Source organism: Vicia villosa, linkage group LG7 (assembly GCF_029867415.1).
Source record: "Vicia villosa cultivar HV-30 ecotype Madison, WI linkage group LG7, Vvil1.0, whole genome shotgun sequence".
Lineage (NCBI taxonomy): Eukaryota > Viridiplantae > Streptophyta > Magnoliopsida > Fabales > Fabaceae > Vicia > Vicia villosa.
The window spans coordinates 93,733,261-93,794,208 of NC_081186.1; the positions used below are offsets into that span (position 1 = coordinate 93,733,261).

The window sequence follows — 60,948 nt, forward strand, 5'->3', positions numbered from 1 at the left end:
TGTTTATGGAAAAAATAATATTTTCAAGCTTGATTTAGTTAAGAAATAGTGTTTCGTAAATGAAAGATGACGTTTGAAGGTAGAAGATGAAGTTCGTCAAAGTTGGAAGTTCGACAAAGTTTTAGGTTTCACGTGGATCACTAATGGTAGTGTCTTGAGTGTTGATAATCATTAAATGGACGGCCAATATTTATTTAAGGACGATGAAGAAACTCAATAAACACGCTAGATACAACAATTGTCATATTAAACAATTGTTGTTGTATGTTTTCTAATAAAATATAAAAAAAATGCAGCAGTAGAACAACAAGATTCGAACTCATGACTTTAAGGGCTACTTGATCAAACAACTCTAGAGAATGCAATATTAGAGGTAGAGAAGGAAGAATGATGGTTGACAAGATTAGTGTGGAGTGCTATAATTGTCCAAAGTTTGATCATTTTTCAAGAGAACGCAATGCCAACAAGAAAGAACCTCACGAAGATGAAGCTAGAAATGCTAGACAAGAGTTTGATGATGAGAACACACTCTTGGTGATGATCACAGAAGGATAATGTAATAGTAGCATAGTTTCGAACAACTCCAATGCACTACAACAGGATGACATAGGAGGTTGTAACCGGTTACATGCATAAAAAAGTCATGGTGACTACGAAAGAGGCAGTGTAGTGCAACAATGAATGGTATTTGGACTCCAGATGTTCAATGCACATGACATGAAGAAAATATTGGTTTGTTATAATAAATCATGCCATGAAGAACAAGGCTAAGTTCGTAGATGATACCACTCTAGTCGCGGAAGGGATCGATGATGTATTAATGAAGAGAAGTGATGGTGGAAATTCTTTGGTAAAGGATGTATTGTAAATCCCCAGAAAGGTTCCCATGGCTTCAAACAAAACCTTCAAGATTTAGCTGAAGGTTATGGAGCATAAGTGTCTTGCTGCAACAGCTAGTAGAGAAGAGTGAATTTTAATTTCTGACATGGTGAGAAGGGAAGAAATTTTTGAAAGAATTACGAGGAGAAGCGGTGTCCACAACTGCATATTTGTTGAATATATGTGAAATTCTGGTAAGACAGAACCCGGATGTCATATACGATGTCGTGACATCTGGTCTGTCATCAGTTTAGCTGAGGCAGTACATACAGATCCCTCAATTATTTATTACTTCTAACATCCAGAAGTCTGGAAGTGTTGGAATCACAGAGATTCTGTGTTAGCACAGTCATTAAATCACACACTGATGTCAGGCATGATGTTATGACATCCAAACTGAACTTACAAATAAACAATGCAGAAACATAAACAACACAACAGAATTGTTCACCCAGTTCGGTTCAATCAACCTACTCTGGGGGCATACCAAGCCAGGGATGAAGTCCACTATTAGCAGTATCAATTCAGAGCTAAACTCCCAGTTTACAACTCCTCACTTAATCACTACCCAATGACCCCTCTACCTAGGTTCTCCCTAGATATGGAATATCTCCATTCCACTCCCAATCATAGCAATGATGTCTAGCAGTCAACAACTCAGCCACTGCATCGACGGCTTAATTACCAACATTCAAAGCACACAAATAAACATATCTTAGAGTTGCTTCAAAGCTTCCTCCAAGCACACAACTCCACTCATTGCTTTACAACTTCTGAGTGAATAAAACAAACCTCTTACCTACAGGCTTCGAGGCACAAATCAGTGACCTTCCCACAAACCGGGAGGTTCACCTACACGGCTAACCCTAATAGTTACATCTTTCTAAACGCCGGCTAGCTCAATAAACTAGGTTACAAAGTTTCCTATTTATAACCTATTCCCAACTGGACTTGGGCTTACAATCACAACATTATTTGCTGTTACAAATCACAGAAAACTTTCTGCTAAAAACAAGGTCTTCAATCATAAGTTTCCTAATTTATCTTCATAAATGGAAACTGCATAATTCTCCAATATTCTAATCTTGATTCTCTTGACCTTTAAACCTGCCACATAGGATTGCATAATATTCAAAAGAATATTCTGCATCTTTTAAAACCAAAACTGAATCTTTATATTCCAGCTCAGCAGGCGCGTGACAGCTAAATATAACAGTAACTGCTGTCAAATACTGATGTCACAGAGCATGTCGTGACATTCCATGTTCTGCATAAATCACAGCAAACAGTATTCTTCACTTCAGTTCTCAGCTTCTCACATATCAGGGTGCCAAAAAGACAGCCCATGATTTGTTCTATTACTGATGTACAATCAGCACAATCTTTAGTTTCCCAAAATAAAGACTGAGATAAATAAGGAAACATAATAGAAATAGAATAGAAAATGTAGCAGCTACTGCTGTCAAACACTGATGTCATGACGTCGAGCATGACATCCAACTCACATCATGTATTAGCTTACACAACCAGAACCTGCATAACCTTTAACACTACACACCACATGTCATGACCTTAGTCAAGACAACAGAATACACATGAATGTTTTACCACAAAATGCAGCCAATCAAAACATCTACAATCTCCCCCTTTGGAAAATTTTTGGCTAAAACATTCTGTCACCACAGCAGCACAAAAACAACTAGCAAACTACCAGTTATGCAGAATTGCTAAAGCACATCAAAACATCAGACCTGCTGAATAAGTTCCACAAGCTACACTATCACATAACATGAACAAAAACAACTTGTTCAATATGATTTGGGGTGACAATCTTTTCTCCCCCTGTTTGGCCATAAATGTTGCCAAAGCAACGTACAGCTCCCCCTTAAAAGTTACTCTGCATGACATGACCACGACACACACAAAAAAACACCATCTGATAATCTTTAGATACCACTTCGCCACCAGCTTGATTAGAATACAATAAGTCACCCACAATGGGAGATCTATATTACAAGATGCACTTTTTCATAGATAGCTCATAACTTCTACCACAAGCTCCAAGAGGTGAATAGAAAACACCTCCTTTTTGTCTTCAACTTATTACTCTTCTGCCCAAAAGTAATTTGTCTAAGACTATCCTCAAGAATAATCAGCTGCCATATGTTGATTATCTTGATCCTTCGAACCCACTTCTGAGATGAACCAAATGTCAACACATTGTGTTTTAACATCTAGCTGTTGAATTCAGCTCCTTCTTCTGCCACTTGAAAGAACTTCCTCCCTTTACAGAACCAGAGTTCAATGCTCTCATAGACCTGATTGTGAAACCAAGTTTGAGTACGCAACCTCCATCCTGCAGTTATGCAGTTATGTCATCCAAGCTCACACTTTTATGAATCCCTGCTTCTTTTCCAACAACATCAGACACTCTGATGCATGAGTCATCAGAAGGACTAGTTAGAGACTAATCCTCTAGCTGTACCAAGGATGCCACTTCCTTGAGCAAAGCTATTTCCATGATGTCAAGAATACTGCCACTTGTTCTTGACTTCACAGTGTGCATTAGCCAATGCACTTTCTTACCTAGATCAGAAATAAACTGATCCAAGTAACCACCATCAAGATTATGATGTCTTCTTCTTCTTGTGCACTCCAAAGCTGAACATGTTTCTTGCCAGGAAACCTTTTTCAGTGATCACATGCTTCTGCTGCCACCAAAGAGATAGATCTTAAAACAATTGCACTATCCTTCCTGTACATGGTCTTGAAGAAGAGATGTTCCAACATCTTTAAGAACATCAGTTATCTTGAACTTCCAAGGATAATCAATTAAATACTTGTACTTTTCACAAATAACAATTGATCTTAAATCCTTTCCCAGTTAGATTCACCCTTAGGAAAGAGAGAGATGAATCTTTCCTTACAAATGTGTCACACAACAACCAGAACCCATGTGACACCGTTCAATAGCCAACTAAACACAAGGCTGAATCAGACGTGGGGAGGTTAACCAAATCTCCCCCTCAAACAAGCAATCATGGAAACTCCACACAGCTTATCCATGCATTGTACATAAAAGTCTCATTATACAACATCCCTACTAGAGGCAACTAACTCCATGAGTTATACCTATACATACTTCATACACCAGTTGAGGATACTATACTTACATAAACCATGGTTAACAGAGATACCATGCAGCGGAAAACAACTAAAATTTATCCTCAATAAACCTCAGGCCTAAAACAATAACCTTTGCATCAGTCAGCTACACATCATTCATGATTAAGGGATAATATATGCCATATCTCAACAAGGTTTCTGGAACAGATTCACTTATGACATAACTCCTGAAAATACCTCAGATTCCACACAGTAATCTGACTCCCTTGAATCATCACACAATATTCAAAACCATATTTCACTATGCACGATACACAGTATTCAGTTTTCACCACTAACTGTTCTATGATTAAGAAAACAATTCACACATCTGGTTCCTTTGATCAAAAGAACATACCAGATATAAGCTCATCTTGAATTTTCATAGAGGTCTTGAAAAGAAAACCTGAATGAATCCTTTCACTTGCACTGAGCTCTTCTTCCAACTCCCATAAGCTTATGCCTGAAATAAACTAACATTTGGGATGGAAGGTTCAATTGATTGTATTCTGACCAATCAACACAAAAAGCAGATGTCTCCTCTTCCAGATCAGGAGTAGGTTCCAAACAAATGTACTCACACTACATAAGTTTAGCACCAGAACATCTGTTCTTCAACTGGTAGCTGCATACCAGTATGCCATCAGTTCCTTCTTCTTGGAACACACAATTCTTGACAATCTTGAAGATCATCAAACAACTTTGCAAATGAATATGAGGAGCACTGATCATTTGAACCTCTTCAACCTCAATAACCATGCCTTTATGAGTGGACTTGAGAAAAGATCTCAAGTATCTTTGACACTTGTACTAAAGTTGAAAACAATCTGCTACAAATTCTGTTGAAAACCATATAACCCTAGAGATCTTCTTTCAAAGATAGGATTATGCATCAGATGCTATGCAGCAGAAAATAGCCATATATCAACAGAGATTACACAATGCTTACTCCCAGAACCAGTTGTAAGCATGACATCCAAGAATTGCTGCTGAACAATCCAACAATATGCTTGCTTCTTCTTCAAGCAACACAACAAGACCTAACCAATATTCTGACCAGAAAGAAACAGATAAGCACAAAGAATACCTTATCATTAACTTCACTCCCGCATGAAGGTTTTGACAATCTTCTTCTCTGTACCCTGCTATATGCTGAATAAAACATCCCAAATTCTTCACTCCCGCATGAATCATTTGGATATCAGTAACACCATCTTCCCTTGCCAAGAGAATACACCTGTTATGGTCAGTTTGGTCCAGTCTTCCACACATAGGTCCATCCTCCACTTCTAGGGACCATTCAATATGAACATGAATGTTCAAACAATCAACTACCTCCAACAACCAGAAAGTATCTCCCATGGATCTCATCCAGAAACAGACAGGATGCCTGCTCTGATACCAATTGAAATTCTGGTAAGACAGAACCCGGATGTCATATACGATGTCGTGACATCTGGTCTGTCATCAGTTTAGCTGAGGCAGTACATACAGATCCCTCAATTATTTATTACTTCTAACATCCAGAAGTCTGGAAGTGTTGGAATCACAGAGATTCTGTGTTAGCACAGTCATTAAATCACACACTGATGTCAGGCATGATGTTATGACATCCAAACTGAACTTACAAATAAACAATGCAGAAACATAAACAACACAACAGAATTGTTCACCCAGTTCGGTTCAATCAACCTACTCTGGGGGCATACCAAGCCAGGGATGAAGTCCACTATTAGCAGTATCAATTCAGAGCTAAACTTCCAGTTTACAACTCCTCACTTAATCACTACCCAATGACCCCTCTACCTAGGTTCTCCCTAGATATGGAATATCTCCATTCCACTCCCAATCATAGCAATGATGTCTAGCAGTCAACAACTCAGCCACTGCATCGACGGCTTAATTACCAACATTCAAAGCACACAAATAAACATATCTTAGAGTTGCTTCAAAGCTTCCTCCAAGCACACAACTCCACTCATTGCTTTACAACTTCTGAGTGAATAAAACAAACCTCTTACCTACAGGCTTCGAGGCACAAATCAGTGACCTTCCCACAAACCGGGAGGTTCACCTACACGGCTAACCCTAATAGTTACATCTTTCTAAACGCCGGCTAGCTCAATAAACTAGGTTACAAAGTTTCCTATTTATAACCTATTCCCAACTGGACTTGGGCTTACAATCACAACATTATTTGCTGTTACAAATCACAGAAAACTTTCTGCTAAAAACAAGGTCTTCAATCATAAGTTTCCTAATTTATCTTCATAATTGGAAACTGCATAATTCTCCAATATTCTAATCTTGATTCTCTTGACCTTTAAACCTGCCACATAGGATTGCATAATATTCAAAAGAATATTCTGCATCTTTTTAAACCAAAACTGAATCTTTATATTCCAGCTCAGCAGGCGCGTGACAGCTAAATATAACAGTAACTGCTGTCAAATACTGATGTCACAGAGCATGTCGTGACATTCCATGTTCTGCATAAATCACAGCAAACAGTATTCTTCACTTCAATTCTCAGCTTCTCACATATCAGGGTGCCAAAAAGACAGCCCATGATTTGTTCTATTACTGATGTACAATCAGCACAATCTTTAGTTTCCCAAAATAAAGACTGAGATAAATAAGGAAACATAATAGAAATAGAATAGAAAATGTAGCAGCTACTGCTGTCAAACACTGATGTCATGACGTCGAGCATGACATCCAACTCACAGCATGTATTAGCTTACACAACCAGAACCTGCATAACCTTTAACACTACACACCACATGTCATGACCTTAGTCAAGACAACAGAATACACATGAATGTTTTACCACAAAATGCAGCCAATCAAAACATCTACAATATGTCTAACCAAGAAGCTGGAAAATATCACACTGAAAGAAGGTTGGTCTGGATTAAAACCTAACATGAGTCATTTGAGAGTGTTTGGCTCGGTAGCGTATCGACATGTATCAGATCAATGTAGAAAAAAGTTAGATGACAAAGGAGAGCAAATGATACTAGCAAGATATCACTCTACAAGTGGTTACAAGTTGTATGAAGCAGCAAACAGAAGAACCGTGATCAGTAGAGATGTCATTTTCAAAGAAATAAAAGAGATGCACCGGAGTGTAACCGATTGTCTTGTCATATATCGACTGACCCCATAAATCAACACGGGTTTTTTCAGCATGATTTATCCTCACTCACACGCTTTCTGAAAAGTTTCCTAGAAGATCACCCATCCCAAAATTGCTCCAAGTCAAACACGCTTAACTGCGGAGTTATTATGGAACGGACTAAAAAAATGCAAAATTAAATAATTTATGGATAATTTTCTACAGCTTTAGGCATAATTTGGTTATGCACATTTGTGTGTAAGGGGATGTTTTTGTAATGTGTATCTTGTTTGAACTTTTTTAGTATCTTGTTTGTACCTTTTCTAACATGTATTGTGTTTGGAATAATGTGTTTTAATTCATTTTGTTACTTTTAAAAATTGGGCAAGAAATAAATAAATGACGTTTTCCTGTGTTTGGCAAGAAATAATTTCGTATTGTTTCGTTAACTTTTTTTTAATGAGAAAACCATTAAATCAGATCATTATTAACAATTATTAACAATATTAGTTATGGACTCGGGGCATTCTCTAATCTAAACTTAATCAGGGCTTCCCAAGGTAAAATGGGCCGGAGTATGACTAGCCTTATTTGCTACCCGACCCACATGCTTGAAAGAGTGAATTTGAAAAAAGACTTCCTAATTTTCTAAGATTTTGTCCTGCCACCCCTGTATATATCAGACACCCTCCCAATTTTTCATAATACTCAAAATATTCCTATCAATTATTTAGCTAAAAATATGTCAAGTTAAAATAAAAAATGCAATATGGACCTAAAAATCAGGTAGGCTAGTATAAAAGTCTGGTATGCATTTTTATCGGTTTTTATAAAAAATAGTGCGTGAAAAACATAGCATTTTTAAAAAAAACACCATGGATTACAAGAATTTTCTAAAAATATTGAAAAAACTGATAGTGTAAAATTATTGATTTTTTGAAAAGCTCGTGCATTTACCAAATATTTAGTAGGGCTATGAAATATTTGTGTAGTTTGAATTTTCACAGTTGAGATTTTACCGACAAATTTGTATGGCTATGATTGCACCGACAGTTGTGTGTGGTCTATAATGAATCCAAACTTGCATAAATAAGGATCATATGTTGTTAAAAAACATTTTAGAATGTCTCAATATTCGTATATGGTATTTGTGTTCCCCTAAAGACACCACTACTCTCGTTGTTCGGAGATCTAAATTGGATAATCTATTGCTCCACACCGAGAATAAAAAGGTGGATAAGATCGAGTTTCATGAACCATCAATTAATATTGGAGGAAATGTGAAATACAACATTGAGCTGAAGACTGATGGAGATTTAAAGGTTATGTGGACAACATATCACCGTAGGTCAACAAAGGGACCGATCAAGTTTGATGTGACAATTGCTAGATCTGTCGATGATATAATCAAGGTGTTGAAACTTTCAGAATCAGCTAATAGCGTCTAAGTTTTTTTAATTTATTATTTTTTGCTAAGTTATGTAATTCTCTGTGTTAAGTTATGTTAATCCCACAATAATGAAATAATAAATGGTTATCTGCTAAAATATTAAGTTAAAATGTCAGTAATCTACTTATAATATACGAATAATACAAAAATAATAAAATTCTACACATGTCCCCCACCGCATGCTATGTGTGATATATGTGATGCCAAAGTATAAACCTCACTATCTAGGTGTACCAAACCCACGAGATTATCTGTAAGTACCGCTATCATCTGCAGACACTATTGGCCAGCCACAGGCGGTGGAGGCGATGGCACGCCATCGGAAGGTCCCCCAACATTGGAAGGTTCAACACCGTTCGCATGCTGAACATGTGGGATGATGTGATTGTGTGGTACAATAAGGCACAACTATAAGTAACCATCCACATAATGCCCATGGAACTAAACCTCAATTGCTTGATTTGTAATAGCACGACACATCTAACAATGTTAAGCATAAACCATCTATTAATGCCCTTAGTTGGCATATCAGAGACTGTACAGGGATGTCATGAACATACCCAAAATGGCACAGACGCCTCTCAGATAAGTGTCTAGCCACTAAGATCTCCCATTCAGATAACCAGAAAAAGAAGTGTCATCAACCTTTCGATGCACTCTATGGTCTACGTAGGGTTTCTAAATGACATCGTCTAAGGTTAATGCATCGATCCTCCGCCTATACTCCTGAAGACCGCTGGATGTGAATGTTTGGCCCTTCATCTTTTGGCCTATAGGGAGCCATCAGTGGTAGGTCCACTAACACGCATGTCACAAATGGGCGAGAAATGCTGGCATATCAACACTACACAAGAACATAAGCAAATTAGAAAATATCATAATTAAGAACTAAATTAAAAAGACATAATAAGTTTTTATACCTGAAATAAACTCATATAACCAACAAGCTACCTCGTCTCAAAGACAACTGCCTCTCCAAGTGCAATATATGGTACAATCAATATAGCACACATGCATGCCCTGTAAACATGGTGAAGCTCAATAAATAAAGACGTGTACCTGGAATCAATATATACATGGGACTTATGTACTAGGATAATACATCCTACAAGATGTAACATGTATAACCTAGCATTTTCCTCATACATACTCTGCTCCACCAGTGTCGTATATCTCTTCCGGAGCCAAGATAGGCAAAAGTAAGCACCCTTGATAAACCTAAACTCCTTTTATCACCATTCACCTCCTCCTCAGTAACCCATAAGTATTGTGTAGCAGGAATACTTACAAGCTACCCTAGTTAATGAGATGGGTGATGAAGAAGCTACCTAGTAGGGGGAGATGGAAGAGGAATGAGACATCATTCAAATTAATCGTCGTCTTACCAAAGGGAAGATGAAAGGAAGATACCTCTTAATTCCATCACTCAAAAAAAGCAGGTAATAGTAGAGTATCGAGCTTGATCGGCAAACTGTCCACCAACAAAAGGAGGTCGCAATCATCAACAATGTCCCTAACCTCCTAAGGCATCTAAATATCTTAGAACTTCTTTAGCTTCGCCATGTGGGTGTGCACCTTCAGAGGTAGGCGTTCCTGTAACAAATAAGGTAAAAATCATCAGATATTTTCAACGTGTCAATAATAAATAAAAATAAGTTTAAAATAACCCACATACACACACATCCCTACCATAATCTCAATGCCACATGATCGACATATCCGATGAGCAAGGTACAATCACTGGGCCCTCTAGGAAACCATCCATTTGCATGTACAAATGGATTTGTATGAGTCTCATAATTCACATCTGTATCAGTCAAAGCAGTCACCTCCATCGTTTCAGTCGGAGCCTCCATATCAATATGACCAGTTACCTCTGTCTCATCCACCACCTGCCTATGATCCTCCACCTCCTGATTTGTTGTCTCAACATCGTCAATAATCACAACATTGGGCTCATTATCAAGATCTCTATCATATCCAACTCTACCTCATCTACGTTGGACAATCCAGGGTTCACGTGATTGTTCAGCCTCCCCCTATTGTGAGAATTGATCAATACTACTCTACCCGCCATGATATACGAATCATCGATGTACGTCATATGCCCATACACGAGAGCTATCTACACTTGCTCTCCCCATTATGTATGTTTGTCTAGAAGTAATCGTGTCATCTAGTTCTTTGGTCGTCACTAAAAAAACAAAAAAAATACAAACTAATAAACATTTTAAAAATCAGGAAATCAACATGACTTTCTCATATTTTTTGAAAAAATCCGGTTACGATCTCAACCATTTCTTCTACCATTTTTTTGAAATATTCGGTAAGCATGTATACATTTTTATCGGACTTTTCAAAATCATAGGTAAAAATTTATGTGATTTAACCAATTTTTTCAGAGAATCGGGTAAAAATGCATTAGAAATATGAGTTTTTACTGGATATTTTAAAAAAGTAGGTAAAAATGCATGTTTTTGATGAAAATGTGTTTTAAAACGTAAATTACCAATAAAAACACTAGTTACTTGTAAAAATTCGGTAGTTATCTCAAAATGTCTAGTATATCACACAACTTTTGGAAAAAAATTGAAATCTGACAATGGAAATGTGAAGATGGTTTTTAAATAGGGAAGGGTAATTTAGTAAGGGCGTTGCAGTGGGGAGGGTGTTAGGTATAATTTGGGGGGTGATAAGACAAATCTTTAATTTTCCTTATACTTATGGTCTCTTTTCCATCATTTTATACTAAATCTTGCAATCCGATTTAATTTCAATATTTTGCATCCTACATGCTTTCACAATCTTCGACTGTTAATACATGACATAAGCTGTAGTAGTTCGTGGATTTAGAAATTCACTTCTTTTCTCTATCGGCGCCACCACAACATAACTTCCCTCGCCACAAATCACCACTCTGGTGTTCCAACCACCTTCCTCCTAAAGATTTGTGTTCATATTGATATTCAGGAACCCTTTACATGGGGTTTCGTGTCTTTCTTTATCCTGATTCACAAATGTTATGTTTTCTCTGATAATTCCAACACTTTCGGCCAACTCGTGAGAGTTCTGAAAATTGTGATAATTATCTTCTACCTAGGTTGCTCAGGATAACCTAACGTAATCTGATATTTCAGCTAAACTAGGTGCATAGTGTCATACAATGCAACATATCTCACCATTTATGATGTGGTCGAATTCTCCCACCACTAAGTGATACAAAAAAGATTCATATTGGTTGACTATCAAAATATGGACAATAAGAGTCATCCAACAGGGTCATACTCAATGGAATAAAAAAGAAGCTTGACAATTCAAAATGGCTCTGGTCAAAGCATTTATATGAAGTAACCCATTTTTTTCTATTTGTACATATTAAGTCGTGGTTTTTGATTGGTTATTTTAAATGTATGTCATATCTCCTACATTTTAACATGAACACCAAAGACTTCATTGAGCGTTAAAGATTTGTGGTCATACCATATGATTCCGCACTCATCCACCAAGGAGATCTCTTCTAGAATTGTTTATGGATCTGATGTGAAGTTTCCCGTCAAAATCAACATGCCCGTTTGGTGGAAAGAATATTTTAACAATGAAAAGAATGAGGCAAAGCTCATATATTCATCTGACCTAGTGGAAAAGGTCAGGAAGATGGCCCTGATTCAAGAATTTACAGCAAAGTATAGAGCATCAAGAAGGTATAACACCAGAGTGATTTCTAGAGAAATGTAGGAGGGTGACATAGTGCTAAACCAAGTGGTGGCACTAACCAAGATGGGGAAATTGTTTTGTAACTGTGAAGGCCCCTACTAAATATTGTAATACCCTAACTTTAGTAATCTAATTTTAATTGAATTAATATTAGTTTTTTTAATTTTATTTAATTAGATATCCGAAATATAAAGAAAATTAAAGATATTTTAGAGTTGATAAAAAATAGAATTTTATTAAAAATTAGAGCGAAAGAGGTGCTTTGAGTAAAGAGGCGAGGATGTGGTGAGATTTAGTGAGATTAATAGAATTATTATTTTAATTGAGATAATTGAGCTATTAGGATAATTAGATCATTATTATTTTAATTAATTTAGAGTATTATTTGAATTAAAAATAAAATAATAGAAATGGAGTTTTAGTGGGGGTGTGAGAAGAGTTGAGAGCGAGAGAAGTAACTGAGAGTTTTTGGTTAAATAAATAGATAATATGAGGGGAAGTGTTGTCAGATCATGAAATTAAGAAAAGTTGGAAAAAGAGGAAAAGATGCAAAGCTTAGGAAGGAAGAGAGCGGTAGATCCCAAAAGGCCAAAGGTTTTTCATAGATCGATAATTTCAAGGTAAGGGGAAACTCTTTATATATGGGTATTTAGACAGTTGAATAGTGAGATATCCTTACCCTCCTTTCTTCTTCTTCTTCTTCTTCTTCTTCTTCTTCTTCTTCTTCTTCTTCTTCTTCTTCTTTGTTATTTGTGATTATGTTTGTGACCAAAAATGGTTTTGGCAAAACCCTTTGGGGCATCGATTGGTAGGTTTCCCTTATTCTTATGAATATGTTATAAAATTGTACAATTGCTGTTATTTGAATTTCTGTTGATGAATTGTTGTTGTTTGATAATCAGTGGTTGTGCCCTGTTGAGCAAATTGTAATAACTGAATTTTGGTATATAACTGGTTTGTGTTCGATCTGTGTTTTTTTAGCTATAAATGAAATATCCACGAAAAATGAAAAAAATACTAGGAAAGTCAGAAAATTCCCAAAAGTGGAAAAAATAAAAAATTGGAAAATCAGGATACAATAACAAATTGCATAAAAACAAGATACAACAAAAAGAAGTGAATATGACACGGATTATTCTAGTGAAGAAGAGAAAGATTAATGGTGATGGGTATAGACACACTAAAGAAGAGAAGTTAAATTGATATCTTTGTCTTTATGAGTTTCACCCATATGTTTCACACACTTGTTACTTTCATCAAATAAACAACTATTTAAATTTAAGATGGATAATTAGATTTGTCAAGCTATGATTCTAGTCAACAAGAAATTATGATTCAAATCACAAGATTTTGTAATTCAAATCAAGTTATATGCTTGACTTGAATCAATTTGAGAAAAGCCCAAATTTGGCTTCATTGAGACATTTGATTCGAATCAGAATCAACACTTGATTCGAGTCACATGAGGTTGTGATTTAAATTAGGTTCATTTGTCGATTCAAATCAATTCATCTAGAGGTAAATTCCAATTTTCATAAGGTTCCTGATTGGAATCACATTTAACACTTAATCCAAATCAAGTAACTTAATATCCTGGTTTAAAAGCTCTAACTTATGATTCAAGCCACTCCTTGTGAAAAGTCAAAAGAGCAACTTGTAAGGCTCAGAAAGGGGCATTATCAAGGATCAAACACTCTAATTTATTGAGTAATGAGGATTCTCAGTGATACAACAACACAATAGCCAAAACGATTACAATACAACTGAAGTACGAATAAAGTACAAAAGCACAAATATTAAATGATAAGCAAATTACACATACGCAAACAAACTAAAACAACTACATTCAAATTGACAAAAACATCCAAACAAATAAATAATACCATACAATAACGTGACTGCACTTTCATGAATGTCCAATTTAGCACAATTCAATATAACACTTCTTGGTTAATTAGAAATGGTAAGGATGCAAATTTATATCTAGAAGTTGGTGTGCCACAACTCTTTCTTCAAAATACAACATTCCCATCATTTTTCATACTTCTCTAAAAGTCAAGGTCAATGATTTTATTATTGATAAATATTGGTATACTCCAAACGATATGATTATGTTTTTCCCTGATTTAATGGACACAGTCAATCCTTGCATCATTCCTTTAGATGAAAGACCAAATTGTAGAACTTGAAATCATATTCATAGCGGCCTACTTACCTTAAAGCTTATTGATGAATTTCATTATAACATAGCCTCATCTGTCATATGGAGTAGTTCTTACACCCTTCAATCTAAATTCATGCTTGTTTGGAGACTAACGCACAATGGTATTCCATATGATGAAAATTTGAATGCTAGAGGCTTCTATCTTCCTTCTATGTGCAGCCTTTGCCACAAACATGTTGGAACATCTAACCATCTTAATTTTAAATGTCAATACGTTGTTTCCATTTGAGTTTGGTTTTCCAACATTCTACCTTTATCATTAAAAATCATTTGCTTAATGCATTGTTGGAAGACTATATGCGGGAATTGGTCCCCTCAATGTTAAACTGTGATAAGGACTGGTGTAATGAACATAATATACAAAAAATTTGGATGTCAAGAAACAAGTCTCGATTTGAAAACGTTGAAACTCGTTGTAAAACCTGTATTAAGGCAATGACTTCATATGTCAAAAATATTGGTGATAACACCATGAAGGCATCAGACCCCTCAATGATTGACTTCTCCATACTAAAAAGCTTTAACATCAACAATCATGCTCTGGAATGTAATTTTGATGGGGTTGTCGTGGAAGTTCCTACCTTTTATGGCAATCTCCCGCTCCAGGTTGGATCAAATGTAATACTGATGGCGTTGCCATGAGAGTTCCTACCTTTTGTGCTTGTGAGGAAATTTTTCAAAAATGAGAAGATTAAGTATATACAGAGATTATCTACATACATTGGCCCGTGAAATGCTTTGTTGGCTGAGTTGGCAGGTATGATTATAGCCATTGAGTTGGCCTTGAAAAAACATTGGAACAAAGTTTGAACAGAAACAAATTCATTAATAGTGGTGAAAGCTTTCTCTAATCCTAATATTGTTTCTTGGACCATTAAATCTCGTCGGATGAATTGTCTTCGTAGGATTATGCCTTTGGACTTCATGATATCCCACATTTTTAGAGAAGACAACATCTGTGCGGATAAACTTACTAGCACTGGATTGTCCTCTAGAAACTTAACTTGGTATGATCATCTTCTTGATTGTAATAAAAATGTTTTTTTTTTGTATAACAAATTTGAAATGTCTAAACTTATATTAACTCTTTTTCTTATGAATTGACTTAAGTCTCTCATCTCCTTTGTTTTTCTTATTTCTAATATATTTATCTTAGTTTTGTTTAAAAAAATTTTATAAACTAATCGATAACTAATATTATACACACATCCACATCAAATCATAAATAGTTACCAAATCAACTATTAATCTTTTTCTTCAATTTATTAACTAATCATTTTAGAGAAGTGATAGTGGATAAATAGTCAATGATATACACATTATATAGTTACTAGTTTAATATGATATACATACTAGCTTATGAGAGTTAGTATAATTTAATAGTTGAAAAAAATGAATGAAATGAGATTCGAATCTAGCCTACTATTTTAGAATTTATCCAAAGTTAAAAGCAATATAGAATAGGACAGGGTTACACTATACACATGAACAGCAATTTGTTGTAACACTTTAAAGTGACTTTATGAATATTCAAAGGAGACAAATTGGAATGTGTCTGTGACCAGGATTTGCGTAGAATCCATTCCAATGACCAAACTTTACTAAGCTTTCCCCACTTTCTTTCATTCCTTTTGATGCTGACCCCTACGCCCCCACCCCCATCACACTCATCCATTTCACTTATATATTTATCATATTTTTTGTTGTGTAAAGTATTTTTATATAAATTCATTCTCAAAATTTTGCATGTTTTAATGATTTATTTATAAAACTATTGATATTAAATGTAAACACATTAGTTTTTTCTTTCATATCATATTGTTAATTGAAAAATAATTATATAAAAGTAAAACTCTTTTACAAATTCATCACTATATTTAATTCTTTGATTCATATTGAAACAAGAAAATAGGAAACTAAATAATAAAGGAGATCTTTCAACACGATGATGAGTGTCTATAGTATGACAGAGAGAAGTGAACCTGTAAATTAATATTTCGACGTTCAATTCAATGAAATGTTCAAATAATAATTTAAAGTAAGAGTGAAAGAGATATTTGAATTTGGAGTGTGAGAAACTTATGTAAGGTGAATAATTTAAACCACTTTTGACTAACTCAATGCATTGTGTGAATCGTTATTTGATTATATTTTACGATGAGAGATATGTCAAAATTGAGTTCGCATGTTTTGTGATTGATGAGGTCTGACATGTTTCATACTTGTTAACTACGTCTTTTGTGTTGAGCTCGATGATTGAGCATTTGTCTGTTGGTCTTGCGAAAAATCCAGAACACCTTTAAAATTCATATGGGATCTTATAATCTTATAACAAAGGAAATATGCAATATTTAAATTTCATACTTTTTTTGGTTTCTCTTTTAGACAATCCGCAAGACTCGCAAAGAAGGTCCAATAACAAGTGTTGATGAAGAAGACACATTGAACATGTGGATTCTAATTTTCATCGAGAACACACGATCACACCATCTATCATATCTCTCACTATTAGACTGATCGAATTGCAACACACATAAGACGTTGACTCACACACCCGATGTTTTGACTGCCTACATTATATAAAGGTCAGATCAAGTCATTTCAATTATTCAATTCATTCTCACTCTACAACTACTTTTCACTTGAATTATTGACTTAGACATTAAAGCATTATCTTTGTTGGTCCATCTTCTCTCAATCGTCCCAAAAACTTGCTCCGACATACCAAAACTCATACCATCACTTCACCATACTTTTTTTAATAGAACAGTGGTACAATCGACCATTGTTTCATGCCATTTTCTCACAAAAACCACTACCTCTTCACCATAGATTTAGATCACTGATCTTCTTTATAACCAAGAAAAAATAATCAAATAAAACTTTATTAAAGTATGATAAATTACCAAAAAAATTATTAACCACCTTATATTACATTGTCAATATGATAGAATTTTAATTTTTGAATAAAAAAATTATTATTTTTACAAAATTATAATTTCTCTTTTTTATAAAGAACTTATTGAACTCACATTTCAATGTATTTAATAGTATCTCTGACCTATTTATATAAAAAAAAAATTAAATTCATTAAATAATCATTGTATGTGGACTGTATTATGGATAAAATATCTTAGTTATTCAATAATTTTAAAAAATCTACGTTATCTTATAAATAAAACTTGAAAAATTATTACTTTTATTTTATTTTAAAATAAATTTTACTTTAATTTTACTATCTAAACATCTTACAAAGTATTATATTAGAACTTATATTTATAATTTTGACAAATATATTAATTGATAATAAAAATAATTTGATAACATTTTAGTCCATGTTTTACTAATTCAATTCAATTGTTCAACATATAACTACAAAAAGATATACTTGAAAAGAAAAGAAAAGAATATTTTTTTATAGTTTATTATATTTCTTAATATTAATATAAATAGAATAAAGTATTAAACAATAATATTATTTTGAGACATTCTTTGCTCTTACCTCTTTTTCCTAGACAAATATCCTTTCAATTTATTAATTTTCTATATTTTCTATAATTATCAAGTTGGATAAAAATTATTTGAGTATGAGGGAATATATACCAAATACCAACCAAAATATGAAAAATTCCAAATATGGTATGAGAAATTCCATTTCACTTTCCTCATATACATTACTTTATACATTTCTTTCAATTATTCTCTTAATCACTCATTCATAATCCCTTCAAAACTTCAATCTTTGTTCTTTTTCCACTAATCACTTTCATGCTCCAAACTCAAAACCCCAAAAATCCATTTTTCTCATTTTCATTTCATCAAACACTTGGTACGCATTTTCTATTTTCATCCAAATTTCGTTTTTTTTTTTTGTCTCTTCTTAATCAAAGGTTCAGTCTTTCTCATTGGGGTGCCTTGAATTGTCTCACAACATCAGATCCGTTTACGTTTACGTTTACGTGAGTGAGTCTTAATTTGGGTTCCAGTTTTTGGGGTTTTATGAAAATTGTGTTTTGTTTCAATTCCGTTGATTTCTGTTGTAACTGCTTTGTGGGTTGTGTCTGTGTCACATTTACTATATTATACGTATATGTAACTTCTTTTGTTTTTTGATTTGTTGCAGATTTTTCTTGTGGAACAAATAACTCAAGTAAAAGGCTTTTTTTTTTTCTTTCTTTTTTTTTTCTATTGATAATTAGTATGAGCTTAAGCTGTGATTTTGAAGAACTTTAGAGTTTTTAATCTGAATTCTGAGATATTTCAGAAAGAAGAATTGGGTAGGGTTGATAGTTGGATTGAAGATTGAGAAAATGATTGTGAGGAAAAGCCTGGGGAGGGTAAAGTCGCTACTTATGCTGCTTATGATGTTGGGATTTTTCTTTGCGACTTATAATTTGGTGTCGATGATAGTAGGACATAAAGTAGGAAGTGATTTGGGATCTATTGTTGATGGAAAAGTGGAGTTTATAAATACTAAATCTAAATTCCATGTCGCTGTTACTGCGACCGATGCTGCTTATAGTCAATGGCAATGTAGGATCATGTATTATTGGTATAAGAAGGCGAAGGTTATGCCTGGATCGGCTATGGGGAAGTTTACCAGAATTTTGCATTCTGGAAAGGGAGATCAGTTGATGGATGAAATTCCTACTTTTGTTGTTGATCCTCTTCCTGATGGTTTGGATAGGGTATGTACTTTTATGTTTCTACCTTTTCAGTATGTTATTTTGGTGAATTCTTGATCTAATATCAAGTTTATAAATCCTGACATAAAGAATAGTATGAAGGAAGAATGATTTTTCTTTAGAGTAGGAATTGAACTTGATGTTCGAGACTTACAACACTCACACACACTACACAGCAACCATCTGTGCTAGACCCCGGTAGGAGAACAGAATGACATAGTTGCTTGATTAGAATAATTTATTGCATAAGATTTAGTCATTTAAGTTTGAAATCAAGTATTATCAAACATCCGCAATTGCAGCGGTATGGTGGATATACGTGGCAGTTTTTGGAGTTGCCGTTATGGGTTTTTCTGCCATAATCCGCTATAACGGTGCCGCAAAGTGTCTGGTATGGCAGGATTTTGGCTCTCAGCCATGGACCGTCATCCGCCACGGACAACATTGAAATCAACATATTTTGTAGATTAAGTTGTATAAAAAGATTAACAGAATATTGAAACGGTGGAGAGAAAGAAGAACCTCCAGATATTTTCTTTGTAATCCAAGCTTTATGACTGTGATTGTGTCAAATGTTATAATCATCGCAAATATAGTTTTTTTTTTTTAAAACTAATGAAGAAATATAGTTAGTCCACCTTGTGATGATTGTTGTTCAAAAGAGGTTTTGAATTTGAAGTGTTACATTTTCTTTTCTTTTTCTTGTTATCATCAACTTATGTTTCTCTGCACTCAATATTTTTTACGGTTTTATTATTGCTTTATTTTAAAATAGTTGTATGCTTGCTTTAAGTTATGAATCTTTATATTGCTGGTGGTTATTAACACGCCTTGGAAATTCCAGATTCGTCCATAGTAGCATACGATTGTAACACATTGATTGTTTTCAATGCAAGCATCTATAACTATATGTACGATTTCTATAATGATGAATGATTTCCCTTTCTTTATTGATTGATTTTATCATTCTAGTGAGAAGGTTTTTAACAGGTTCCAAACTATTGATAATTATCTACTACAGTGTTGCCAATTGCTGATCGCAGTTTGTTCAAATTCTTGTATAACCTTTATTCGACAAACTTTGTGCTATATAGTGTTTCACAGATCTGTAGTGATTTGTTCAGACTCTGCAACGCTTAAGCACTATAGTGACTATCTGACAACACTGATTCACTACATTATAAATATCATTGTTCTTGATCTTTCCATATTTTCGCTTACTCTTCATGCTCTTATCAATTTTCTTTTGGTTCAGGGTTATATAGTCCTAAATAGACCATGGGCTTTTGTTCAATGGCTGGAGAAAGCGGTTATTGATGAAGAGTAAGGGTTTTAATTTTCTAGAATTTATACATTTTTTTTCAAGAATGAAATCTAAGAAGCTGTGCATTTTATGATTTGTGCAGATATATTCTGATGGCAGAACCTGACCACATATTTGTCAATCCTTTGCCGAATTTGGCTTCAGAAAATGAACCAGCAGGGTATCCGTTTTTCTATATAAAACCAGCTGAAAATGAGAAAATCATGAGAAAATTCTATCCTAAGGAAAATGGTCCTGTTACTGATGTTGATCCCATTGGCAATTCCCCCGTAATCATCCACAAGGTGAAGTTTCAGTTAGTAATAACTTGCATATTGTTACCGATTAAATTTAGGTTTAAATATGTTTTGGTCCCTGCAAATATATCATTTTTCGCATTTAGTCCATGTAAACTTATGAGCTGCGTCGCCTTTTCTTCTAAGGGTTTGATTTTTCTGTATCATCAGTATTTGTTGGAGGAAATAGCTCCCACCTGGGTGAACGTTTCGTTGAGAATGAAAGATGATCCTGAGACGGATAAAGCTTTCGGATGGGTGCTTGAAATGTGAGTATTACGAATTACAGTAGAAAATCAACACGCCAGAGTTTTATTTCTTGTGATTTATCTCATTTAAATAATGCTGTTTTCGTTTTATGTTTTATAATTTCTCTTCGACAATGGTCAGTACTGATAGGTCTAACCTTACTATAACTCTCTTTTGAGTAAAGGTATGCTTATGCTGTAGCGTCTGCGTTGCATGGTATAAAGCATATTCTTCGGAAAGACTTTATGCTGCAGGTTCGAATTGCTCATATCGTCTTGTATTTTTCATTTTCTTTTCTCCCATTTCTTTCTGTTTTTACTTAAAGTCGTAAAGTTTAACATGAATCGTTGGAATTTTTCAGCCGCCATGGGATTTAGAAGTAGGGAAGAATTTTATCATACATTATACATATGGATGTGACTACAATTTGGAGGTGAGTTCATTTCTTTTTCCTTTAACCTATATCGGTCTTGCATGCTTAGTTGTTTGATTATCGGGTTATTTACTTGTTATCGATTCTTCGTCTAGGGGAAACTGACATATGGGAAGATTGGAGAATGGCGTTTTGACAAGAGATCATATCTGATGGGTCCTCCACCTAAAAACATTTCCTTACCACCTCCCGGAGTTCCGGAAAGTGTGGTTAGTCTATTCGTTAGTCTATTCTTTCTAGAATTCTTGTAATTCGACAAGAATTCGACATGATACTTAGTTTTTTGTTGTTGTTACTGCCAATTAATACGCTGATGATAATTTTTGCAGGTGAGGCTAGTAAAGATGGTGAATGAGGCTACTGCAAACATACCTAATTGGGATTCATTAAATAGAAGCTAAGAGAAAGCTAACAAATCATAAACACGGTTCCAAAATAGATTAGTTTATGCAAATACAAAGGGTGATTTTGTGCTTGCTTTGAAGATAGATCTTTATAATAGCCATTTTATTATTTTGCATTCAAACTTGTACAAGACATTTATTTACAGTCTATTCTAATATATTTTTGCCAACTGATTGTTGTCAGAGTGCAATCAATGAATATATCTTAGACTTCTTTCACCCCACCATCAATCTTTATTTCACTTTGATGTTCACTTCGATTGATATGTAAAACAGTTTATAAGTTAGAAGTTAGTTATTAATTAGGGATGGTAGGCAGATCCAAACCCATGGGGCCCATCCGCACTCGAACTCGAGTTAACGGGTGAAAACTCAAGTAGACTGGGTTCGGGTTTGGGTTTCACCCGAGTTGACTGGATTTAGGTTCGGGTGCCACCCGATATTTTGGGTGCGGGTTTGAGTAATGTGAAACCCGCACCTGAAACTCGAAATCGCATCCATTCAGACCTGAAATTATATTAGTGCTCCTAAATATATATAATTCTACGTTGTATTTTAATGTTACTGTTGTATTTTATGCCCCTAAATATATTGTAATTCTACGGTGTTTTTTCACCCGTTTGGATTGATGGAAAATTTCAATGTTGTTGTTTTGTTGCGGGTTCGGGTGGAAAATTTGAATCCTACGGGTGTGGGCGTCGGTGTTATTTCATCACCCGAATAGTCTTTAGGTTCGGGTGGAAAAACATGAATCCAACGGGTGTGGGCGTGGGTGTTATTTTGTCATCCGAACAGCCTTTAGGTTCGGGTTTGGAGGGTGATTTCAGATACGAATTTGAATAGTGTCAAACCTGCACCCGACTCTACCCGTTGTCATCCCTAGTTATAATGTGGTTAGACAATTATAACTAACTTCACATGTATTATTGGTTTCACATGTTATTTATGTTAATTATACATGTGGTTATTACTAGTTATATATAAGTTTCTATTACTTATACACGTGATTACTGCTACTTATACATGTGGTTACTATTTATATGTCAGTTAGTAGTATGATTTTATATAAATGATGTATGTAGCATATACTCAATTTCATTCCAATAATATTTCTCTCTCTCTCTCTCTCTCTCTCAATTTCTTTTAATTTTTTTCGCAATTTCCTAAATTTGTAAGTAACTTAGAGCATAAGTTACTTCAATAAATTGGTGTCAGAGCACCAGTTTGATCATCAATCTCCATCCATGAAAAATTGAAGTACAACCTCCAATCAATTCTCTGTTAATCTACCCGTTTTCAAAGAACATTATGTTCAGATTTTAAGATATGCTTGAAATCGTGAATGATGGTTTCTTAGCATTAGAGGCAAATGCTACTGAGGCACAAAGATATACTCATCGTGAAATGAGCAAGAAATATGGGAAAGACTTGTTCTTGATCCATCAGTGTGTGGATTCAAATGTCTTTGAGAAGATCATTGAGAAAGAAACGATCAAAGATGTGTATGATACTCTCAAGAAGTTGTATGGTGGGAACGAGAAATTAAAGAAAGTCAAGTTGCAATAATTGAGAAAACAATGTGAGAATTCGCCGATGAATGATGGTGAATCAATTGCTAAGTTCTTCTTAAAAGTGGTGATTTTTGGCCTATCAAATGAAGTCGCGTAAAGAAAAAAAATTGGACTACAGAAATTAGAGAAGGTTTTAAGAACTCTTCCTACTAAGTTTGATCACATCGTTATGGTCATTTAAGAGTCTAAAGATTTATCTGAAATGAAGCTTGAATAATTGCAAGAACCTATTGAAGCTCATGAGTTAAAGTTGAAACACAAAAATTCAGAGAAGGTGTTTGAACAAGCTTTGCTTGCCAAATTCTTCAAAATGAAAGAAGACTCCTCAAAGAACAATAAAGACAACAAAAAGTGGAAGAAACTGCGGTTTGAAAGTGACGGTGCGGGCAATAACTTAAGAAGTCAAGGTGAGACGAGCAAGAATGGTGCTCCTCACAATCAGAAATTAAAAAAGAAGGAGAAGATGAAAGAAAACCAACTCTATTGTTTGCAAAAGTATAGACATTATGCTAGGGATTGTTAATTCAACAAAGAATCAAAGGAGAATGACAAGGGTGTAACACAATTTGCTCATGCTGGAAGTAGTGACTCAACAGAGATCATTTTGATGCTAATACACACTTGGATCAAGACAGAATCAATGTTTGGTACCTTGTTACATGGTGCAACAATTATATGACTAGTAATAAAAAATAGTTCATCAAACTTGATGAATCGATGTGGAGGTCAATTAGATTTGCAAAAAATATCATGGTCACATCAAAAGGAGCAGGAAACGTTCTTGAGAAGAAGAAGGATGGACAAAACGCTATTTGAGGTGATGTGTTATATGTTCCTTCTATGGAAAATAATTTGATCTACATGGGTCAATTGCTTGACAAAGACTACACGATGAGGCTAGAACATAAAGAACTCAAGATGTTTGATTGAAGTTCCAAGCTAATCTTGAAGGCACCCTGTCAACCAACAAGACATTCAAGATTATGATCAACATGTTAAACCATTAATTTCTTGCATCAATGAGAGTTGGAGATCAAAATTGGACATGGTATCATAGGTTTGACCATCTCAACTTAAGGAGTCTAAATTTGGTGCACATAAGAGCATAATCGCAAGATCATAATCGCAAAACAACTATGTGGCCTTCTCAAGATCATAATCGCAAAACAACTATGTGGGAAGTGATACATTGCCAAGCAAGCAAGAAGGTCATTCAAACATGACTTGTCAATGAAGTCACAACAAAAATTAGAGATTGTGCACTCATATTGTGTGGTCCCTTTGAAGTGAAATCACTATGAGGTAACTAATACTTCCTAACCTTCATAGATGAATTCACTAGATATAAGTAGATTTACGTGTTGCACAAGAAAAGTGAGGTGTTCACCAATTTCAAGAGATTCAAGATGCTAGTTGAGAATCAGGCTGAATGTGCAATCAAAAGGTTGAGAATTGGTGGTAGTGGTGTGTACATCTCAACCGAGTTTGATCAATTTTGTGAAAAGGATGGGATTGAGCATGGAGTTATAGCACCTTACACACCTCAGCATGATGAATTACTGAGAGAAAGAATATAAGTCTGTGTTATACTTTTGTGCCAAAGCCATGCATCATTATTGTTATTTACCACAAGATATTTATGTTTCAATGATAAGTCATCCAATGTTATCATGAATATATTGTTAATTTTCTTTCTTACAAGCTTTATTTCATCCTCTATAATGCACTTATCCTTGTTGAAGTTGATCTTTAGTCCTTTGTCGTATAGTTGACTTATGCTTATAAGATTATGCTTTAATCCTTTAACATATAGAACATCGACTATTGCAATAAATGGAGGAATAAAAAATTTGTCAATACCAAGGATTCTTCCTTTGTTGTTGTCTCTATAAGTCACAAATTCTTTAGATTTTACAGTAAGAGATGAAATTTTCGACTTGTCTCCAGTCATGTACTTAGAGTAACCACTATCCTGATACAGTATATTTGTAGTGGTCTTCAAGCAGACATATAAAATAAAATAATATTTTTAAGGTACCCAATGTGCTTTGTGTCCTCGTTGGTTGGTTCCTTTCTTGACCCATACATACAAACCTTTAGGAACACCATAGTTTCTTATTATAAAATATTAGGGTGTGGCCTTTTGTATTACAATTAAAACATCTAGGTTTAAAGACGTAATTGTTTTTATAAACATAAGAATTATTTATAACATAAGCCTTCTTAGGATTAATTACATGCGCTTTATTTGGTTTCGCATTTTTGAATTTATTGCTAGCTTTAACAAAGATAGTTCTGCTTGAACTTGGTTTATCAAATTTAGAGAATCCAAGCCTATATTTATCATTTGAGTATCTCTGTCTACTTAGCACACTTTCCAAACCAAGTTGAAATTTCTCATATTTCCTTAAGACTTGGATTAATTCAACATTTTTAGATTCATGTGATGGAAACTTATTGCATGTTGAATTTTTAACTTTGTCTAATTTCAGTTTAGTGTCACTAGTCGTGCTTTCTAGAGACAAATTTATTTCTAATTGTTTTGAGCATGTTCTAGAAAGTGTCAAACATTCCTCATGTAATTCACGGAAGGAATTTTGTAATTTAATTCATCGTATGAATGTTTCTCATTAATTTCAAAACCAATAATTTTGTGTTCATCATCTGAATGGTGTGAGGTCATCAATGGGATGTTTTCTCATTCCTCATTTTCCGAGTCGGAAGACGAACTCACTTTTTTGATACCCCAAGCAATGTAGGCCTTATTTGATTTGAAATCTTCCTTTCCTTTAAAACTAATTTTCTTTGCAAGAGATGGTCAATCCACTTTAGGGGTGTTCAAAAATATGGTTAACTGAATTGTATACTAGAACTGAATTGCATTGCACCATTAAAAAACTGAACCACTTAAATGGTTAATGAACTGAACCATTTAATTTAAACAATTCAAATTCAGTTTAAAACTGGTTTAGAGCCAGTTTCGTTTTATAAACTGTTTCAAAAATATTTGTTTTTTCCTGAAACCAAAAATAATAATTTAGCACAAAAAAGTATTTAAAAAATATTTATTTTCCAGAAAAAATTGATTTTCCGGAAAAACGAAAAAATCAAATTTTTTTTCGAAAAAAAATCGAGTTTTTTCTAAAAAAATTAAAATCGAGTTTGTCGAAAATATAAAAAATCAAAATTTTCAGAAATACAAAAAAATCTACTTTAAGCTTTTTGAAAAAACCACGTTTGCGACTCCATTGCAAAATTCTATTTTCAACTTTTTGAAAAAATCACGTTTACAACTTCATTGTAAAACTCTACTTTCAGCTTTTCGAAAAAATCACTTTTGCAACTTCATTGCAAAACTCTAAATTCAGTTTTTCGAAAAAAATCACGTTTACAACTTCATTGCAAAACTCTACTTTCAGCTTTTAAAAAAAATACGTTTGCAACTTCATTAAAAAACTATATTTTCAGCTTTTTGAAAAATTCACGTTTGCGACTCCAAACACATCCTTACCAATTCACTTGTTTCTCACTAAAAAAGTCGTGGCGCCAAATGCACCTGTACCCAAACACTAGCCTCTAACTATAAAAATTCACGCCAAACGTACCCTTACAAATACACTTGTCTCTCACACATGAATTAATTGTAATCATTACTCTATTATTTTAAGTTCAGGTGAACTTCACTAAATTATGTGATAGTATTTATATTTGATTTTTGTCACTTTGTGTTGTGTTTGTTTAGTTTTATTCCAGAACCTGAAACGAGGTTTTATATATACACATCTTAGCCTGCTTATTCTTCTAACATAGTGTTGTGTTTTTAGTAATTCTAAATTTTCAATTCAGTACAAATCACTATTTTTCAATATTTACAACTCAGATTATATATATATATATATATATATATATATATATATATATATATATATATATATATATATATATATATATATATATATATATATATATATATATATATATATATATATATATATATAAAGAGAGGGAGAAAAATTAAAAAAAAAAACAATTTTGAAAATAATTTATAAAATAAATTTGACTTTTAATTATAAACTGGATTTAGACCAGTTTATAACTAGAAATTGATTGTTAACCAGTTTATAGATACAATCTGGTTCAAAACCAATTTAGAATTGAATTGGAACTGCTTTAACAGATAATTGATTTTTTATTAAAGTGATTTTCAAAAACTGAACTGAACCATTAATTTGGTTCAATTCAGAGCAGTTCTTAAACCACGAACACCCCTAATCCACTTTCACGTGGCCTTGCTTCCCGTATTCAAAAAAAGGAAATTCAAGTTTGATGTTGAGGCCTCCTTTTTCTTAAAAAAATTTCTTTCTTTTCCAAATTTTATAGTCGTATCTTTCTGAAGGAGTTTTCCAAACTTTTAACAAGTAAGGTAACGTTTTCCTCTTCATTTAAATCATCGTCTTGTATTGTTTCTTTTGAATCCACTCTTAAAGTGATGCTTTTGTGTTTCTTTTCTTGATCTTCATGTTTTTCTAGCCTTCCAAATTCTAACTCATGCTCTTGAAGTTTTCCAAACAATGCCGTCAAATTTATTTTGGAAAGACTCTTCTTCTTCGATATAGTCGTTACCTTTGATTTATCATGTAATCTTGTCAGTGATAAAAAAAACTTTGAGATTTAATTCATCATTTATGAATGTTTTTTCAAGTGCCATCGAATGGTTTTTCCAATGTGTAAATCTCTTTTTCAAATCAAGAATCTTCTCTCTGGGTTGCATTTTAAATGTCTCATATTCTTGAGATAGAGTGTTTAATTTGGATCTTTTCACTTCCTTTGTATCTTCGTGTGTTACTTCCAATGTATCTCACATTTTCTTGGTTGTTTTGCAATTTGACACTCAGAAAAATTTGTCCATTTCTAAGGCAAATCTAAGAATGTTTTTTGCCTTCTTATCGAACAACACTTTTTTTGTCGTCATTGTTCCAAGAACCTTTCACATTTGGTTTTTATACATTATCTATGACAGTTGTAGAAATGAAGGGTCAATTCATGATAGCATCCCATATTTCATCGCATTGTGCTCTTAAGTACATTTCATATGAATCTTCCAGAAATCATAGTATTCACCAAGGAAACATAGTGATTTGTTGGTGCTTCCTCCATCTGTTAAGAATGGCTTTTAGGAAGCCTTGTCTAACTGGATCAAGGAGCAATTTATCTTAACCTGCTCTAATGCGGGTTGTAATTATAGTCTGCAACCTAAGAGGGGTGAATTGGGTTTTTTGGATTTTTTTTTTGTTTCAGGCAAAGATTATACCTTTTTAATTTTTACGGAACTAAGTTATTAAACTTAAAATGAAAAATAAAAGGCAAGAAAGTAAATGACACAAAGATTTATCCTAGTTCCCTTTATAACCAAGGGTACCTCTAGTCCCTTCACATCTTCAAAGATTTTTCACTATGAGATCTTTGTAAAAGTCTCACACCAAGACTTCTCTCACAATCTTCTAACAGAATCAAGAAAGCACATTACTTTTTTACACAAACCCCGAGATAGCACACCACTTTCTCTTATTAGACATAACTTATCACCACACACTTTGATGATTAAGTCACAACAAACTCATAATAATTTTGAATAAATATTGTCTTGTTTTGAATCCAAAAACATTATCTTTGGATCTTCTAGTTCAATATGCTACAATTTAAACTATGATAATTCAAGTACTCAGAATGTATAAAAACTTTGGATGATGTGAAAATAATGCACAAATTTTTATTGAATGAGTACTTGATAATATACTTGAATTGATAAGTGAATTTTGAATGTTGAAAAGAGGTAAATGTGAATGTTTGAAAAGCACATCTTATATACTTCATGAAACTTTGTCATGAAGAGATGCATATTATTTTAGAAACAATTCATGAAGCATTATAATAAATTTTTAATCTTGAAACTATGATGCAATGCAAATATTTAGATTTATGGAACCATGAAACAATACAGTAATTGTGAAACATTTTAAATCAGAAAAAATGCATGGTTTTCGGTTGGTGTTCAGATACCATAATGTGGCATTCGAATACCACTTAAAAAATGTTAAAATTTCAAATTTTGAAAACTGATATTTAGTTATCATATATTGGTATTCGAATACCATCCTTTGAAAAACTAGAAATTTGAAATTTGGTCATCTGGTATTCGGATACCATATATTGGTATTCGAATACCACTTTCTAAATTGCTCAAAAAATCCATTTTAAATACGGCATGATGAATGAATATGAATAATAATGTAAGAAGGGTGTAGAAGAAGTAAAACATGAATATTTTGAGCATTGAAATGTGTTATAGTGTAAATTGCAACTAGTACCTTTAGACAAGATTCCATTAACTTATTTCTTGATGATCTTCAATTGATACAAATGATATAGTTTGGTTCAATTTTTTCTTTGAGACATTTTGTCTTCATCAAAACTACTTCTTGAGTTACTACCAAAAAAAAAACTACTTCTTGAGTAAGATGCATTTAAATGCCTCTTAATGAATAGATATATCAGCTAATATTTATATTTTTATTATTGGAGTTTAGTTAAAAATATTAGTGTTGAGTTAAAATTTCTTTTTGAATTGTGGAGGATATTTGGACAATGTCCTTGGCTCTTGGCTTTTTTTATTTGAAATATGACTTTGATGTGATTATACTTGATTGTTTCCGTTTTAAGTTATTAAATATTTATTATTTTGTGAGTCATGATTGTAATAATTTTATTGCTAATGCTAGTAAATCTTAAGTATTTTATGTAATTATAGGTACTTGTGAACTACAACTTTGATTTTTCCAAATATTTATAATGTAAATTTAATAGTATGTTTAAATATTTGATGTAAAACATGTAGTGATAATAGGCTAAATTATTTTTTAAGAAAAAAGTCGTTGCCGGAGCATTATTTTTTAGAAGAATATGATACGTTATTTGTCATTATATAAGAACAAAAAGGAAAAACTGAATAGCCCAATATCCAATTCAATCCAACCTATAAATTTATTTATTTATCTAAATTGATCCAGTGATATTAGAGGTGATTATTTTACCACACTCAAATCAATATAACAAAATCATTCTTATTATATATATTTTAATTAAAATATAAACTAATCAATATATTTAACAAAATATATTAAGTAACAAAATATATTATTTTGGCGGATAGCATAACTCAAAATATAGATTTTTTAACATATGTCTTTAGGACACATGTTAGTTTTATCTTAGTTTGGATGTTTATCAATGCATGATTTTTTATTAACATCACTTAATTTTTTGTTTCTTTCTGTTTATGCAGATCGAGCGTCAACAGGGACACAAATTGAGCATGAACGGTTGATAAAGCTTTCGCTCATGTTCATCCACAAAGGTTCTGGATTTTTCAATCTCTACTATGAGTTTTCACCGAAATTTCTTCTTTCACTCTCTCATTCATAGTTTTGATTTTTCTGTGCAACATACAAAATATGCATTTACACCTCTTACTCTTATCTTCAACTTATCTAATTTAGGAGTTTTAACTTTTAAGATTTATGCTTTTTTTTTGTTATTCTGTGATAATTTTTTCTCTCAAATGTTAGAGATTAATTTTCCTTTAATTTTTCATTAGTATTTTTATTTAGTTGTATATTAGGTTGCAGTAAAAGATTTTTCTTTTCATTTTTGTTACAGAAACAAGAGAAGAAAGAGTTAGGACATGAACTCAAAAGTTGAAAAAGACGGAATAAGAAGTGTGATTTGTGTTGAAAAATAGATAAATATTTATTTGTTATCATTTTGGCTGTGAAAACATCTAAGGGTGCTTCTTCCCAAGCCTGTATTCACTCCATGCCCAATACTCAATATTTCGAAAAAAGATTTTAAAAGCATTTATGTTATAAACAGGTAGATGGAATATCTTCGAAGAAGTTACTTATAGTTTGTACAAGATATGGAAGAGAATCCAAAGAATAAGATGATATTGTAGCAACCTGCCCTAAAAATTTAGCTTTTAGAGTCGCCACCTATTCTGAAGGGCGAATAGGAAACCCCCTACGCAGTATAGAGATCGGGGTAAGTTATTATAATCAGGTCGAGGGAAGGTGTTAGGCACCCTCAACCCTTTCCTATTGGCTTTGAATCTAAGGGTCAAGTTTTATGGCTAAAAGTTAAGGTTAATAGCTAAGGAATTGAATAGGGAAAATTTGAGATTTTAGGGAGGGGGACTCGCCTTGGTTATCCAAGTGCCTACGTATCTCCTTATGGAGAATCAGAGTCAACGTAGTTCGGGCACAGGGTTGTACGCCTTTGAATTAGTATGAGGTTGTTTGAAGGCTTTTTGAATGGCCTATCGTAGTTTTAGAAGTTGTGATTTGAAAGGCATTTTGAATTGCCTGATTGAAAAGGATGAAAATCCGTAGTGTCGTGGTTTAGTGTGTTTTAAGATTTGGGCGTACAACCCTGATTTGATATGGCACCGTTAGATGCGATGATCAATAGATTTGATCAGTATAGCTAACAGATTAATGGGCATTGCTGGTTACTCTGATCGATAGATTCGATCGTCGCGGGCAGCAAATTGAATGTATTTTAGATTTTATATACTTTTTATCTCTCGTCTAATGCGACTAATAGATTTAGTCGGGTCGAGGAGAGAATTAAATAAAGGATGTTTTTTATCTCTCGTCTTTGCGACTAATAGCTTTAGTCGGGTCGAGGAGAGAATTAAATAAAAGATTAATTAAATTATTATTAACAGATAAATTAAATTGATCTGCATTATTTCTCGCCTAATGCGACCAATAGGTATGGTCGGTTCGGGGAGAAAATTGAATTATTGGAAAGAAACAAATAAACAATTATTAAATTTATCAAATAAATATTAATTAGTTTTTATTAATTAGATTTTTAGTTTGCAGGGGGGTGTATTCTTATGAAGGTTAGTAGTTATAGGGGTGCGAACAGCAAAGCTTTAGGCCCATGAAGGTTCTTCTCTTTCTGCGCAGGGGGTGTGTTTTATTGAAGGATAGTAAAACTGGGGGGTGAATAGTCACAGGCCTGACCCAACAGGGTTTAGAAGTCCGTTAGGTAGTATGTGGACGTGAGTGTGGTGTTACGGTGAGTCCTCAAGGTTTTGATCGTTTGATCCAGGATGTTAACATCTAAGGGTCTGCATGCGTTTGGATCTAGGGAGCATGGTGAGGTGTGCACACCGAATCAAAGTTCATGTGTGGGACATGTGGCTATCGAGAAGCCACATGTCATGGATCAGATGGTTGAATGAAGACTACATCTCCTCTCTCTCACTCTCCATTTCATTTTTTCACTTTCTTTCTCTCTCTTCCCTCTCGGTCTCTATCCCTCTCTCTTGTTCTTCTCCCTCTCTCAACACAAACCCAGAATCTTCATCGCCACCACCATAAACCACTGTGAATCACCATGAAACGCTCCCATGGCCGCCGTAAAACCCAGAACGCGATGAAGATCTCCATGATCTTCATCGTTTCCCCAACCCAGAAGCTTCTCGAACCTCAGATGAAGATGAATCTTCATCTTCAACCTCCCAAACCCATGAACCCTAAATTCCCCAACAAAAACAAACAACACACAAGTAAATCGGAACCACAAAAAAAAACCTAAAGCTAAGTCTGAGACTTACCTCTTGTCGTGAATCTCTCCGTTGTTCCTTCCCGATCTCGATTCGCTTCATCTAATCCCCTTCTCCCTCTCCCTTTTGCAGGTTTGCTCGAAGATGAAGATGATCCGTGTTCGTGTTCGCGGCGCTTTTTCCCCAGAAGATCCCCCCCCTCTTCATCTAATTTCTTTTCAATTTATAGTTAGGGTTAGGATTTATTTTAGGTTAGATTAAATTAATTGTTTAGGAAATATTAGATTCAGATTAGGTTATTAGTTTTAGGTTTTGATTCGAATTTGATTTGTTTCTGCAGATTCATTTGTCATTGATTAGTGATTGATTTGTTGTAAAATATATTTCATTTGATTTCTGTTACGAGTTCCGTTTTGTTAAGATTTGATTTTAATTGAAGATTTGATTGTTTGTTAAGACTATGGATTTGATTGAATGTTTCTGGGCCTGGGTTGAATGTAGATTTTAGGGTTTGTTGTTGACTGCAGCGGCGCGAGAGGATGGGGAAGATGAACAGTGGCCGGGTCGGATTGGGTGACCCGGTCCACTTACCTGAACCGCTTGGCCCACAGAACCGTCACACATCCGGCCCAATAAAGCCTATCTCCGACCCAATTGCTTAATCCACTAGCAACAAAAACCTGGTTAAGTCTATTTTAACAATTTTAATTAACTAAATTCATTTTAACAATTCAAATGACTAATGAAACCCTTAATTAATTAGTAACAGAAAAGTTAATAACAACTCTATTGGCATAAACAATAACAATCTGAAACATGACACTAATAAACCCAAAGAATATTATAAAATCCTAGTAAAAAATGATTAACTTTAATAATGATATATATAATTGAACCCCTAATTTAATAAAATAAAAATAATGATCCTAATACTCTTAACAATAATAATCCTCATAATAATCCATAATAATAGAACATAAATGGTAATAAAAAAAATAAGTTGTAGTAGGGATATCCAAGAAATGATAAAAGGAGAGATCCTTAAAATGAGATATATATGGGCCATCAGTTTGGGCCCAAATATCTGCTAATTGCACATCTCTGTTTAATTAAAAAGAGTTTCATAAGGGATCAGGTTTAACAATAGATATATTAAACCCCACAGCCCTTAATTTTAACACCCTTAATAAATTAAAACGAGAATTGTATCGGGTAAATTTTGGGGTATGACAGATATGAGAGCCCGAAGAAGATGATTACTGCAGTACAGGCTATTGAGGAGGAAATTTAGGATTCAACTTTCAAGGTAATTAACAATTACACGAGCTTAAATAAATGAACTTTGTCACATTGAAGTCTTATGTTATATTTTGTCTATTTTTGGACTATGATTTCTAAGGTGGAAGCCAGCCGTTGTTGCAGCCACATAGTATATATGTTTTCAAATGGAGTGGCATATTGAAAATAGGTGTCATTGGAATGTTCCTCAAGGAGTTCTGTTTCAGTGCTGTCATGGACAGCTGTTGCCAACTCGACTGAATCCTCTTCTTCTATTAATAAAAGAAACTTGGCAGTAGCACATTTGTGACCAATAAAAAACTTTTCGTCGCAATTGTAACAAAGTCCCTGGGCCCGTCGGTCTTGCATTTGGGCCTGAGTTAATCTTTTGATGGGAAATTTGGATGAAAAGCTAGAGTTAGTGGGTTTGGGCTGTTGGGTTATTTGGGCTGTATTTGAGTTTCCGAATTTTGCTGGTTGGGATGGAATGGTGTGGGTTAGGCGGCTGTATAGATTGTGGTTGGGTTTCGAAAAGCCTTTTTTTTATTCCTTTAATTTTGACTCAATAAGTTTGGCTAATCCAATAGCTTGGGAAATAGATGTGGGTTTATGAATGGCCATCTCATGCTGAATGTCAAGGTTAAGGCTAGAAATGAAGCAATTTAAAATTGCATCCGGTGGTAGACCATGCACTTGGTTTCCTAGTTTCTCAAACTTAGTTTGATATTCCACTACAGAACCTTCTTGTTTTAACTTGAATAATTCTGCTTGATGATTCTCATAAGATGAGGGACCAAATCGTAATTCTAGGGCTTTAGTAAAAGAAACCCAATCAGACAGCAATGAGTTTTGGTGCATCCATTTAAACCACCCTAAAGCATCATCTTTCATGTAAAAGAATAATAAAGATAATCTGTTTTCATGGGGCATATTATAAAAACTAAAAAATTGTTCCGCTTGGAACAACCATTCAAGAGGATTAGAACCATCAAACATGGCTAGTTCTAACTTAGGTGTTCGTAAGGGAGGTAAAGGAGGAATGTTGGCATATTGTGGAAAAGGGTGTTAAGGGAAAATTGGTATTGTAGGGTTAGGAGGATAGTGTGGTGGAGGTGGGAAGTATGGTGTAAAAGCAGATTGAGGATGAGTTGCTGGGTTCCCTAGCATAGAGGCAACAGTAGGGATTGAAGGAGAATGTGAGAAAAGAGGGTTGTGTCTTAGAGGGGTATTTTGTGGGGTGTGTTGTGGGGTAGAAACCATGTTAGGGTGTGAAAAGTTAAGAGGAATACCTGCTGTATGAGATGAACCACCATGAACAGTACCGGGTCTGCTGTGAACAGTACCAGGTCCGCTATGAACAGTGTCAACGGGAACAGTCCCGACGTGAACAGTGCCCGAGTGCTGTTTTTCCTTCCCAGCCAACAGTTTGTGCAGATTTGACATGACAGCCTCATGTCTTGAATCGGAAACGGCCTTTTCATTGTCAAATCGGGTCTGCAGCTCCCCTACTTGCTGTGCAAGTTCAGTAGCAGCCAAATGAAACCTTTCATCCATTTGTATTTGAGTCTCTTGAATAGCATTGTTAAGTTGAAGCTGGGCTAGGTTAACAGCTTCCTCTATGATTTCTCTAGAAGAAGGATTAGGAGGTTTTGGGGGTGCCATGAGTTCAAAGAGATGAAAGCACCAATGATAGAATATGCCTAAGCTAACTTTAGATCTAGGGTTGCATAAGAGATAAAGACATAAAAACAACAATCTGATTTTTCTTAATTCAATACACACCAGCTCATTACAATATATAGCTAGGGTTTTTCTAATGAATAAAAGGGCCATGGGCCTATATAAAAGGCAACTAGTGCAGCAACTAAAAAATATTACTAAATACACCTTTTAATAAGTGTAGAAGTTCTTAAGTAAAATGGACATTTTCTTCACTCTAATGGGCCTTGAATTGCTGCTCTTATCACATATATGGTGGATGGATTTCTATTGTAATAAATATATATGTGTATGGCTTGAGTTCTATATTGCAGTAAGATATGAGAGTCTAGGACAAACTACAATTTTTCTCATTAACTTTAAATGAAAAAGCTGCAAATTTTCTTTCTTTAATTTCTTTGATGTTTGAACATGTCATATTTGTGTGCTTTCAAGTTCTAACATCAAGATTTATGTTTTCTCTAGTTTTTTGGATGTAAAATTTGTATTAATACAAGAATGCTTTGTCCAAAAATTAAAGCATAGTTTAAATCAAATTAGGATGAAAATATTTGATTGATACCAGTTTTTTAACATAAAGGATTTATGTTAAAAAGATGAATTGTGTCAATTGAGGAACACAATTTTTACAGATATTTATGAAGTAAAGCTTTGTCTAATATCATTTGATCATGACTTTATGTCTCTTTTAATTACTTTTTTTAAATAGAAAAAAAAAATTGGTTTATAGATCTATAGAGTACTTGTCATAGGTTAGAGTTTTATTTGCTAAAATTCCAATTTAAAGTTTTATTGATTCTTTATCTTTTGACATTTGTAGTAATGATATAGATACATTGTTTTGTTTACAGTTGATTAGAACTACTCCTTTCAAAATTAAACTCAAATTAGGAAAATACACTTGTTGTCAACAATATGAACAAAATCGGTTGTTGTAAATAGAACAAGAAAATTTTCAAAGTTCAATCTTTTAAAAGTAAGAATGCATAGGTTTAATTGATTTTGAATGTAAGTATATTTGTAATGTGGGTCATTGAATATTTAATTTGAAAGTAATTTTTAAATAAATAAATAACATAAAATCATTTAATTTAAAGGAAAGTTGTGTGATGATTGTTTGATTTCTTAAGAAAATGTAAATTGTTAAGGCTGTAAGTATTCATAATGACTTTTGTAAATGTACTTACAATCTTTATTGACCCATGCAGACTCTATTTATGTTCGTGCATATGAGGAAAAAATGGATCTCATGCGAACAGCTATTAAAAGAAATAGAATTTAAATTGATATATCACCTTTAATAGTTTTTAATCATGTCGATAACATTTAGTTTTAAATTATATCACTACTAAAAATATTACATTTGGTTACAAGATTTTACATCAGACATAAAGATAACTGATGTGAAAATTAAATGTCAAAGAATTTTAGTTTTTACTAATGATGAAGAAACAATTTATGAAGTGACACGGGGCACAATAAATTTTATCTAAGAAAAAAACATAAATATATCTGTTAATGATGATTATTGACTAATGGACTATTTCTGTCAGCTCTCTATGGTGGAGGGATATTTGTCTCTTAGACATAGGAGATCGAGAAACATTAGGGGAATATTCAGTGAAGGGGAAATATAAAGCTCGGATGTCTGAGAATAGAAGCGAGAGTCTAGCAGCGTGGTCTGAAATTTGGCACAATCACATTCCATCGAAAGTTTCTTGCCTGGTGTGGCGGCTATTTCATGATAGGCTGCCTACCAAAGATAATTTAGTTAGGAGAGGAATATTAACAGAGAATAATTCCAAGTGTGTCGGAGGGTGTGAGGCGGTCGAAACGGGATCTCACCTTTTCTTTGAGTGTCATATTGGTGCAGGTTTATGGTATCATGTGATCAGGTGGCTCGGATTGTCAACGGTATTATCAAAAGAGAGCTGGATGCATTTCGTCCAGTTTGGAGCGCTTATCACAGATGAAAGAAGTACGGTGCTCAAAGTCAGAACGGTTTGGTTCGCGTGCATTTGGAGCATATGGAACGCTAGAAATTCTGCTATCTTCAAGAATAAAACATCAACACTGGATCAAATGTTTGAGGAGGTTCAGCGGCTGTCTTGGTTTTGGATCAGCAATAAGCAGAAATCGCTTCGATGCAATTTTCAACAATGGCACGTGGCACCTTGGATGCTGCTCAGGAAATCTTCTAAAGCATAACGCCGTCTTGACTTAAATTCGTGGCAGGTACAGGCATGACTCAGAGATGTGACCGGTATTTTGCTGCAATTTTGTGAGCAGTCTGAAATTTTTGGTAAACTTAATGGGAGTTAAGATAAGTTTTTCTGCGTATGAAGATTGAAGGGGGGATTTGGAGTCCTTAATCATTGTTGCGGTGTCGTAAAGCTCAGATGGCGCCGAGGCTTTCGAAGAATAGTATGGAGAGGCAGTAATGAGGCAGAATGGAGTATACTTATTTAGTTGCTGATAGGCTGGTATAAATGGTTTGTTATGCAGTCTATTGTATTGGGGTAGCAGTTGCGGTTATAATTTGGGCTGGAGTGCAAGGTTGATATGTTGGTTGTTTCTCTTGGGGATAGTTTTATCTAGGGGCCATTTGGTTTGATTTGTATCAGAATTTGAAATCCCTGTTTGGGTTGTGCTGTGATTAGTAGTGCACTGCTTGTGCCTTTTAATTCATATAATAAACGTTGCTTTTTTAAAAAAAAAATGATATAATCATCAAATTAGAGTCATTTTTTATTTTTAGTTTTGTATAAATAATATATTTTTTATGAAGACCTGCGAAGACAAATCTTTTAAATATATATATATATATATATATATATATATATATATATATATATATATATATTGGCAAAATTCTCTTTTAAAAAATTTAATCATGCATAAGATTTTTTTTGTGAGAAAGGAGGGCTAAAGGCCCGAAAAAAAAAGAAACTACAAAATAACAGATCGGGGATTGGAGACCCCGATGGCATTTCTTGTTATCACGTCTACCAACTCAGTTGGGCAAACCGTATAAAATTGGCTTCCATATCATGAGACAAACTTAAATTAGCCATAATATCAGCGCTCTTGTTGGCTTCACGGAAAACATGTGAAAGGGTGATGTTTTCCAACTCAGCGAAGTATTTTCTAATTTGATTGTAGATTCCATTCTCGTCCTTGTTCTTAAACGACTTTACAGCTATGGCATCAACAATGTACTTATTATCTGACTGAATACTTATCCTTGTGTATCCCTTCATTCGAGCAAATTTGATTCCTTCGAGAATTCCCCACAATTCTGCAGTAAGGGCGCTACAGACGCCAATATTCTTTGAGAAACCTCCAAGTCATGTGCCGCGATAGTCCCTGAGTAATCCCCCACGCCCTGCTTTACCAGTAGCCTTAGACACTCCATCTATATTAAGAGTAACATAGCCTTCCTGAGCCGGAGACCAATTGACATGAATCAGATTTCTCATCTTGGTATCATGTATTCTTTGAGTAGACAAACTCAGTTTGTACTCCTTATGTCGTCTCCTAATGTCTTCAATCAGATTGGTTTGCATAATAAAAGTATCATCATGGATCCTTTTGTTGCGCCAAAACCAAAGTGTATGACAAGTCGTTGCCCATAGTGGGCTCCAATCCTCTGTTGCTCTCCTGCTAAGGTTGGCATTTAGATTCATGTGCATCCATTCCTCCAGACCTGCAAGGAAAAAGTTAGTATAAAAATTCTCACGCAAAAGCGAGAGCCAAACAGCTTTTGCTTGTATATCCAACACAATTGTAGGCATAAAATTAAGTTCAAATACCTTATAATTAAAGTAGAAGAGATTTCTTACCATTTAATTCAAATATAGGCATTAAAGTAATCTTATGTTTCAATAAGATATCTAACTTAGATATGCATACTATTTAGATTGCATAATTGTTTATTGCAAATGAAATATTAACAGTAATTAAGTTAAGCACATGAATTTTTATTATTGCTAGTACATTCAAAATGAATTAAAAGAACAATTAATTGATGATTCCAAAATATATCTGAGGCCATGTTAGAAATTAAATACGTACACATTTATTTATTACTTATTAATGTGAGTTTCAAATTTATTTCTTAATCAACTACTCCCTCCGTTTTTTATTATAAGTCGTTTTGGAAAAAAAAATTGTATTTAAATATAAGTCGCTTTACAATTCCAATGAATAGTTAATGCTACTTTTTCTATTATATCCTTAAATATTTATTATTCTCTCTCCTTTCGATTATATAAATTTATCTTCCACATGTCAATAATGAAGGATAATTTTGTAAAAACCTTCATAATCTCTCATGTTCATACAACAATTATTATTTTTCTTAATCTGTGTGAAAAGTCTAAAACGACTTATAATAAAAAACGGAGGGAGTATATTGGAATATATTTTAGATTCTAAAATGTATTCTCCATATCAATCCTTTTAATTATTGTTCTTTTAGATAAGCAAGCTAGCTACTATTTATTATGATACTCTTAAATTTTTTGCATAAAAAATTAATAATATATTTAATTTATTAGTTATATAGTCAAATATTCAATTCTACTACTTTGAAATAATTACAATAATATATATATATATATATATATATATATATATATATATATATATATATATATATATATATATAAGTCTAGAAATTTACTCCAAATTTTGTTTTCTAATATTAATTTAATCAACGGTTTTAATTAATTACGTACTCAATAGAATCTATATCTTACTTCATTTTATTTTCGCGGGATTGACCTCCTTGAGTAGATCGTACAAAGAATTTTCTTTCTTTTATTATTTTTAGATAAAAAAGGTTTTTCTAGATTTTTATTTCTAATGTTTAACATAAATTTTAAATTAATTATATCATATTACATTGTAAATCACAATAATCTTTCAAAAAAGAATTTTTTTTATTTTTATTTATAAGTGTAACTCAAGGTTCCAAATTAATTTTTTTTAATCATAATCGTAATTTTTTTTTTACACATCCTCTTGCATTCCGGAAATTAATTTAAGTCTATTAAAATTGTAATTTTATTTAATCCATAGTTTGCAATTTAACTTCAGTGACAATAATATTTAATTAAATCAAACAAAATTTTGGTTCAACATTTTTTGGTAACAGCTTTCATTTTTAACTACCTACATTTTTTCTGGTTTTTAATTTTATATTTTATTGTGAATGCTTTTTATTTTTAAATCATAATTTTTTTAACTATTTTTTTGTAGAATTAAAATTTTGTCTGATTTAACTAAATATTATTGTTTCTGAAGTTAAATTTTAAACTACAAATTGAATAAAATTACAATTTTAATAGATTTAAATTTAATTTTCAAGAAATCAAGAGGATGTGTAAAAAATGAAATTACAATTGTGATAAAAAATATAATATATAATTTATAATGAAACCTTTTGTACACTTATAAATAAAAATCTAAAAAACATTTTTTGGAAGAAAATTGTGATTCACAATGTAATATAATATATTTAATATAAAGATTGTGTTAAACATTAGAAATAAAAATCTAGAAAGTTATTTTTATATAAAAGTTATATAAAGATTGGTATGATCTATTTAAGAAAATGAATTTAGTGAAAATAAAATAAAATAAGATATCAATCCTCTTGAATTCATATTTACTTAGAACAATTAAAAGATAAGGTATGATTTAAATATATCCCCTTTCATATATATATATATATATATATATATATATATATATATATATATATATATATATATATATATATATATATATATATATATATATATATATATATATATATATATATATATATATATATATATATATATATAGGACGGGTTGAAAATATTTAATAAGTGGGATTTGCATAATTTATTAAAAGTATTTAAAAAAATTATACTTTTATTTTTTATAATACTTTTAAAATTAAGAATATTAGTAAAATAATTGTAATAATAAATTTGTCAAAAATAAATTATTTTTGTATCGTTCATATAGTTATTAATATCATAAGAGATAAAACCATATTAATATTTATCAACGATAAATTAACAATATTTTTTCAAAATATCATTAACTTTTATAGAATTTTTTAAAAAAAATTAATTAAGTAATAAATAAAAACTAAAAAAAAGGGTTTTATATTTAAATAGACAGAATACATATAATGCATAAACTAAAAAATAATAAAAATATATTAAATTTAATTAAAAATTGAAATTTAATATGTAATTTATATATATATATATATATATATATATATATATATATATATATATATATATATATATATATATATAATGAGAACTTTGATTATTATGAGAATTGAGAACTTTTAATAATAACCATACGATTTAAAATCAATGCCTGAGATTTCAGTCAAATTTTAAGAGTCAATAATTAATAGATAGATTATGGTTTAAATACATATCACATAAATATAAATCTGAACATTGATTTTAAATTATATATATATATATATATATATATATATATATATATTCAATTTTTGACATTAATCTCATTTAGTCATCAATCTCGAACTAATAAGTTTTTTATTATTTATATATGAAATTAAAAATATATATTAAAAATAATAAAAATTTAATTATTTAAAATGACAATATTGTGATTGAAATAAAAAATCACATTTAGTCATCAATCTCTAAATATAAGGCTTTATACTCATCACTAAAAACTCCTCACTACTGTAAAATATAAATCTCAATTCTCCACCAACTAAGAAAATGGAGTTGGAAACTTCAACCAAGGTTTATAACTTTGACAACACAATCAATCGAAGCATAGATTAGCAAATAGAAAAATTAACACACATGCAATGTAATACATCAATCTAAGACATAAGAATAAGAAACTAAACTCATTTTATTGAATATTGAAAAGAAACAAAACAAAAAACAACATATAGAAGCATGAGATTTTCTAGCTAGCTAAAATGACTAGTAGAATTGTTAGCCTAATGTTGCATTGATGCCCAACCTATCAAATGTAGGATTCTTAACAAGAGCGGCAGAAATCAAAACAGCCCCAGCAGCTATAACCCTCCCACCAACAACTCCACCAAACACTTTTCCTTGATTGCCACAAAGGAAAATCGAGAAATGAGAATTCGGTGAATTCGGGCTCGTGAACTGTGGACGAAAGCGATCAGTGTTGGCACTGGCAAAAGTTCCATAGAAAGATGTCATACGAAACACTCCTTCGAGGGGGATACCCGAAGCACGGGTTACTGGGTGGAGAAAACTGACCTCCGAGACAAGACCAGAACCACTCAACACAATGATTCGAGCTTGACGAGACAAAGCCAACTTGATGAGAGGCTCTACGATGTCTCTTCCAGGAGGGATCTCGATGAGAATCGATTCCATGAGAGTTTCATTATTCTCCTTAATAATAACCGGTGGTTTTGGCCTATTCTTTGAGCCCTTAGGTCTACCCCTCGGTTTTTTGATAGGATTCTCTCTTAAATTTTGAGAGAGGATCCCACCATTGTTGGTGGTGGTGATGGTGGTGGTGTTTGAGGCTATGAACCCTCTCTTAGTTCCCAATGTGATAGAGGAATTTTGGGTGAGAGAGAACGGTGGGCGTCTATCCATTATTTACGATATTTTATTGTGAAGAAGAAATTAATAATGTCACAGTATTTATAAGTGGTCTTATATGTATTTGACGTGGATCCTATGCATTCTTTGCATTCTTTTAATTTTAAAAATGAATTAGAATTTTTTTCTAGATAAATTCATGCATATATAAATTAATTATTTAAAAAAGTTAAAATACTGAGAAGTTTTTTAGTACACCCTTGGTTTTTGAAATTTTTAATTGAATTAGAATTTTTCTTCTAGATAAATTCATGCATATATAAATTAATTATTTAAAAAAGATAAAATATTGAGAAGTTCTTTTAGTGTTTTTTGAAAATTTTAATTGAAATATAATTTTTCTTCTAGATAAATTTTGGCATATACAAAGTAGTAGTTTAAAAAGAATAAAATATTTGAGTTTTTTTTTTTAATTTGCCCCATTCTTTTGGGATTTTAAATTCGATTATAATTTTTTTTTAGATAAATTGTTCCAAATACAAAGTAATCGTTTAAAATATTTGAGAGAATCTCTTGTTTTTTGTTAGATTTTAAATTGGATCGTAATTTTCCTTTTACATAAATTATCGCATATACAAACTAGTAGTTTGAAAAGGATAAAATATTTGAGCTTTAGAATTCACTTTTATATAATCAAATCTATCAAAATATACTATTGAAAAATATTCTTCCAATTTCAGAACAAGAGAAATGGAGACTCCAAATTATGTTCTTTTTGTGTAACTATTGTGCCATTTTTGTTTTTAAATTTTGACTTTGGTAAAAAAAAAATTCGAGCACCCCTAAAACATAATTCGGACTTAGAATAGAAACTATTTAATTTTTATTTTACTATTTTATGTTATAACCTCTAATTATTAATAATCAAGTTTAAAATGAATAATTTGATCAAAAAGTTATAGGTCTTTCAATTATGAAATTTTGTCTTTGTTATAGCTTAGTTGTTTGATTATGAGTATATTTTATTTGAAATTTGAGTTTAAATTTTGGTCATCATATTTTCCCTGCTACAAATGTTTATTAGAGTTAGGGTTGATCATTAGACTAATAGCAAAATAAAATATAAACAATAAATAAAATTTATTTAAATTTAAAAATAGATAATAGAGTGTATTGAAAAATGTATTCACGAGTAGGGATGATCGCGGTGTGGTTTGGGCGGTTTTGACGAAAAAAATCATCCGAACCGCAAGAGAAAAAATCGTGCGGTTTAGTTTGGTTCGGTTGGCTTTAAAAAAAAATCCGAACCAAACCAAACCAAACTAATGCGGTTTGGTTCGGTTCGGTTGGTTCGGTTTTTTACAAATATTTTATTTAACCATACATACACATATAGATGACAACATAATTTTGTATTTAAACATTCATACACTCAAATAACAACAAAACTCGTCATATTTTGACAACAATTTTCCATTTAATATGTAAAAATTAAATTAGACAAAAGTGAAATATTAAACATAAAATAATAGCATAAACAATATAAAATTATTATAATGAAACAAAAAAATAGAAGAGACGAGAGATTAGTGAAGGTAAAAAAGAAAAAAAGTGTTGAAAGATTAGAGAAGAAGATGTGTGATAAAAACGAAACTGCAATACAGAACATTTACATAAAAATGAGAATGTGAAAAAGAAAGAATATATGAGAGTAGAGATTATAGAAGAAGAAAAAGGAAGATGTATGTGGCAAAGAAGGTGCGATAATGTTATTAGAGATTTTAGAAGATCCAGACTGAAATTATATGTGTGAGGATAAGAAAATTGTTGGTAATCATAAGGATAAGGTATAATAAGCTTAAGTTTGGATTGGATGTGAGTTAAGTAAAATTTAGATTGTAACATAATGCGGTTTGATTCGGTTTGGTTCGGTTTACAAAATACAAACTGCAAACCGAACCAAACCGTGCGGTTTTGTTAAAAGATTACTCAAACTAATCCGAACCAAATGCGGTTTTTTGCGGTGTCGATTTAGTTTGGTTTAGTTTGCGGTTTTCTATTGGGTTGGTTTGGTTTTGAACACCCCTATTCACGAGAAAAAAAGTCCTCATAAATTATTGAGAAGTGTTATGCTTACACCCAATTTTTTACACCTATACTTACGGCATATAAAATACTACAACTACAATACAACTATATGTGTTTAATTGTATTGAAGAAAGTGAAAAAAAATAATTAAAGCAAGTAAACAAACCAAACCATACCAAAATACAGTGTAGTTGTCAAACTTGATGGAAAAATATCATTCTGTAAACTATTTACCACCACCGTTTTTCCAATGATTCAATTTCTTAAAAAAATTGAAAAATACATTTTCCCAAAACATAATATTCTTAAAAAAAGAATGATATTTTCTTGTAGTGATTGCCAACTCACATAAAATATTACTTAATATAGATTTTATTTAAATAATTATTAAATAAAGTGATTTTATTATAAATTTAAAAATATATATTAAATAAAATTCATTACAATAATATTATGAATAATATATGATCTTAAAAAAACCCAAAAATTAATATTTAACAAAGCATATATATATATATATATATATATATATATATATATATATATATATATATATATATATCCACATCTTGACCATTAATTTTTTTTAATTTAATGATTAAAAATAATAAATAATTAAATATGGAGAGAGAAAACTATTACTTATTATTTTGAACCATTAGATTAAAAAAACATTAATGGTCAAGATGTGGAGTAAGGTATAACAACTTACTCTTGGAGTTATATTAGTATAATCTTTATCCTCTTGTATGAGATATTCATGCATTTTAAAATCATAGTAGTTAATTATTGATTTATTGTTTAATCCCTAACAACAATATTTATTTTTATTTATTTATTAATATATATATATATATATATATATATTGATATTTATTAATTAATAATTTGTATTTAAAAAATAATAGTATAATTTAATTTTAATTTGTATAGATCTGATATCTTCTATTTGCAAATGCAGAAACTAACCACAAATTAAGGAAGACAACAACAATAATTTTAATACTAGTGCATGCATATTACTGAGTTTGAATTCAAGACCTTGATAATATAATCTTAATCTTGTAACTACCATATATCCTATTAAAATGTATATTTGAAAACATTTTATTTAGGAATAGAATCTTGTATATGGCCGGCCTTAATCCTCTCCTATGAGATATTCATTTTAAATCATAGTTAGGCATGATAATGCGGTGGATACGGTTTTTATCTTTCTCATCTTTAAACTTAAATCCTCAAACATTTTTTATTTTCCGCTCTTGTTTTAGGTGGTGATGAAGAATTAAAATTCAAATTTGTCTTAAACAAGTTTAGGTTAGATTCGAGTATTTCTTCAATGCCACCCCTAAAGTTAAATTAATTTTTTAGTAAAATTAGTTCACTTTCCCTACATCAAATTAAATAGCAAATACTAAAACAAAACTATTTTAAAATTCTATACATACAATTTAAATATTGTAAATAATAAAATACAAATCAAAATATCAAAGCATTGATAATATATCTAATATTTATAAATTATCAAAATTAAATAATAAATACATAATGAAAAAGTGAGTGAATTCGGTGAATACTATTATCTTCTTTACCTGACCTGTCCACATATTTTATAATTAAAAAAAATAAATAATCATAGTGGTTATCTTGTATATATATATATATATATATATATATATATATATATATATATATATATATATATATATATATATATATCAAGTGAGAGCATTTTTAAATGAGAGGAAGAAATATCAACCATTGGATTCATCAAGAGAGAGAATGTTAACACATTAATGAGGCTATTAATTTCTCTCTCTTGATGAATCCAAGGGTTGATATTTCTTCCTCTCATCTCTCATTTAAAAATTGTTCTCACTTGATATGCTCCCTATATATATGGGATAAGATCAAATGACACTGAGGTGTCAAACTTTAATTTGACACCAAATCTTAACCGTTAAAAGAATTGATGCAACGGTCATATTAAATTAAATTAAAAAATAAAAATATATGTGTAGCCTATTTTTTTCCCTAAATAATAGGCTATTTATATGATCGTTGGATCAACTCTTTTAATGATTGAGACTTAGTGTCAAATTAAAATTGTACTTAATACTGATTGGATTTGTTCCAGACCATCCACAAGGCATGGAAAATAAGGGCCTAATGGTGAAGCGGCGAGTTATTGAATATGGAATTGGTAGACCTTTTCTCTCCACGGAGCAGGCAATCCTTCAAATGAATATCATGCTTACTGTCCAAATTAATCCAACAGCTCACCACATCCCATGTTGTTTCACACGCATTTACCAACCATTTCTCCTGTTTAAAAAGGAAAATGGGTCATTTCACAAGTATTCAAATTATTTTTCATTCAAAGCCCATTTTTCAATCTCATACTGACTTGAGCATTATAGTGCTAACCTTGCAGGTCAGCCCCCTCTCTTCCGCATTGGAAGCTCTAAAGCACCGCAACAAACTCTAAATTCATACTTTTTGATCAACTTTAGTTACAGCACAGAACATTAACGCCGTCTGTACGAATCGAATCATGATTCCTACGATTTTCCACTATCAAACTTCTCTTAATCCAATCGAATATCTTTCGGTATAAATACGAATCTCCATTTCCTAGTTATTTTTGTCAAACTCAAACTCTCTTCCTTCAAATACTCAATCAGATATGTTGACCATGGAGGCTTCCAAAGCTACTCGCCTCAACGTCCAACGTTAAGTCGATGTTACTGCAGATACTACCAAGAATCCTCCATATCCTCTACCTTAAGATCGTGTCCAATCAAGGACAAATCACAGAGTCTTTCAACCTCCTCTATTCCTCGGATCTGCACCACAGTTTCATCAAGGCGGACCTTCACTCAGACCTACACCACTATTTATATTTACCGAGCAAGAAATTCTTTCCAACTTTAAACTCCTGTAGGCTAACCTTGGCGCGCAAGGAGCCAACGACATGTGAAATATTGTTTACCACATGGTGCACAAGTAGAACTCTCAATCCATATCGGAGAGAATATTCTGGATTGAATAAATCTTACACAATGTCAATCTAAAGAACATCGTCGTCTAAGAGGTGGGTTCACATAAGAACCATACTGACATCACTGAGGTCAGAAAAGAATGGAAGAAGTCCAAAAGTCGTCAAGCCATCGACGACACGGGCATTACACTACTACGAAAAAAAACCCTTCGGTAACATAATATTACCACGGCCATTTATCCACAGTAGTCATATCTCATTTTTTACGTGCATGTTTTTTTAATTTTATTAAGAAACTTTTCATCACGGTTCCTTTAAATAATCGTTGCCATATAATTTAGGTGACAAACTTCGAATTCCAGCATCAACATTTTTCCATTTTTTCAGTAAAAATAAGCGCACTTTCCTTAACATTTTTTTATTTAAAAATTGAAAGTATAACAACTACGATAGTTTCAACAAACCATGGTTATATGTTCCATATTTCACTATGGTTGAATCATGCAACCCTTGTGAAATTGTTTCCCACAAAATTATAACATAATAGGTACTTTATTCTTTTCATAACACACAGGGGTGCCCTAGCGAACGAGACGACAACGAATATCATTTCTGGAAGTGAAATCTTCACCATCTTCATTCATTTTAGGAAGTGAAGTCTTCACCATCCTCACTATCCTTTTCGAATATCATTTCTAGTACGTTAGCGAACGAGACGACAATGATAGTGAAATCTTCACCATCTCCATTTATTTTTAAAGGCGGAATCTTCACCATCCTATTCGAATATCATTTATGGTACGTTACCATACTCTTCTGAATGTTTAGTTTCTTCTCTAGATTTACTTGTTTCATTTTTTAAATGTATAAATGATGATTTTGTTTACGTGATATTTCATGAATTAATGGCTTTTGTTTATGGTATTCGAAATTGTCATGTGTATTGTTCATGTTTTATACAGGTTTTGTAAATATGCTTTAGGTTTTGGTGTTGGATATGCATATAATCATATTAGGATGTTGTATGTGTAGCATTATTGTGTCATTCACATTAGTCTTTTAATATGTTAAAATTCGTTATGGATTGTAGTAGGATGAAAGTTGATATATTAGGTCCGATATGAGAAAGGAGTTTATGAATTCCTTGAATTCATCGAAAAAATATTCCTGGAAATAATGGTGTCTTTTATTTTCCTTGTGTTGTTTACAGGAATATCAACAAACAGTCGGAAAAAAAATATTTTATTACCTATATTGTGATGGAATATGTCAAAATTATACAACATGGATGTGGCATGGAGAAGTGGATAATAATCGAAATAAGACGTCACAAATGGATGAAGATGATGAAGATATGGATGATTGACTAGAAGATATGATCCATGATATAGGAGAACTGTCTTATATGAAAGCACATATTTATGACAATTTATGTAGTGCCAAAGATGCGCCTTTATATAAGGAGTGCATCAGTTTTACATGATTGTCTGCGTTGTAAAAATTGTTTAATCTGAAGGCAAAAAATGGATGGTCGGATAAACATTTCACATAATTGCTTGATTTGTTGAAACAAATGCTACCAGAAGATAACAATTGTTTGGATCTTTGTTATGAGGTCAAGAAGATATTGTATCCAATGGGTTTGAAGTATGTCAAAATACATGCATTCCCTAATGATTTCATATTATACAGGAAAGAGTATGGAAATTTGGATCAATGTCCAAAATATGGTGATTCATGCTACAAGTTGAAGAACAACAATGGTAATGACAATGACAATGTTAGTAAGAAGCGTCCTCCTACTAAAGTGTTGTGGTACTTTCCAATAATTTCAAGGTTTAAGAGACTTTTTGCTAATGCAAATGATGCAAAGAATATAATATGGCATGCATATGAAAAAAATATGATGAAAACATTTGCCATGTAACTGATTATTTGCAATGGAAGAAAATTGATTCATTGTTTCTCAATTTTGGCATTAAGCCAAGAAACCTTCGGCTTGGGCTTGCCAAGGATGGAATGAACCTCTTTGGTAATATGAGGACTAACCATTCTCCTTGGCTTATTCTTCTCACAATTTACAACTTATCTCCTTGATTGAGCATGAAGCGCAAGTATATCATGTTAAGTATGATGATTTCTGGACTAAGAAAACCTGGAAACGACATAGATGCTTATCTAAGTCCATTAATTGAATATTTAAAACTTTTGTGGGATAAAGGTGTTGACCTTAATGATGCATATTCTGGTGAATAGTTTAAGATGTGTGAAATGTTATTTTGCACAATCAACGACTTTCCTAGATATGGAAATTTGGCTTGATACAGTGTCAAAGGACATAAAATGTGTCCTATATGTGAATCTGATACCTGTTTTCGCAAATTTGGGTTTGGAAAACAGGCTGTTTACCTTGGACATCAAAAAAAATTTTAAATCGAATCATCCTTATTGTAGATTGCGGAAGGCTTTTAATAGAGAGTAGGAGTACGGACATGCTTCTAAACTTTTAACTGGCGATGAAGTTTATCAACGACAAGAGCACCTTAATGTTGTCTTTGTAAAGAATAAAGATGGTCCCGTTTAGAGAAATATTCGGACAAAGAGATCAATTTTCTTTGAGCTTCCACATTGATTTCGTCTTGATGTAAGACATTATCTTGATTATATGCATGTGGAGAAAAATGTGTGTGATAGTTTGATAGCAACACTTTTAAACATTCCAGACAAGACTAAAGAGAGTAAGAGTTCTCGTTTATATATGATGGCGATGGGTACTAGACCACAGTTGACTCCGGAAGATAGAGGAAAAAAGATTTTATTTGCTTCCGGCATGTCACACTCTATCTAAAAAGGAAAAGGAAAATTTTTGCGAGTTTTTGCAAGGTATCAAAGTTTCCCAAGGTTACTCTTTGAACATCAAGAAACTTTTATCAGTGAAAGATCTCAAATTAATTGATTTAAAATGTCATGATTGTCATGTCTTAATGCAACAACTTCTACCAGTGACTATCTGTGGCGTCCTTCCAAAATATGTAAGAGTAACTATAATCAAATTTTGCTTGTTCTTTAATGCTATATGTAATAAAGTTCTTGATTTCAAAAAATTAAATTAATTAGAAGAATAGGCTGTAATAATATTGTGTCAATTGAAGATGTATTTTCCTCCATCGTTTTTTGACACTATGCTTCACTCTTGTTCATCCAGTCAGAGAAATTAAATTTTGTGGTCCAGTTTATTTAAGGTGGATGTATCTTATAAAGAGATACATGAAAATATTTAAAGAATATACGAAGAGTCGTCACAGTCCAAATTGTTGAAAGGTACATCACGGAGAAATTGTTGGATTTTGTTTAAACTATTTGACATAAATAGAGTATTTGAAAGTCTCGTCATGCTAACATATTTGATGGTACAGGTACTCATGGTTTATATATATATATATATATATATATATATATATATATATATATATATATATATATATATATATATATATATATATATATAATTTTAGTGTATTTGAACCTTACATAAAAAAACATAACAATTATAAAGGAAAAATATGCCTGAATGCACGACAATTGGTTGTTGACTCAGAATAAAGTAGTGAACTAAAATATCTAGAAAATCGTACAAAAGTTAATTCCTGAACGCTCTCATACATATAAAAACATAAAAACACTTAGTAAGTGAACCACCTTCCGTTTTGTCAAAAAATAATTTGAAAATTAACTTCTTGAAGCTCTTAATACACTAAAATATTTTGTAAGAGAGACACTCTCATACATATAAAAACACTTTGTAAGTGAACCACCTTCCGTTTTGTCAAAAAATAATTTGAAAATTAACTTCTTGAAGCTCTTAATACACTAAAATATTCTGTAAGAGAGACGCCCTTATTTATTAAAGTAGTGAGGTGTCTGAGAGACTTTTGGAAAAAAACACCAAGAACAAACATGAATTTGAGAAGACAATGTTGAACAAACATGAATTTGAGAAGACAATGTTTCTGCATCAAATGAAGTGGCACCAACAATACATGTTGGGTCACTCTACCAAATCTCAATTTATCTTAGTTGTCAAACATTTTACCTTAAATTAAACCAAAAAAATCATATCATAACCAAAAAAGTAAAACTCAATGGACAATGCAGACAAAAATCCAAAAGTTAACTTCTGTGGCAAAATCAAACAACCTATTGCATATAATGAAAATCTATAAGTTGACTTCCGTAATAGACAAAACTAGAAAAACACAGAAACTCCCAAAAGAAATTAGGCTAATTTGTGCTACCCAAAAATCACATTACATTCTATGTACTATAGCTCAAAATATCCAAATTTAAAAAAATAATAATCAACAGCTGAGATGACTTCGTTGCAAAAGAGATTAATCCGGTAACTAAGCCAATAGTAATGGTTCAGTGATACGAATTCTCCAACAAAAAATAGCATAGTCCATTTCATCAATCATCAACTGGTCCATGGTCCAAATACAAATGAATAGCACAAGTCCATCAGTAGATGAGATGCACGTAAAGACAAACATAATATGACAAGATAGCACATTATAGAAACATCTCCTGATATTTATACTTTGAAAAGTTTAGGTTGGTTATAAAAACCCAGGGAAAAGCCTTGGCAGTAGCAAAGAAAACTTAAATATTCACGTTTAATTTACTTGTGCAAATGAAATCAGACAGCTGGAGTAATATACCAACTTAAACAATCACAAACATAGCTGCATTGATTATTAAAAAAAGAAGATAAGAGACAACTAAATCTTATTATAGATAGATACATTGTATCAGAATGGAGTATATGAAGACATAATGGCAGCCAGCAATTCAACGGGCATTATTTATATATAAAGTTCAAGTAAATCCTGACTTGGGAATAAAATGGAAAAGTGAGCTTATATCACTCATCACACAAACAAAATATAAGAACCTTAATGAAATTGCAACCCTACACACGTGTAGTCAGGTACACTTACTGGAGCATGCCCGACAACACCATTAGCATATCTTAATATCCAAACTTCAGACAACCACTTTAACCCTATCAACCTCCCCAATTAGTCTGAAGCTTTGGGGAAGAAAAGGGCTAGCACAATGTACCATAGGCAGCTAATTGGTGGTAAATTTCTTACATTACAAATGCACCATTAGAACACTTCCAGAAAGTGGACAAACCGTAGGCATACCACCAATCACAGAAGATACACGCTCCACAAAAACTGGATAATCTTTTAATTATCACCTTCTACTATCCACGGCCAACCAGAAAAGGCATTTACTTACGAACTTTGAACTGTAAACATGCTTGCTTATCTTCCTTCCTTTGGTCTTTAGAGCTCAGTAAAAACTGCAGTAATCTCAAAAGAAGTCGCGGTCAACAATTCAGAGATCTAACAAAAGCAGTTGTGATTCATTGGACTTTCTAAAACAAGGCAATAACAGGCAGCGGTCAATCAGACACAGACAGTAATTTGAAATATCAGTGAAAGTATGTTTGACATCAAAGACAAGCAGCAGTCAATCAGACACACAAACAGTAATTTGAAAGTTCAGTGAAAGTGGGCATATTTGATGTCAAAGACTGTCTAAATTTCAAGCTCGTAAGTAACACAGATATCATTAGCATTAAGATTGATTTGGGATCTACCTTTTGGAGTAGCAAGTTCCTGCAATAAGTCTAGGCCAAATATACTCCAATAACATTCACTGACAAGGAGCTGGGTTGGAATATTTGTAAGCACCCTTCAAGAACCTCCAGTATGTAAATTGTGTTAGTAATTCAATAATTAAACACAAAATGTATCCAACAAACAGAAACAAATTCAGACTAGCAGCATACCATCAATATTCATAAACCGACATCACACGAAGTAACGACCTGTCCAGATTGACTGTCCTTGAAATTGCTCAGGCAGTGGAGTAAAGTGTTGATTTCCGTTTGTGATTGGTTGCTGTGGCTGATGATGGTGTGCATTTAAAGGCTCGGAAGTATGATACTCTTGCCAACCATTCTGTGTGACCCCCTGCAGTGCAGATGGAACTTGTTTTCCAGGAAAAGGAAAGCAAACTGCCCCACTCGAAATATTGTCATTTACTTGATGGGAATTTGATTGACTATAAGTAATAGGACCATTGGGGGCTGAACCTTTGGCTGATGCAGGCAACTGATATCCATCCAACCAACTGTAGTCATCCATAACAGGATTCACATTAATTGAATCTGAAACAGCGGGTTCCATATCAAGCCTAGGAGAAACATGAGTGAAACCAGGAGGAGGTCCACGGTGCCTAGAAGGACGGCTAACTGGAGATTTTTTCAAATCAGCTTGTGAAACTGGTAATGACTTCACAAAAGAGTTATCCGCAATTACTCCAGCAGATGCAATAGTATCAACTTTGGATGGTATTATCAAGTCTTCAGCTTTTGAGAGACCATAAAACGAATTAGTCCCAGTACTCAAATGTTGCTGGAAAGGAACAGAAAGTGAAGCGCGGTTGAAGACTGATACAGCTTCATGCAGTGGGAGCTCAGGTTTTATAACATGCCCATTCTCTGAGAACCCAAGACCATCAAAACTGTTGGCCAGAGAAACTCCCCCCTCTAGCCACCTTGAAGAATGCTGCTGAACTGGTTGCAAGCCTTGAGGCATCATAGAACTAACAGAAGCAGGTAAAAAAGTTTGAAGGCCCAGTTCATCAGGAGGGTTGAAAGCAGAATTAACGTTAAATTTAACATCCACTCCTGAAGCTACTGGGACCGGCTCTAAACCTTTGTGAGTAACCCCTGATGAGGCAACCAAAACATCAGCTCGCTTCTCTGCTACAATAGGTTTAAAAACAATAACCTCATCATCGTCGTCATCGTCATCCTCTCCTTCCAGATACTGGTGGTGGTCTGACTGAACAATCCCCAACTTTGGCTTGTCTGCTTCATTTTCTTTCACCAAGTCTTCTACAATAGGCTTGCCAGGAGCAAGAGCAAAATCATCTGAGATACTAGGCTCAACACCAATAATAAATTTATTTCCCTTTGAATCAAAATATATCCTTTGCTGATCAGTCCGAACAATGTTTGCTAAAGCCTTTCCTGCAGCAAAAATCCTTTTGACCCGGGCTTTTCTTTCTTTTTCTCTATCACTTCCAAACGAATGCTTCCTTGAAAAATCCAAGATTGTTTGAGCAGGGATAAGTGGAACAAACCCTCTAAGCTCAAAGTCCTCCCACAAAGCAAGACGGTTATCAGTTTCCCCTTCTTCATACCTACTCATGTTATTAAAGCAAGTCTCCTCTTCATCTCCAATAGACATAGGCCCAACTGAAAGAAGCTTGTTCAAGAAGGAAATACAATGATTCCAAAATTTTGATCTAACAGTTGATTGATTCTCATCCATATCATTGCCTGCAGCAAGATCGGGATAACATGCCAACCACTCAACAAAAACCAAAATGCCTGGTAGAAGAAAACTACAAGAAGGATCCTGCAGCTGCACACATCTCTCTATAACAATACTCATCAGTTCGAAAGCTGCAGTGAATGCATTCTGAAGTAGAACAGCCCGCTGTACAATTTCTGCATAAGTTTGACCTTCAGATTCCTTCTTCGCATTATGAACTGTAAAGATGATAATGGAAATAATTCTGACAATGGCAAGGCCATTCTCAAGAGCATCCTGGCCAAAATTCAGTTCTTCATCTTGACCGGAAGACAGAAGCTCGCGCAGACCAGTGCTAATAAGAGAGAGAACTTCAGTGAAGGTCTCAAGACTGTCATCATGAAATAGGAAATATAAGGAAAAAGTCAGAATGTATTCATCTTCTATAGAGTTATATGAAAAGGTGAGTGTACATCAAGAATATTAACCTTGTACGAGTGAACAGGATTCCATTTAGACGGACAAAGCGAGTGCAGAAGGATTTGTAAGTCTCCTGTATGTTGGATGCTCCTTCCTTTCTAGGATATGCTTCCACACCATTACCCCTAGTCACAAGTTTTGCATCTATCTTCCCTCTTCCTTTGCCATCTAGCTGTCCAGAAGATTCCTTGACTGCAACAGCTTTAACATCACCAGAGAGCTGAGAGTAACTTTGTCGATTCTATCATGGCATTAAGGTATAGGTATTAGAAAAATATACCCCTAACTCCAAAAAAAAATAATAGACCATATGTAACAGAAAACGAGCAGAAAGAGAAAAAGAAAAAAAAAACAGCACCATTCACTAAAGCAACAAAGAGGACTGAAATCAAGGGTAAATTAACTCCTCATCCCCCAACAAGAGCCATATACCAAATAAACAGAATTTTTACACGAGAAAATATGCTGCATTGCGGTTTTAAATAAATATAACTGCATGCTGGTAAGTAGAGAAACTGCTCATATAACAGTTACTGAAATCTGTTTTATCATACTCATGCTAAGTCTGCAAGGTATTTACAATAGCAACTAGGTAGTCAAGTATTTGCATAATCAGTTCCCTTCCTAATTATTGAGCTATAAGTGTATCCAGGTCTGCAATGCAAAATGAGTTGGTTCAATCCGTTATTTCAAGCAATAAAGATCACTCATATTTACTAAGCTACAAAATTTTGATTCCTATGTCACACTTTCTCACTACTGATTTAAATCACTAATAGTAATGTACACAGAAAGTCTACCATAGACATGTCTGCATAACTTGTGTTTATAATACTATATTAACTTTTGAATACTGGATTTACAGCTTACAATCTTCATCAATTAAACACTAGGAGTAGTAAAAACGTCGGACTTAGGCCGTCATTATTGTTAATCCACTAGTCAGTAAGCAGAAAAAAATATCAAAATTAAAAAACGAATAAATAGACAAAACAAGACATTGACATATCAAACAGTTGAGACTTCCAAATGTAAAAAAAAATTGGGTGTTTCAGAAACAACTTCAAAGTCGCACTACCTTCTCAAATGCAACTATTAAATTATCTCTAGCAGTTGTAAATGGACTATCCACAGCCAGACTCCGAAAATAACGATAAATAACTGCGAGCTCATCACCAGAATATGAAGCCAACAAAGCAAGCTGAAATTTATGGATTCATCAAAACAATATATCAAAATAGGAAATGTGAAAGAACCAAAAAAATCACAAAATATGCAAAAAAATGTCAAAAACCTGATGGTGGGGATTTCCACTTGAAGGCAAGATAGACGCAGCTTGTAAATAGTAACTAGAAGCTGCTGCAAACTCTCGCTTTTTTGAGTCACCTTCACCGTACAATCCTTTGTAGCGAGCAAGATCACCCAAGTATATCAAACAACGATGACAAGATATCAAACTTTTCTTCATCTCAGCAGATTTCTTTCCATCTTTCTCCATCACAATCAAATTCTCAGAGTCCTCAAAGTAACCCAGAGGAAGCCCATTCTTGGCTTTGATTTTCATGATAAGATCATGGTAAAACCCAGTTGCTTCTGAAAGGAATGTCTTCAACTGCTGCCTTATTTTAGTTATCCGCTCAGGTCGTACAGAACCTTTCCCACCCTGAGGTGATTTTGAGCTTGCAGAAGTAATAGCAGCATTGAAATGTGCCCTTAACTCTTCAATTCTCTTATAATGCAATACCCAGAGAGAATACTCAATATTGTGCTTCTCAGAAAAAGCATGATCCTCAAGAATTATTGCTTCAAAGTTCTCACGAAGCTGTGGCCAAATATTGGGATCTGACGGAACATGTGCCTGAGCTGATCTACGGCGTTTTTTCTCCAATTCAAGATTCTAAGTAAGAAAAAATTGATATTCCATTATAAACTCTTACAAAGTAATTAGAAAAGTAATCCACAGCATACAAAATCAAATAATAAAGTTAGCAGACAACAGAAAGTTAAAGGTTTTTACTTTGTAAGCAACTAATTTGATTTAACATTTAAGAAAACGCAAGTACATACCAACCAATGTGAAGCTCGCTATAAAAGGACAAATATATAAAAATTGACCAAATTTAGGCCCAAAATATGCAAAGGTTCCAGGCAACAACACGAGTGAAACTATAACACCAGTGTTGTCAAATATCTGCAATTGCGGCACTATGGCGGATACACAAATGGCGGTTTTTGGACTCGCCGCAATGGTAAATATTGGCTAATATAGCATGTTTTCCGCTATAATCAGCTATAACAGCACCACAAAGCGTCTGGTATGACGGGGTTTTGGCTCTCCACCATGTACCATCATCCGCCATGGACAACACTAGATAACATTAACAAGGTCTAGCACTAATTCCATAACCAATCATGAAGTTAATTTTCTTCCATAATAAAGGAAGAACTAAAACACCAATCCATTAAACTCATTCCTCTAAATCAATCTACAAAACATACACTGCATAGTACAACTTCCTATCTGCAGATGCCAGATACATTGTAGCAAATAAGGCATAAATGATAGATTCTCAATTATCAATATATAGACAAACAAGCCCTAATTTGGTGATCAAAATTACAAGATCAATGATTACTGAAATAAAAGAGCAATACCTTATCAAAAAGGCGCTGAGCACGCTCCCACGGTGAAGGAGCAGACATTTTATCAGTTTCTACTATCATCTTCCATCAATCAAACATTTATCAATTAAACTCAATCTACATAAAACCAACAAATTAATTAAAAAAATCAGTTAATTAAAAATAAAAAACAGGACTCAATCAATAAACTGATATAATAGCAATTATCATAACAACCTTATCGTTACACAAAACACATAGCAACAAAAAGTCCACCATAAGTCAACGCAACACACACGTGATTATCAAATTTCTAAATTAATAAACCCAATCGATTAATCAAAAACACAAAACCTAAACCAAATAACTCGAAAATTAAATCCAAAACAAAAAACATAAACCAAATAATTCGATTGCATGAAATAAAATTCCACTAATGAAGACGAAAATTCAAAGCGTGCATGATGAAAAAAAACAACAGATCCATGAAAATCAAACATCGAAAAAACGATATATGCGAAGGTAAAGCTCGAACCGAAAATCGATAAGAGAATAGCGATAAATTGGAAGGAAAAAAAGGGGAAAATTTACCTGTGTGAAAGGTATGGAGGATCGGGTGAAGATTGGGTGGAAGGTGTTGGTTTAGGATTTGGCTAGGGTTTGGTTGAGAGAGAGAATGGAGGAGAAAGAGGCGTGGAAGTGGTTGTTGTGATTTGAGGGTACAAAAGGATGTGATTTTTTTTTTCTTGTGTTTCATGCAGGCGGTGAATGTTGAACGACGCCGTTTTGTATATGTTTGGAAGATCAAAACTTTGAATTGATCTCTCTCTCTTCCTATCTTCTTGTTGTGCAAGTATCTAGATCATTTTTGTAGGTTTTTATTTTTTTTATTTTTGTTGAATTATTTTTATTTGTTTTGAAATTTTCTAAGATGTGCCTTAACTCAAAGAAAATAAAATGGTCATGGTATCAAAGGCTAAAATAAGAAAGGTTTTGAAGTACAAATATCAACGTAGACGTGTCACTTTGAGCTCTAAAAGAAGAAGCATTTAAATCATTAATTCGTAGGTCATGTTTAAACATTTGTTATAGTGTTTGTCAAATCTCTGAGTGAATCTGATATTTAAATATTCTATAAGGGTTTTTATTAAAATTGAAGAAAAATATCAAAGAAGCGGTTATTTTTCTACAGATTCAGGAAAAAAAGGATGATACATTCAGCTGATCATTTATGATGTCATATAGTGAAAAAGTTTAAATAAATTATGGAAAGAAGTTGTAAGTCACTCAAAAAATAAAGAACACGATATCATGCAAGATATGAAGGATTATGACAACGGAGAACATCGTCTTTATGATAATGGACTTGATATTCCTCTTTAAATTTAATGGTCACAAATCACGGCAACAAACCTGCAACCATTGTGTTTACACAAAATAGTGCATTAATTGTAATTAATTTGGATGTTTATAAATTCGGAAAAAAATTTATGGAAACAAAATCTCGATACCATTATTGGTTAACAGTTAAGAAAATTAAGTGTATAAGGACTCAAAAAGTGCAATTTTATTATAACGACAAATCTAAAATACAAGAAAATCAAAAAAATTAACAAAGATTTGAGGGGTCAAATGTAGGGGTGGCAAAACGGGTCGTCCGC

At 32.9% G+C, this 60,948-nt stretch overlaps 5 protein-coding genes across 8 annotated transcripts; 1 reads left to right on the forward strand and 4 right to left on the reverse strand.

The window, feature by feature from the left end:
* The first annotated feature begins 18,211 nt into the window (after window positions 1-18,211).
* LOC131615908 (hydroxyproline O-arabinosyltransferase NOD3) lies at window positions 18,212-22,090 on the forward strand. 3 transcript variants are annotated; one of them, XM_058887090.1, is made up of 9 exons: window positions 18,212-18,509; window positions 18,674-19,238; window positions 20,491-20,558; window positions 20,642-20,843; window positions 21,006-21,103; window positions 21,268-21,337; window positions 21,445-21,516; window positions 21,612-21,725; window positions 21,846-22,090. In XM_058887090.1, exons 2-9 carry the CDS (start codon window positions 18,861-18,863, stop codon window positions 21,915-21,917), a joined length of 1,074 nt encoding a protein of 357 aa, XP_058743073.1. In that variant the 5' UTR covers window positions 18,212-18,509; window positions 18,674-18,860; the 3' UTR covers window positions 21,918-22,090. The 3 variants fall into 3 exon arrangements, with proteins under 3 accessions (XP_058743073.1, XP_058743074.1, XP_058743075.1); XM_058887091.1 differs by having other exon boundaries at window positions 18,212-18,503; XM_058887092.1 differs by having other exon boundaries at window positions 18,212-18,379.
* Window positions 22,091-34,943: 12,853 nt separating this feature from the next.
* LOC131619725 (uncharacterized) lies at window positions 34,944-35,291 on the reverse strand. Its single transcript, XM_058890792.1, has one exon. It carries the CDS (start codon window positions 35,289-35,291, stop codon window positions 34,944-34,946), a length of 348 nt encoding a protein of 115 aa, XP_058746775.1.
* A 3,833-nt stretch (window positions 35,292-39,124) lies between these two features.
* On the reverse strand, window positions 39,125-39,913 carry LOC131619727 (uncharacterized). Its single transcript, XM_058890793.1, has 2 exons — window positions 39,514-39,913; window positions 39,125-39,417 (listed from the first exon to the last, which is right to left on the reverse strand). The coding sequence occupies exons 1-2, from the start codon at window positions 39,911-39,913 to the stop codon at window positions 39,125-39,127; spliced, it is 693 nt and encodes a 230-aa protein (XP_058746776.1).
* A 3,198-nt stretch (window positions 39,914-43,111) lies between these two features.
* Window positions 43,112-43,756, reverse strand: LOC131619728 (AT-hook motif nuclear-localized protein 17-like). The gene has a single exon (XM_058890794.1). The coding sequence runs from the start codon at window positions 43,754-43,756 to the stop codon at window positions 43,112-43,114; it is 645 nt and encodes a 214-aa protein (XP_058746777.1).
* Window positions 43,757-53,542: 9,786 nt separating this feature from the next.
* Window positions 53,543-60,109, reverse strand: LOC131615909 (nonsense-mediated mRNA decay factor SMG7-like). 2 transcript variants are annotated; one of them, XM_058887094.1, is made up of 8 exons: window positions 59,879-60,109; window positions 59,321-59,425; window positions 57,960-58,562; window positions 57,744-57,866; window positions 56,674-56,906; window positions 54,652-56,576; window positions 54,460-54,554; window positions 53,543-54,159 (listed from the first exon to the last, which is right to left on the reverse strand). In XM_058887094.1, the coding sequence occupies exons 2-6, from the start codon at window positions 59,387-59,389 to the stop codon at window positions 54,674-54,676; spliced, it is 2,931 nt and encodes a 976-aa protein (XP_058743077.1). In that variant the 5' UTR covers window positions 59,390-59,425; window positions 59,879-60,109; the 3' UTR covers window positions 53,543-54,159; window positions 54,460-54,554; window positions 54,652-54,673. The 2 variants fall into 2 exon arrangements, with proteins under 2 accessions (XP_058743077.1, XP_058743076.1); XM_058887093.1 differs by having other exon boundaries at window positions 54,460-54,564; window positions 59,879-60,108.
* Between the last annotated feature and the right edge of the window lie 839 nt (window positions 60,110-60,948).

Excerpts from the sequence above, each read along its gene's own strand:
- LOC131619728 (XM_058890794.1), bottom strand. The coding sequence starts at position 43,756 with ATGGATAGACGCCCACCGTTCTCTCTCACCCAAAATTCCTCTATCACA.
- LOC131619725 (XM_058890792.1), bottom strand. The coding sequence starts at position 35,291 with ATGAAAGATGATGCTTTAGGGTGGTTTAAATGGATGCACCAAAACTCA.
- LOC131615909 (XM_058887094.1), bottom strand. The coding sequence starts at position 59,389 with ATGATAGTAGAAACTGATAAAATGTCTGCTCCTTCACCGTGGGAGCGT. Across the intron at positions 56,907-57,743 it reads TAATAGTTGCATTTGAGAAG|AATCGACAAAGTTACTCTCA; the intron begins GTAGTGCGACTT and ends ATGCCATGATAG. Across the intron at positions 56,577-56,673 it reads ATCCTGTTCACTCGTACAAG|TCTTGAGACCTTCACTGAAG; the intron begins GTTAATATTCTT and ends TCATGATGACAG.
- LOC131619727 (XM_058890793.1), bottom strand. The coding sequence starts at position 39,913 with ATGCCTACAATTGTGTTGGATATACAAGCAAAAGCTGTTTGGCTCTCG. Across the intron at positions 39,418-39,513 it reads TGGAGTGTCTAAGGCTACTG|AATTGTGGGGAATTCTCGAA; the intron begins GTAAAGCAGGGC and ends CCCTTACTGCAG.
- LOC131615908 (XM_058887090.1), top strand. The coding sequence starts at position 18,861 with ATGATTGTGAGGAAAAGCCTGGGGAGGGTAAAGTCGCTACTTATGCTG. Across the intron at positions 20,559-20,641 it reads AAAGCGGTTATTGATGAAGA|ATATATTCTGATGGCAGAAC; the intron begins GTAAGGGTTTTA and ends TGATTTGTGCAG. Across the intron at positions 21,338-21,444 it reads GGAAAGACTTTATGCTGCAG|CCGCCATGGGATTTAGAAGT; the intron begins GTTCGAATTGCT and ends GGAATTTTTCAG.